Source organism: Equus asinus, chromosome 13 (genome assembly GCF_041296235.1).
Source record: "Equus asinus isolate D_3611 breed Donkey chromosome 13, EquAss-T2T_v2, whole genome shotgun sequence".
NCBI classification, from domain to species: Eukaryota; Metazoa; Chordata; class Mammalia; order Perissodactyla; family Equidae; genus Equus; species Equus asinus.
Genome location: NC_091802.1, coordinates 51,273,528 through 51,345,616, shown reverse-complemented (window position 1 = coordinate 51,345,616; position 72,089 = coordinate 51,273,528). Strand labels below are relative to the sequence as shown.

The 72,089-nt window shown below is 36.8% G+C and overlaps 1 long non-coding RNA gene across 1 annotated transcript; it reads right to left on the bottom strand.

Annotated features, from left to right (window-relative positions):
• Positions 1–25,694: 25,694 nt before the first annotated feature.
• Positions 25,695–53,238, bottom strand: LOC139039993 (uncharacterized). Its single transcript, XR_011493527.1, has 3 exons — positions 53,113–53,238; positions 50,858–50,921; positions 25,695–25,853 (listed from the first exon to the last, which is right to left on the bottom strand). It is a non-coding gene; the product is annotated as an uncharacterized lncRNA (long non-coding RNA).
• Between the last annotated feature and the right edge of the window lie 18,851 nt (positions 53,239–72,089).

Below are 72,089 nucleotides of genomic sequence, written 5' to 3'. Positions count from 1 at the left end.
GCTCTCTTCCATCACAGATTGTGACAGGGCACTGGAGGCCTGTACTGATGCATGGGACAGTAGAGTTGTTTGAACATCCAACATTGCCTTTGTCATTCTGTGTGCAACATTTGTGCATCTCTCACTCCTTCTCCAGTGTTCTAAAATTGCATATTTCGAGCTGCATTATGAAATCAGATTTGCTACAGATATACCTTCCCAATTATGCAAAAAAACTAATGTTGCAGATAACTCAGGAGATCCCAAGTTTTAAATTGCTGTCTTATATGGACTCTCAATGTTTCTTTATAAATTTATAAGATGTACTTTATAGATGTAAACTTAAAAAGATGATTTTTTTTCTCCTATAAAATAGAAAATCATTCAAACAAAAAAGAGTACCTCTATCATTTTCTGTAGCTATACCTCTATCTGCTTACAAATTGAAAATATGATTGAAAGACACAGCTCTAGAAAGGGCATGTTAAGGACTAACTGTTGTCTGAAGGCAATGAAACAGGAAGACCAAGCTGGAAATCCCTGAGTGTTTTTAAATCTGTTCAGTTTGGGGTCAAGTGGATGCTAAAGACCCTGCTTTCAGAGAAGTGGTTATTTCTGCCAAGAATTACACTTCTTGTCTGGCTCACTGCTATCTTTCTCGGAACATTTATGGCAGATGATTATTTTCTGAGGGATTCCAAAACGTTTATGCTTTTAGTGCAGCGTGTAAAGTTCTATAACTACTGCAGGTGATAAAAGGATAATGCAGTTTCTATCGGATAAATTCACCACCTGTGTGGCCACGCATTTTATATAGCATTACTGCATTTTATATAGTATTGCCCTGAAGGCGTACATCAAAAGCTTATCGTTCAAAATTTATATTTTTTAAAAAACTTTAAAATGACTCCTAACTGTCTATTGTTTTAGGACTTGAACCAGCTTGAACAGTTATAAAATAGATTGATCCAGATTGCTTCCTGAATCTTTACATTGAACAATAATTTTTTTAAAGTCTCAGAAGTCATCCAGCCCAAGTTCTTTATTCTACATGTGAGGAAACCAAGACCATGTAGGTCAACTGCCTTGCTCAAGGTCAAAGAGTGAAGCTAAACAGTGGTCACATTACCTCTTATTCACACGGCTCCTGTCAAAATTCAAATGTGATGTGAGATGGGAATAAATGGGAAGAAGAAAGCTCATGCCTTTCTGATGCACAGGCATACCGTTTTTCTCATGTTGGCCATTCTGTACAATTTAGCAACATAAAATCAGTTGTTGTTAGCTTCATACTAATCCTTCAATTTCCTTGAATCCCTCAATTCAAGGAACTGAAATTACGGTTCCTCAACTGAATCTTGGAAGTAGATGTGTAGTAAAAAACCCTCAAATTAGCAAAATGTAGTCAAGATGCTATCAAGGACTCTGGCATGAATACTTGCAGGTAGCTCCCTAAATGTCTTTGTTTGGTGAGGAAGATTCTCCCTGAGCTAACCTCTGCTGCCAATCTTCCTTTTCTTGCTTAAGGAAAATTGTTGCTGAGCTAACATCTGTGATGGTCCTCCTCCATTTTGTATGTGGGACACCACCACAGCATGGTCTGATGAGTGATGTAGGTCAGCACCTGGGATCTGAACTTGCAAACCCCGGGTGGCCAAAGCAGAGTGCGCGAACTCAGCCACTATGCCACCAGGCCAGCCCCACTTGCTCTTTTTTTTGCTTGAGGAAGATGAGCTCTGAGCTAACATCTGTGCCAGTCTTCCTCTATTTTGTAGGTGGGATGCCACCACAGCATGGCTGATGAGTGGTATAGTTCCACACTAGGGATCTGAACCTGCAAACCCTGCGCAGCTGAAGCAGAGTGTGCAAACTTAACCACTACACCACGGGGCCCGCCCACTTACATGTCATTTTAAGAATCCTAAAATGGGATGAGACTAGAGAAAAATATTTTACAAGAAAACATTCTTCTGGAAGATGTTATTAAGAAGACAAGTTATCAGAAAACTGTGCCAGAAAGAATCAGATTTAAGAAATGGAGGGTCAAATACATTTGCAGCAGAGAGTATTTGTTATCTACAGTAACTACAGGATCAGTACGCAGCAATTTCAAACTAGCTTATGGTTAACTTTTCTAGGCAAATCATAATTAAGTTGTAAAGCTCTTAATGTTAAAACTTGATGGACAAAACTAATGTGAGGAAATTAATCCAATGCTTTGTGAAAGTCAAGATGGATCATATTTATCTTACATCCTTGGCAACCGAGTCTGTCAGTCAGTCACAGAAGATTAGAATCACGCAGTTACAGAAATTTAGAACAGGCAGAAACTTGGAGATTAGTCTGGATGCTTTGAACTTATTCAGTGCAAAGAGACAAGGAAAATGCCATATCTGTCAATGGAGCTGCTGTTGAGCAGGGCTTGGGAATTACTGCACTAAGTTAGAGAACAAGGCAACTTTATAAAAGAGAATTAATTATGCCATGATTCATAGTCACTGGCTGTGCTATAAATACTTTTATGGAAGTGTTTTTCTTTTCCTTTTTCCTTCCTTTTTTTCCAAAAAGGTTGCGTGGATGAGCATTGCTTCCAGGACTCACACAATTGTACTTAAAATCATAGAATGTTGGAGCTGGAGGAATCCTTAGAGTTTGCCCAAGATCCTTCAACAGCATTTCACACGTGAGAAGACTGAAGCCCAAAGAGATTAAAGAACTTTCTGGAGGTCACAGAGATAGTGCTTGGCAGGCTTCGAGCTGGACCCCTGGTCTCCTGAATCCCAGAGCAGAGCACATTCCACCACATCTGGTCATTTTTCAGTGCAGGCAAGGGAAGCACCCCGGACAGGGCACTGTTTCCTATAGTTAGACCTTAGCCCCAAAGCCGTATATAGCCAGAGAACCTGAAGAATTTCTCTTCCCAGAGTTCGCTAGTATTTCTGATCATTGCTTTAATGAGAAGGTATTTTTAGCTCTTCTCTTCCCATGAGCATTCTTCCAACCCACTTTCAGAGCTGCTGGGTTCAAGCTTAGAGGCCAGAATAACTTTGGTTATTTTTTTTTTTAATTTAAGAAATTCAATTCAATAATCCTTTAGTGAATGTTTTTAATGCATAAGGCATTGAACTAAATGCTTTGTGTATGTAGACTTTAATAAAACAGATCCCTATTTCTAAGTAGCTTAAAAGTGATGTGGAATGGAAAGAGGTGGGCTTCATCAAGGAAGGTGGTGTTAGAGACACATTGGAAACTAGAAGAACAATGTCCTAGCATCACACCTGATTAAGAGTCAGACAGAGTTAGGTTCCAGGTGTTGCTCTCCCATTTACCAGTTACAGGACAATGAAAAAGTTACTTAAATATGCTATGCCTCAATGTTTTCTCCTGTAAAATAGGGTAACTGGTACCTACTCTCTGGGGTTTTCATGAAGGTTAAATGAGGTGATGCATGAAATCACTTGCACATGACACATAGTAAAAATGCAGTGAGTAGTTATTATTACTGTTGTTATTTACACACATCTAGAATGAAAAGGTAACTGAAGAAAGTCCAAGCAGGGGATTGTGGAGCAGAGTAGATAGGGAAGTTGACTATAACTGTTGGGAAGGCTCAAAAGAGGAGGTGACCTTGAATGATGGTTTGGATGTCAACAGGTAGAGATGTGGGAGAAAGACGTTCCAAACAGATTTAACAGCAGAGTCCAGTACTGAGTCAGGGCATCTCAGGACGCAATTAGAGAATGGAGACTACTGCAGATGCCTGGATCTCAAGGCAAGAGAAGGGAAACAGAAAGAAATGAGGCTGGAAAGGGAGGCTGGGACCAGAATCTGGAGCTATAGAAAGTTTTTGTACTTCTTGCAGATATGAAATTATATTCTTTGTTGTTTCAACGTTAACCAAGTCTAATCAAATGCCAATCATCTAGCATTCTCCTTGTGTACCCACAGAGAGCAAAACTTTGGTTCTTGCTTCTCATCCATAGTCACCATTAGTGCTCTGCCCTGAAGGGTTACCCAACGCCTGTTGATTTAGGAGGCCTGGATTAAAAAGGATGCTACAAACTGTCACAGTCAAGAATTGCCTGAGGACACATGATGACTAAACATAATGTGGTATCCTGATGGGATCCTAGAACAGAAAAGGGACATCAGGAAAAACTAAAGACATCTGAATAAGTATAGCCTTCAGTTAATAATAAAGTATCAATATAGTTTCATTAATTGTGACAAATGTACCATACAAATGGAAGATTTAATAACAGGGATGACAGAGGGTGTGGTATATGGGAACCATCTGTACTACCTTTGTAATTTTTCTGTAAATCTAAAATTATTCTAAAATTAATAGTTTATTTTGAAAAAAAAGATGTAACATTTGAAAGGGAAAAAGTTCTTCCTGGACAGACATATTATCTTCATTAATTTTCTGGTCCGGTGTACGCTTACCAAAGGAAACATTCTAAAGTACTCTTTAAACTGTTCCTTTTTAAATGAGGAGCATTTTAATGTGGAGAAAAACACGTAAAAAATATTTTTAAACATACTACATTGTAGCAAACTATTTGAGTACTCCCTTTATATTTTTTCAGAAGATTCTTTTATTTAACTGCTCTTAATTGCATCCAGTTGTGTTGGCCCTATCAAGTTGTTTTTAATAGCGCTTCTAGTAAACAGAGCAGCAGAGAAAAATCTTGGTTGGTACAGGTCACTAGGACGGGCTTGTAGCCATAGGTATGAGCTGTTGGTGTGCACAGGCTAGTAGAACAGTCACAGGGGTCAGTGGTTGGGGGTTGAGGAGTAAATGGAAAGGGAAGGTAGGAGAGACATTGCAATTCTATTAGGTCAGTGATTCTCTACTGGGGGCAACGGCCTATCCCCTGGATATATCTAGCAATGTCTGGAGACATTTTCTGTTGTCACAACTTGGGACTAACATGGGATGGTGGTTGGGAGATTGCTACTGGAATTTAGTAGGCAGAAAGTAGAGATACTGCTAAACATGCTACAGTGCACAGGACAGCCCCTTGCACACAAAGAATACATATCTGTCCCAAAATGTGAATAGTGTCAAGGTCGAAAAATTGCTTTAGATAGAAGAGGGAAAATAATGTATTTGAGTCCATTTCCTATCCCCTAAGGAAATTAACAATTATCTGAACTTATAAGCACTTTTATATGCTTTTGAATTCTACTAAAGGATAACTACTAACCCATTGTTATTACTAACCCATTGTCAGGGAAAATGCTTGTAGAAGATTCCTCTTGGGCTCAGCCTCACATCCTCTTGGCCCATCCTTTACTAAGACCATTGCTCAGGCAGCCAGCTGCTAGCTGCCGGCAGTGCAGCCTGACAGCCCCTTGCTTCAGCTTCAATGAGTATCTCTCACTTTCTGTCCTGGGGCCTCTCTGACACCCACTCAGTGGAATGATTACAAGAACCTTCTAGGCATTAATACATGTGCATCCTGGAAGCCCTAAGGAATTACTGCCCCATGGATCAACACTTAAACATTGGAGGATGGAAGCTACTGCATAAATACCCTCTTCTTCCTTCTTTCTGATGGGCAATTCTAGGTTGTATTAAACCAGTTCTTCAGAGGAAGGAAGAACCCTATGGGGATAGGCAATCAAGCAATTAAGCTCAGTGGAAACCAACTGGACAATGTGCCTATTAATTGGTTTTCCCACCATGCTTGTTTCACTTTCTCTGAGTCCTCCTCTCCTCATATCTGAGATTACTTCCCGGGATAAACTACCCACACAGAAGCCCTGGCCTCAGGCTTTTCTTTCTGAGGAACCTGGGCTAACAACGTGCTCTTTAAGATTTTTGTCGAAGATTTTCCTCCTGAGTGGTAGACATGAATTATTATGGGTCTCAGAGACTCTCAGCCCTAATTTCAAATAATAACAATAATATTAACAATAACAAAAGTATTTATTTATGGTAGTCTTCCTTACAGAAAAGGAAACTGAGATTCAGAGAGATTGAAACTTATAGAAATCCCTTGTAGAAAGCCAGGATTTGATCCCAGTCCACCGGAGCTCAAACTTCTTACCACACTCAATGGCCAGAAGTCTTCCTAGAAGCAGTACAAAGTCTGGGTACAATGTCTGAGAACAAAATATTTTACTCTGAAAAACAACCTTGTCACCATGTCCTAACCCACTGAACCTGTCATGAAGATAATGCAATGTCTTATAGAGCAAGATATTCAAGAGTATGTTGGAATTCCAGGTGTGGCATGTTCACAAAGAGTTAAATATTGATTAGGAGTGGATCATCTACAACGGTGGAAGGGCACCAAAGTGGGTGTAAGAGAGAAGAGGTCAATATAGGGAAAGCTGTGCATGCATATCTAATGTGCTTGTGTGTGTGAGACAGAGAGAGAGAGAGAGAAAAGGGGAGGGAGGGAGGGAGAGAGAGACTTTGAACCTCCAGCCCTAGAGCCAAAAGCCAAATTGTAATTAGTTTTTTGTAGCTCATTGTTTTATATTTTCAAAACTGTCACACTCCATTTGTGCAAACACTTGGGAGCCTCCTCCAGCTGCTGATTCCAAGCCAGCTTCACTGTGAATGGGATTGTACCGGAAAGGAAATAACTTTACCTTTACAAAATTATGAGCTGTCAATGCCCTGACCGTTACCTCCTTTCATATTGTGATGGTGGATGATGGTGGTTGTCTGCATATAACGCACTGTTGGATTTTTCGTTGTTGTTTTTTTTTTGCTGAAAGAAGCATAGTTTAAGGCTGCCAGGGCACAAGTTTTTGAATCAGAAAAGCTAAGTTTAATTTCTCTCAACTGCTTAGCATAGCTCTGAATAACAATAACAGTGGAGACAGTCATTATTGTTGTTATTGTTGTAGTAATAGGAGTAGTAGTTACAAGTGTTTATTACATTAATGTCACAAACAAATGTTTTTTGACTATATATTCTGTGCCAAGCATTCTGTTAAATGCATTACACGCATTACATTATTTAAGTTCCCTCCATAATGTTATGTGGTAAATATTATTATTATGACCACTTTTAGATGATTTTTTAGATGAAACTAAGGGTAAAGATATTAACTCATCCAAAGTCACATGGCCAACAATAGGGATACTCAGGACCCAAGTCAGTCTTCATGCCCCTAAACATTTTTTATTCTGTGGCCCTTAGAAAACTGAGCCTCAGTTTTCTCACCCATAAAATGGAGTTGGGGATACTTTCTCCTTGTGGGTGTTGTAGTAGGGGTGTTTCTTTCCTGGAGGGTGTGGAGGGGAAAAAATTATACCTACCAGACACTTGACTGGAAGCTCTTCCTTGAAATCCACAAGCCAAACTGGTATCATGGAACATCATTTTTTAACACAGATAAAAATGCTAATACAAGATACATGTGAAGCATAGCAGATTATGCTCAAACTGATAACTTTCCACTACACTGGGGAAAAATTAACTGCTCAACATGGCCTAAAAGTCCCTGTTGGTTCTGGCTCCTGCTTTTCTCTCTACTTCGTCTCCTAACACTCTCCTCCTTGCTCACTCCATTCAAGGAAGACTGACCTTTCTGATTTTTCTGAAATATCTCAATCACAGTCACCGCTCAAGAGCTTTACACTCAGAACCGTTGGACTCTTCCCAAAAAAAGGGGTGGGGAAGACTTTTAGTAAAGTCAGATTGGTTGAAAATTTTGGCAGGCACTCCCTAGGCCCAAGAGGTTGCCAAGGAGTAGCTGAGAGTGGGGGCGTGGACAGAGCTTGGATGTATTCTGGGGTGTCCATATATGAGCATGGGGGCTCCTCACATTGTGGGTGGGAGCCAGGGGTGGGAAGAGAAGGAGAAACAGGCCTGGAGATGGGTTTGGCTCTCCCCCTGCTGCCTGAGTCAGAGAAGAATGTCGAGGAGTCCAAGAATTCTAAATTCAAAGCAGGCCTTTCAGGTTGTTAGGAAAGTTTATTTGTCAAGGTGGAAGGATAGAAAATACCATATTAATGGTTTGTTATATACAAAAGATTGATTTATAATTTAAAAATATTTAGATGGGGGGCCTACACACTGCCATTTGTACTATTATCCTAGAACCCGAAAAATATTAGAGGACGGCCTAGTCCTGTTTACTTGCTATTAATGCCTTCTCTCAGTCTTCACACAGGAGGCTACCTTTTGTCCTTCAGATATCTGCATAAATGTTATTTTCTGAGAAAGGCGATCTCTGATCCTCCTGTCCTAAATAGCTCTTCCAATACAAGCCAGTCCCTATTTCTTTCCTCTATTTTATCCATAGCACTTGTATTATTTGCTTAGTTTCACTTCTTCATGGTTGCGTTTCTGGTGCCTGGAACGCAATATAAGTGTTCCATAAACACTTGTTTGATGAGAGAATAGTGGAATATATTTAATATAATGGATAAATTGATAAATGAAATATGTTGATTTATATCCACTTTATCTTAAATAATAATAATAAACAGATGTATTGTGTCTGATGTTTTTCTAATGTCAGTGCACAACCCCTCCTATTTCTTTTGGACCTAAAAGGTAGCCAGCTAATTAAGAAGTTAACACCACTACAAAATTATTGTGAGAATGGAGCAGGAGAAAGAAGCAGAAGATACAGGAGTAATTAGTTTGTCCTGTGTTAAACAAAATGGTAATCCCACTGTTTTATCCATCCCCTTCCTAGGTGCATCTGGATCCAAGGCAAAGAAACTATGGCAAAGAAGCCAACCATGACTTCTTCTTGGCTCTGTAAGAGGATGTTACACTTGCTACAAGTATTACACATATTCCCATTCTTTTCTAAGACTAAAGAAAGTATCAAAGATGCAAATTTCAATAATAATATGTTCAAGATCCAGAATTTCTTATGTTAATAATTTAAAGTTCATTTTCTGAGAAGATATACACATTGTTTAAGATTTTAAAATAGTTTATGTATTCCAATTCCTCTGTAATAATTGACTTATTTTTAAATGCCAAAAATTATACTTGTAATATTTAACATCAATATTCCTACAAATTATATTTAGGTAAATAAATACATTTAGAAGGGAGGGAGATGCAGGGTATGTTTAATATCTGTTTGTTTTTCTCATTGTCGATACAAAAACCTTCCATTTAAAATCTTTGTAAAAGGATACACAGGGAGCAACCTATTAATTTATGCTTCAGTCAAAATTAAAACTGGTGTATAACTGTCATGTCTTTAATTCTTATAAAAGAGAGCTTTGAGCATATACCAATTATCTTCTATTGAAATGAAATTAACTGAGATTCAGTAAAGATGCTTCACACACAGAGAGTTAAATCTGCCTTAAATACACTAGTTTTCTCATGCTCCTTCTTTCCCTTCCTACCCCCTTAACTCTCTCTCTGCTTTTGAACTGCTGACCCAAGTTAGTAGCCAAACATAATAATACAGTGTTTGATCCTCTGAAAACCCATAAAATTACAAACCAGCAACCACCAGGATGTTGGCAGAATTTCTGTGGACAGCAACCAGCATGGTACTTTTTCTTTTGGAAATGAAGCAGTACGTTGTGATTGTTGATACATTAGTAACGAAGGTAACACCTTCCGCCATCTCCTCGCCCACACATAATCCTAACCACTTGAGACGGGGAGAGAGAATTCATCTATTTAAAATATTAAGGAGTCCTCTTTTTTACTATTTACAGCTGCCTCCTTTCATTCATTTTTATATTCATTCTGCCTATTTTTATTAAGCATTAATGGAGTTTTATAGCGCTGTGCTAAGTACTACGAAGGACAAACAAAGAAACAAAACACACCCTCTACATGCCTTTAAGAATAATAAAATCTAAAATCTAACAGGAACTGTAAATTCTATTGGGGATTAGGGACTCTTTTTCACGTCAACAGAAATATCGATTAATCTGAATTAAGCTGAACCCAAATGAAAGAAAGGGAAATTCCCAGGTTCCAGAAATAAACAGGCTACTGAAGCTAGGGAGGCAAGCTTATATATGGATGCCCTAGGAACCCCAGAAACAAACAGAACAGAGTTAGACAACAGAGACTAGGAACTGATGTTTTAATTCATATACAGGAACAGGAGAGGTTGCTTTCAACTTGCTTTAGATTGAGATTTAGAACTGAAATCCTTCTAACAGGCTGAGACTGGTCTGGTTCTGAACCTACTATAAGGGGTGGTCTAACTAAGTCCATCCACTGACCTGTGTGTATGGCAATAAGAACGTACATCTCTGCGTATGCTCCTCTCAATGAAGGAGACAATAAATTCTTCCGTTGGAAATCAAACATTTCAAGCTAACGTTACATGTTGGTGTGTAGCAAAGTTTCTGTTACCCACATGGTGCTTGTAACCCCAAGATGAGAAATCAGTGTAAAAGCAGATCATTAGTCCTTGAAACCCCAGAAACAAACCACAGAGAAAACTGAAAGTACACAGTTTCACTGAGAAAAAATCAACCGCTGCTGAAGATGCCCTCACAGTCACAATGATACACCATACAAGGAAATAACTTATGACATAAGGTCAGCAAACAGTAAGATTAGTATCCCAAACTTGAATAATAGAATAAATGTAAAAAGTCTATCACATAGGTATGTGTCAAATAATCAAGAATATAAAATGAAGGATTGAAATATGAGAAAAAAGGCAGATTTAGGGAGGGAGGAGGAAGATCAGAATTAAAATACACAATAAAAGAAAAAAAAAGATCATTGGACAATTAAGCTGCCATTGAAATGAGAATTAGTAATCTGGAAGATAGATGTGAGGAAATTACCCAGAATGCTGCATAAAGAGAAAAGGAGATTCAAAATATGACATCAAGAGAGATAAAGAGAGAATAAGAAAGCACAAAAATGTCTAGTAGGAATTACAAAAGGAGAAAATAGAATAGAGAGCAAAAGGAATATTTAAAGAAAGAGTAGCTGAAAAATTTTCCATAATTGCTGAAAGAGATGAATCCTTACATTTAAAAGCACAGTCTGACTTGTGGTTTTAGTAAGGGATTCAAGAGTTCTGAGCCCAGTAGTGGAATCAACTAATATTCCTACATATAACAATTACAAGGTAAGCAACTATACAACCAACTTTGAAGGCACTGAAGAGGGGTGGAAAAGAGCAGAGAGTTGGAGGCATTGGATCTTTGAAAGAAGGGAACCTTAATGGGTGAATCCCCATTTATACATTTATATTTTCCCCTGAGGGCATTCCCCATTGTGTGAGGTAGAAAGTAGCTAGGACTCATCACACTCTATGCAAAAATTAATTCAAGATAAAACATAGACCTGAATGTAAAAGCTAAATCTAAAACAGCTCTGGAAGGAGACACAAGAGAACTATGTTCTCTACCTTAGAGTAGGCAAGACAGGATGCAAAAACACTAACCACGAAAGAAAAAACAATTGATAAATTGGACTTCATCAAAATTAAAACATTTTTTCTTCAGACAACACCAGTAAGAAAACAAAAGGGCAAGCCACAGGCCACGAGAAAACATTTACAATTAATTTATCTGAAAAAAGCACTATATCTAGAATACATAAAGAACTGTTTATATCTATACAGATTTTTCTATTATGTCTTATGCTAGTTTTGGTGGTTTGTGTCTTTCAAGGAATTTGTCTGTTTCATCTAAGTTGTCAAATTTACTGGCATAAAGCTGTTCATGATATTCTATGATTATTATGATTTCCCTTTACATCCCCAAACTGTACAATACAGTCTTTTCAAGTGCACATGAAGTGTTTACCAAGATAAACTATATGCTAGATCATATGGACCAAATATCATATGTGGGATCATAAAATGAGTTGTAACAACTTTCAAGGATTTGAAATCATACATTGCATGTTCTGTGACCACAGACCAAACTGAAAGCAACAGCAATAAAATATGTAGATATCTAGAAAAGTCAAAATATTTGGTAATTAATCAACATCCTTCGAAACAGCCTATGGATCAAATTAAAAAATAAAAAAAGAAATTAGAAAACATCTTGAACTGAACAGTAAAGAACACATAGTATATCAAAGATTGAGAGATGCAGCTAAAGCAGTGCTTGCAGGGAAATGTATACATTTAAATGCTTGAAATCAATGTTTAAGCACTTAATACTTAAAATCAACCTCTACAGATTAGAATGTTTAAAATCTGTGATCTAGCTTCTAGCTTAAGAATCTAGAAAAAGAACAAATAGAACACAAGGTAAGTAGAAGAAAGAAAATAATAAATATAAGGATGAAAATCAATGTAATAGGAAAAAAAAGAAGAAATTGACAAAGCCAAAAGTTTGTTCTTTGAAAAATGTAATAAAATAATAAACCTCTAGCTAACCACCTATCTATTAAAAAAATTGAGTTCTAACCAAAAATATTCCCATACAGAAATTTCCAGGCTCAAGTCATCTTACTTATCAATTCTGAATAGAGAACTATTCCATATTCATATATGGAAAAATTCAATATTATTACATTTTCAAACCCGATTGATTCATAGACTTCAATGCTATCTCAATAGAAATTCCAGTAGATTTTTCTGAGAAATTAAAAAACTGATTCTAACATTTAGTTGGGCATGAGAAAAACCCAGGATAGACAAAAATCTTAAAAAACAAGTAAGTTCAAATATTTAATTTATCTGATTTTAAATCTTACCATAAAGCTACAATAACTCAGGCAATGTGGTATTGGCATGAGGACAGACAAATAGATCAACAAGACAAAAGAGAGTCTAAAAATAGATCTATATATGCAGTCGATTGATTTTCTACAAATGAGCCAAGGAAATTTATTGGAGGAAAAGATGGTCTTTCCCACAAATTGTGCCAGAACAAACAGCTATATATATAAAAAATGAAAGAGAAAGAAAAGAACCCCAAGCCTTTCCTCACATCATATGCAAAAAAAAAAAAAAATTTCTCAAAATAAATCATAGAACTAAATGCTAAGAACCAAAACTAAAACTTCTGGAAGAACAGTTGTCAAATCTCAGTGGCAAGAGCATAGGTGATACAATTTTCTGTACTATTCTGAATATTTGAAGCATTCTATTTTGTAACTTTAAAAAAATTTCTTATCTTCCTCAATTTCTGAACCAACTTTTGGAGTGTCTTTCTGACTTTTCTCTTAAAGAATGTATTCCCCAGGCTTCTGTCTTTAACCTTTGTGTCTTGTTTCAAAAGTACTTTTTCTGAAAGTTCACAATTACTAGGTCTCACTCTTTCCCTATATGGTGACAACTACCTCATACAACTCTGGAATTATTAGCTCTGAACTCCAGATTCATTTAGCTAACTGCCAATTGAATATCTCCACCTAGACGTCACATGGACAAATAAAATTCACCATATCCTAGTTGAGCTAAAAATCCTCTTGTTTCATATCTGCTTCTTTTCTATTTTGCTTAATGGTGTCATGTTACTGAGCTAATCTAGAATTTCAAGACATTTCTAGACTTATTTGTTCCCTTTATCACAACATCTGAAGAGTCATTAAATAACGTTGACTTCGTCTCCAATGTTTTATTGAATTTTTTCACCTCTTCCATGTCTGCTGAAATAGTAGTAGTTTTTAATCAAATTTTGAAAATGTACCCTAAATAGTCTTTTGGGGCCATATCTTCCACACCTATGGCCTTATAATACATCCTCCACACCACCATTAGGCCTATCTTTGGTCTCAATCTGATGCTAACCTACACTTCAGTCCTATCTCAGGATGCTTCATGTCTAACCCTCCAGCCTTGCAAAACTACTCCATTATCCAGTACATATAGTATGCATTTCATGCCCTGATATGCTGTTCCCTCTACTTAAAAACTTTTCCTTCCCTTCCCTATCTATGAAATATTAACTCATCTTTTAGTTCCTTGTTGAAATGTCTCCTTCATAAAATCTTCCCAGCTTTCTTGGACAGACTGAGACACTTTCTTCTCTATTCTCATGGTATTTTTGTGAATATTTCTAGCTATAATACTCATCACACTGTATCTTCATTACTGCTTCTCTGCCTCACTTCTCTGATAGAAGTTCAGGTTACCACAGACAAAACCTAAATATTACTTACAATGACAATCCCAAGTACAGTGCCTAGGGCCTAATCAGTACTCCAAACATGTTGAATAAATTAATACAAAAGAGTGAATTAGGAAACAGAAATTCTTTTAGTGTTCTTCTAGAGGCATCTCTACCTCATAGTAAAAAATGTTTCTTTGCCATTAACTTTAAAGATCAAACTCACTGAGATATTTTCATGGATGAAAGTCTTTAGACCTATAGTTATCATGGAAAGGAGAAGGAAATTAACCTTCTATCTTACCTTCTATAGACAAGCCATTGTAGTAGACACTTTGCCTATATTATCTTATTTAATCCTCACAGCAACCTTTTAAGATATTATTAGTTTCAAAGTAGTTCATGGAATTAGATTAGCTTTGGCCATGTGTAACAGAAAATGTAATGGTGGCTTAAACAATCATCATGGACTCAAGATCCTTCAATCTGCTACACTACCATCCTCTATACCTTGGGCCAAGATGATTACTCCAGCCCCAGAAGGAAGGAAAAAAGAAGGAGAAAGGAACATGTTCCCTCCTTCCAGGAAATTGCACCACCACCTTCACTTATATACTACTGATTGGAACTTTCTTACCTGGACACATTAACTGTAAGACTGTCTTGGAATTGTAGTGTTTTTCTAGACGTGCATGAGCCTAGATAAAAATTGGCATAGGTATAGAGATTTTATTTTCATAGAAGAAAGAAAAAAACAGACTTTTGGTGGTTAAATTACAGTATCTATCCTGATAAAGCCAGCATTCAAACATATATCTGTCAGACTTCAGAACACATGCTTCATGGTCTTTGGTGGTCTTTACCAGTCTCATCTATTCAAAGTCATCCCTTTTTGCCAAGCCCTTTCCTCTTTTGTTGAATAGTGCATATTTATTTTAATCAGTATGTTTCAGATCCATGTACACTTAGCACATGAAAATATTTATGAGGTCAGAGATGAAAAAACCCAAACTGTTTGATGTCTAGAAAACCTTGAGTTAATTTTATAAACATTTTTCATCTTCTTTAAATCATGAAGTCACTCTTTGCTAAGTTTTTTTAAGTCACAAAATTAAAGGATTCCAACACAGTTTTAAGGCCCTCAAGTGGTCTCCCTTAGGATGAGAGAAACTGGTAATTGGCTAAGAAATCCACACTGAACTTAAGTAATTCTGATTTGATTATGAAACTTTCATCTTTTCATGAATTCTTCACACAAAGTAAAACAGTGAGATGCTTATAGTTCTCACTTGTGTTGCTCTAAGTCACTATTTAGAAAAATGAAAATCAAAAAAGATAAATCCAGTCCAAATTTCCCCAAACCAGAAAATCCCATTCATGGATGAAAGACATAAACTCTAAAAAATCATGTTTTATCTTAGACTTAGAGGTCCTTGAAATTCTTCCTGGAAAGATGTTAGAAAGACCTGTTTATCAGTGTCAGCACAAAGAAATAGTGGTTCCAGATGTGAACAGACTCATTAACATGGCTTTGAATGAGGACAAAATGGAGTTGGGGGCCAATAACTTTGTTTTGGTGGTGATGTTACTTAGGACGAGCTCCCAGGGAAGGACCAGAGAATAGACAAACAGCTTTAAGCTGTCTGTATTTCTCTGTCCATTGGCTTATTTACTTCTTGGAAGGGTGACCTACATGAGAAGTGTCTTAGGATATCTTGTACAGTGTTAAATAAAACAGAAGACCCTCATGAAGCCAATCAACATGCAGATATTATTTTTAACTTTATTTCTAGTTAGGATTAGGATTTGGGCCAATTGTACATGCATGCTATCAGAGGGAGTGGTAATTCTTAACCAAATGTTTACCCCTGCAGTATCCAGAATAATGTACTCCCAATGATGTCAATGTCCTAATCCCAAGAATTGGTAAATATGTTACATTACATGGTAAAGGAGAATTAAGATAGCAGATAGAACTAAGGTTGCTCATCAACTAATTATCCTGGGTCATCCAGGTGGACTCACTATAATCATTGTGTCCTTAAATATGGAAGAGGAAGACGGAAGAGTCAGCATCTGAGTGATAGGATGTGAGAAAGACTTGACCAGCCATTGCTGGCTTTAAAGATGGAAGGAGGCCATGAGTCAAGGAATGTGGGTGGCCTCTAGAAGCTGAAAAGGCAAGAAGACAAATTATCCCCTATAGCCTTCAGAAAAGAATGCAACCCTGCCAACACCTTGATTTTAGCCCAGTGGATCCATTTTAAACTTTTGACCTCCAGAATTGTAAAATAATAAATTTGTGTTGTTTTAGGCCACTGAATTTGTAGTAATTTGTTATAGCAGCAATAGAAAATTAATAAGCTCCTTTGGTGTTTTTATCAATTCTTGGACACAGCCTCATCTAGGATGGAAAGATTGCTTCTTGTTACTGCAGGTCTTTCTCAGAATTCTAGAGAACTCCTAACTCCAGTACATTGAGAATATTTTTTTCTTATTTAAATAATTGTTAGCATATCTGTCATGTATTCATACTTCATTCCTAAAAGACAGACTGGTTTACCTGGTGTCCCAGGATCTGACAAGCAGCGCTACTCATTTCTATGTGTTACTTTCAAATGAACAAATTAGTATTTGTTACCTAAAATTTTATAGCTAAGCGAAAATGCCAGTTAGTTTCCAGAATCTCAACTTACAGAGGACATAAGTTCTTTTGAGTTATGAATCAGAAAAACAATACTGGAAATGACTGATGCCACTGTGGGGGATCAGAATTTGCCACCCCAAAATGTCTCTTTGGCTGGATTATTTTTAAAAACAAAAGACTCAGAAAGAAACTTTGACCTTCCCCCTAACTGCCTAAAAGAATTTAAGATAGAAGGCCTGTTTCAGGAAGGAGCTAATTCCGTGGATAACTATAGTATATGAAACTAGCTCTGGTAGGCCAGGAGGAACCTAGCAAGGCCCATTGTCTTTGTGAAGCATGGCAAACATTTGTTTACCAACCATTTGTTTTTCCATCTCCATGTGAATTGCTTTCCTCCCCTTTGAAGTCCCAAACCACTACCCCCAACATCCTCCTTTATCTTTAGCTGAAGATGGTATTCAAGGTGGTAGCTTCGGCCGTTTTGGTGAGTGACTCAGCTTTCCTGAGTTTCTTCCATGGATACATGATATTAAATTTTTTTATTTTCTCCTGTTATTCTATCTCCTGTCAATTTAATTCTTAGACCAGCCAGAAGAATCTAGAGGATAGAGAAATACTTCTTCCTCCTCCACACCACCAAATTGAGGCTGTTTTTTGATACTGCCTTTTTACACCTTCAAAATCAACTTTAATTACTAGCTGAAATTCAACAAAATTTGGAAGTTTGCAGTAACTGTAAATAGACAAGTGGAAGGTGAAGATTTTTGACTGCTGAACACTATAAATTCCAAATTAAAATTTCTAGTTGAAGGATGAATTCTATACATTTAAGCTGATGAATCCCCATTGCCTAGAAGAGCATTAGAAATGTGGTAGACCCTGAATAAATATTTGCTAAATTAATTAAGTGAAGTATGATTGTTTCTCTCCTGAGATCTGGTGGTTCCTTGATCATCATTGAGTTGAAGTGATAAAGCAAGTGAAGGTACTTAAGGCATGTGCTGCAAAAAGTAGGTACAAGAACCAGAGACCTGTGTAAGTATACAGAAAAATCCCTCAAAAGGGTACTTTATCTCAGACTGATATATTTAATAAAGCAAGCTCAGTATTCCTCTGCTCTTCGTAGCATCAACTTCTCTTCTGGGTTCATAAAAATAATTGTAGAAGTTAACTGAATCTATTTTACTGGATTTCACTTCTAATCTAAAACAGAGATATTGTGGAATAAGTCTGTAGTATTTCTTTCTGTATATATATATTTTTATTTTAAAATTTACATCGAGTAAAATTCACTCTCTGTGGTGCACACTTCTATGAGATTTGATGCACAACAGTATGACCACACCCAAAATTCCCTTACTCGCTGTTTTGTGGTCAACCACTCCCCCACTCATAACCACAGGCAACCATTGGTCTGTTCTTCCTTACTTTGCCTTTTCCAGAATGTCATATAAATTGAATCATACAGTATGTATGTATATGTAGCATTTGGGGTCTGGCTTCTTTCAAGCAGCAAAAAGTATCTGAGATTCATCTGTCTTGTTCAGTGAATCAATTTAATTGCATGGATGTACCACAGTTTGCTTATGCAATCACTAAATGAAAAACATCTGGATTGCATCCAAGTTTTGGCAATTATGAATAAAGCTGCTGCAACCATTCATGTATAGGTATTTATGTAAACTAAATTTTCATTTTGGAGGGGGGTAAATATCAAGGAGTAAAACTGCTGAGTCATGCATTGAATGTATGACTTTATAAGAAACTGCCAAACTATTTCCCAAAGGGACGGTATCATTTTTCATTCCCATCAGCAATATATGAGCATTCATATGCTCCACATCCTCTCCATCCATTGGTGTTATCAGTTTTTGTTTGTTTGTTTTAATCATTCTAATTGGCAAAGAATGGTAAGGGTATTTCTTTAGATAATTCTAAAGAAAAATAATTCAGTTGATTCTCACATACCTTGCAAGATCATCCATGCTCAGACTCTGACAGAAAGAACGTCTCAAAGACATGTCTCAAATGATTAGTTATAAATCTATAACAATGGTTGCAGTTTTACCCTAACTGTATTCCAGGATATACGCATTTAGAAATACTCCCTCACTTGAGTGACAAGTTCAATAGCACTTAACTGATGATCAAAGTCAAGGATTTGAGGGGCTGGCCCCGTGGCCGAGTGGTTAAGTTCGCGCGCTCCGCTGCAGGCGGCCCAGTGTTTCGTTGGTTCGAATCCTGGGCGCGGACATGGCACTGCTCATCAGACCACGCTGAAGCAGCGTCCCACATGCCACAACTAGAAGAACCCACAACGAAGAATATACAACTATGTACCGGGGGGGGGCTTTGGGGAGAAAAAGGAAAAAATAAAATCTTTAAAAAAAAAAAAAAAAAAACAAAGTCAAGGATTTGATTCTTGAATGGTCAAGTATCATCTCTTTCCCATTTGGCATAGCCCTGAACCCAGTCTACTATTTGCAAATACATCCTTTTTGGTATCAAGGGCATTAGGAAGGTCTGTCAATAGTTTACAGGAAAAACAGTCCATTATTTAAAAAAATAAACTAAAAGTGTACCTTTCTGTTCATGGCTGCATCTTCTTAATATCTGAAGAGGAGCAACACTCAAAACGAGAATGGTTGAAAACTTTAAGAAAGTGGAACACTTTTGAAGTGCCAAACATGATCACAAGACATTTCAATTTCCATTCAACATGATTCACTTAATTCTACCCAGTCAATGCCACATGAATTACCCTTCAGTTCTTTTTCTTAAAAGGCCTATCTCGAGTAAGTCGTTTTCTCCCAGCTTTGAACTTTTAAGGCAAAAGAGAAAGATAAAATCTGTGGGTTACTTTTGTAACAGTTATGTTCTTTCTCAATGAATTTTCCATGACATTTGTTTAGGAAAATCTCAGAATATACCAAAACGAGATAATGATGGGGTTTTATATTTATCAAAGGCTGCCTTACCCCCATGCACAAATAAGCTAACTCCCCATTGCACGGAAGGACACTTGTGCATGCCCAGAGGCAGTCAGTGAAAGGCACACCGGTTCTGATGAAAAAGACCTCTCTGAGTCCTCACTGAAAGCTGGAGCCATCTGAACTTAGCATTTCTGACATTTCTATCAATGTGTTTTCCCTTTTGATACTTATTTTCCTTACTTGTTCAGCTTCTAGGTTGGATTTGAAAATGAATTTTAGGAAAGTTCTGGATGACGAAGTATTTTCAGAGGAAGACTCCATGATTCAGAAAGATAAGATTTTCCTTTTGAATGTTTCCTAGTTGGTCCCAAACAGTAGCTGATTCAGGTAGAGGTCATCCCCACCAGTGAGAATGTGCTAAGAACCCTTTAAGCCAGGAGTGCTATGTCTGACACTCTGGGAATAAAGTAGCTTTGGTCAGATATGTGCTTTGCTCTCTAGATGTTTTCAAATGCTACTTAATGTATTAACGTGATTGTCAAGAGGGATAAAATCTGTTTCCATCTTCACGGTCGCCATAGCAGGAAATTATTTGATCTTCATTCTAACCCTAAGTTCTTTGGAAATGCAAGTTTGTAGTATTGGGCACTGGTAATATTTGGTACATGTATGTGTATTTCTCTCACCCCTGTTTAAGAAGAGAATATACCTAAGATTAACTTCAGGCTATATTTTTGTCCAGCTCCTCTTGAGAATAAAGTGTACTTTTTCCCATAAATCTCTTCTCCTCAATAGCAATGAAGGTATTACCAGGTGCTTGTTTCTCTAACTCTCTAGGTATTCTCATTCACTCCCTCACCTTCAGCGTTCTCCTTCTATTAGTAATGTCTGACACATTTAAACCAATACCTCAAGCTGTGACATTTTATCTTTGATTCTGTCTTGAATTTCCAACTGCCCATTGGGCCCGAAGATCTGTGTCTTGCTGGCATGACAAATACATGTAAAAGGGAACTCTCCACCATCTGCCATTAAACCAGTGCTTTCCCATGATTCACCTCTTCCTGTTCATAATGCTCCATCATTCCAGGCACTCAGATATCTATCCAAGCTCCTGTGTCTCTGAGTATTCCATATCATCAAGTGGTATTTCACACATTCAGGCATTAAGAGCCTCAGCTAAGTAAGTTCTTGCCAATCTATCCACATCCCAGCCATCCTAATGGGTACTACACTAACTTGCCTAAAATTCTGCTTTAATAAGCTATTTTCCTGTCCAAAAAGGCCAAATGGCTCCATTTGATTGTCCAATATAAGTCCAATGTCCTAAAAACATTACACAAGGTCAAAGCAGATTGACCTATACTTTTTCAAGACCTGTCCTTGTATCTTGCTATTTCTTTATGTACCCCCCTACACACCTGCTAAATGTTTGCTTTCAAACCCGTGGAATAGTTTATCTTTGGATGCCATACCTACGTCCATATTCTTTCCACCTAGAATTGTTGTTCCACTTATTCACCTATTGAAATCTAATCTTTCCCTTTAGAAATACCTGTCAACTTTAAGGTACATCACAAGAAACCTAAGTGATTGTTAAAAAGCTGGGTTTCCTTGTCCAATATTAGAATTTTGATTTAATAGGTCTGGGATAGGACCCAGGAATCTATACTTTTAACAAGATCACCTAAGTGATTCTCATACAGATGGTCTTGGGATCAAAACACTTTCAGAAATATTATGAAGGCCCAAAAGATAGAATACATATAGACTTCTCTGATATCACTTGTTGAAAATATTTCACTTTCATTGGAATACATCATGCATTTTGATTGTATCTGAAAAGGTGGGGGTTCGTTGTCAGACAGTAGCCCCAATTTGCATCTTGATTCCATCACTGTCTACTTCTGTGGCCTTATTATCTGTGATACCCTTTTCTAATACTATGTAGAATGGGGCAAATAACAGAACCCACCCAATAACTTTGTTTTGACCTATGAGAAGCACTTGGCCCAAGTTCTGGCACACAGTAAACAAGTACTTATTAGCTATTATTGTATTTCTTACCATGGTTCCTAGGTACACAATGACTCTTATAGCTTTGGATTCTGGCCCCATCCTCCCTTTTCACCCACTGCCAAACATCATATTTATTTGTGAACATGGCCCTTCTCTTTAATAGATCATAAGTTCCCTAAAACTAATGATCACATTTATAGGGAGAGGATTTTAAAAAAGGTTCAATAACTATGTTACTTTATTCTGCTTATATTGCAATGTCTAACTCCCTGAATAGAGAAAATTTTCAAAAAATATTTTGAATGGGTTCATTCAGAAGTTTTTTGAAAATGAACTATTAGACAAATGTATTTTGATCAAGTAAAAATCAGAGTACACATTAGAGAATCTTAAAACTGTACAAATCACAATTATCATGCAGGCAAACTTATTGCTTTTGTATGTTAACTTTTCAAAAGATGAAAATGAAGCTTAGAGAGATAAAGTGCTCAGTTTTGCACAGTCAGTTGATGGCCAAGCTGAGACCAGAACACACGTGTCTGACATCTGTTGTAACTCTGCCACAACTGCCACCAGAACCTTCTGGAGAAGATTTAAAAATAGGAATGGAGAATTAGTAAAAGTCCTCTGAAGATATTCATAGACAAAATATGGTGTGCATATTTACTATTCGGAGTAACTAATTGAGTTCTGGTAGTTAGTTTTGGTAGAGCTAAGTAGACACATGAATTCCCTATAAAATTCCCTCATGGAAAATTACATAGAGTCAAAGGTACAGAGTAGAACTTAAAACAGGATGTCTATGAAGAGCACCAGAGCCAGGCCCTCAGTCTGTTAAAACTCAGACTGCTCTGCCTATGGAGTAGCAGATTTTTATTCTTGACATGCTGTGTCCTACTTTTCTAATAGTACAGGAAATAGACTAAGAGACAGAAACTCTGTGGGGCCCATGAGCTGGCGAACAAACAAACAAAAAGGCTCTATGTCTAGAAACGGGTTTCAAACTCTAAAGTCCTCTGTCCATCCAGGATATCTTGTGTCTGTAATGTCAAAACTAATATGAGAAAAGAATGTCGACAAAACCCAGAAGTCTGGCAGCTGCTTATTTCCTGTTTGAAGCTATGATAACTCATATGTGTGGGGCTAAAACAAATGTTTGAGACGTCTCAGTGATATCTCATTGATCAGACACCACTGAGCAAACACTGACACCAGAATATGATGAAATAGTCCCGTAATCAGTTGTAATAAAACTTCAAAATTATTGATTTAATCCCAACTAGTTTCCCAATTTTCATCCATAATCTAGGATTGGATATCCACTGAATTTCCTTTTAATCATCTTTAGAAATCAAGCACTTCACACTTCCTTGAGTGTTTATTCCACAATCTCACATATTTTACTTAGATTTTCCATACATGTTTTTTTATTTTAGTTTTAAGATTTTATTTTTTTTAATTTTAGCTTTATCCAATATTCGTACTTATTTTATCTTTTTCTAAGATATTATAATAATTATTTAATATTACAACATTTGCTTCTGCATTGTTACTTCTTCTACTAAAGACAGATGTGGATGATGACATCATTGAACACAGAAATCAGCACTGAGATTCCGTTGCAAACATACATATCTTGCTTCCCAACTCCCCCTCCCCACCCCGCCCGCACCCCGGCCCATACTTGTCTCCTGGATAAGAGTAAGAGAGAAAGTAGAAAATCAATGCCCTTACCTGTTCTGGAACAGGCAATATTTATCATCTCAGGCCTCTAGGAAGATTTTCCAGGAAATATGGATCATCACATTCACTCCCCTTACTAGGAGAACTCTAGAAGGCAGAGGAAGCCCCTTAAGACACACTGAATTATCAAATGGGAAAAAGGCCACATTCACTGGCAAAGGGTTGTTCTTTTTCTCATTCATTCAACGTCAATTTTTGATTGCTTCTTATTCACAAACCCCTGAATTCATAAAACTTAATTTCTCTGGGTGATGTACCTGCCTGAGTCCCAGCCAGAAAAAATGACACACTCAGTTCATAGTAATTTGAGGGAGATTTAATAGAGGAACTATTAGCAAAATTGTGGGAAGGGTTCAAGAGGATAATGTGGCAGCAGGGGCAGGGGGTATGTGCGTGGAGAGACACAGGCAGCTGATCCTATAGAGAGAGGATCAGGGGATGGATAAAGTGACCTCACTCTTCCCTCTTCACTCCCACTGTGGCCTCCCATTGGCTGAACACAACCGGAATTCAGGAGACTGGATAGAATCTATTTAGGTCAGCCTCCCAAGGCACAGAGCAAGATGGAGAATGCTTGCAGAAGGGCAATCACAGGATAACTGGCCAAGTGGCGACACTCACTGTGACTACTCAACCTCATTGAAACTAAAATAAATTTCTTCTTGTTTCAGAGGACAATAGTAAGGTCAGACACTCAGTATTGGCCGATAAGTAGAATACTCTGTATGTTTTGCACTTTGCAGGGATGTGACATGTTCTATTTTTGTATTAAGTGCTAGTTTCTATAGTAGGATCTGTTAAAAAAAAAAAAAAAAAAAAGGAAAGGTGATGCCTAAAGTCTGTATTCTATGAACTGAAGAAATGCCCTGAGGTATATATTTAACATCTAGAGACCCGAAAATGAATAGTTTGCTGGACAGACTCTAAGGCAGCCTCAAGACCCTTGCTTTCAGGTGTTCACGCCTATGTGAAATCTGCTTCCCTTGAGCGTGGGCAGGACCTGTGACTTGCTTCTAACCACAGAAAATGCAGAGGATGGCTGTCACTCCTGTGATTATGTGAATTATATGACAAAGCTGATTACATCACTCCCATGATTGCTTTATATTATATGAAACTGCCCTGCTAGCAGACTCGTGCTATCAGACTTTCTTGCTTGCTGGCTCTGAAGGAATAAGCTGTTGTGAGAGGGTCTGATGAGAGGGTCACATGGCAAGGAACTGTGGCAATCTCTTGGAGCTGAGAGTAGCCCCTGGCAAACAGCCAGCGAGAAGCAAAGGACCTTAGTTCTACAACCACACAGAGATGAAGTGTGCCAACAACCTGAGTGAGTTTGGTAGCAGACCTATCCTCAGTCAAGCCTCCAGATGAGAACCCAGCTCTGGCTGACATCTTGACTGGAGCTTTCCAGCTAAGTAACGCCCGGATTCCTGAACCACAGAACTTGTGAGAAAATCAGTGTGTGTTGTTTTAAGCCACAAAGTTTGTGGTAATTTGTTATACAGCAATAGAAAACTAATACAAATAAGTATTTCATTTTTCCCTATTGTGATATTTAATAAATCTTTATAATACTCTCCCAACTTCCCTATAACTTGGGCCCTGTGGTTCAGTCATTATTTTAGTCAACATCTATGCAGGATTTACCATTTATAAATGACTCTCATAAGTTTTAAATCAACTGTTCATTGAAATAAACTAATGTTATTAGTCTCAGATAAGAGGTGAAACTGAGTCTGTGAGGTATGAATTGACTTATCCAGGTTAACCAGCTAACAAATGGCAAATTTTGGCTTTGGTCTCAGGATCTCAACTACAAATCCCAGGTCATTACTCTCTACCTCTTGGCCTTCCTCAATTTCGTCTTGGATAATTAAAGCATAGTGCAAATGACCCACACTTTCTCCCCTTATAAGGCCCAGTTACATTCATTCTATCCCCCATGATGGCAAAATGCCTTCATTTTACCTCAAAAATATATGTGTTACTGGCCCCAAGATTAAAAATGTGTGCAAGAGGAAAAATCCTGTGGAAAAATGATTAAAAGGACTCTTCCTACTGACCATGGCTCAGTAGCAGCATCCTTATCTAAAATCAGGTTTTCAATTGCAGAAAGGAGTATTATTATCATCAGTAGCAAAGGCATAAAGCCAACCTTTAAAAATATTTTTTACAATGTCTACCCAGGCTTAATTTTTTATTCCTTAAATAGCTGAAAATAAAAGGGATTTGGCAAAACACTTTATGATTAAGGCCCAAACTCTAAGGCTTATTAGTAACCAAAGCAGATGGCAATATTAGCTAATAGATTTTTTAAAAGCTGTTCTCTGTTGAAAGAAATATTTGGAAGTGATGTGAAGGACTTACAGTTTACCTCTTTGTGAATGGGCAATGGTGGATTTCTATCTGTGAGGTCTGTCGCTGGTTTGCTCCAAAGGCCAGAGAATGGGGCACATGGCAATCTGTTCTGAAATGGAGCAGAGCATTTTCTACAGTGGAGATCAAAGGCACTAGGGTAACAAGTCATCAAAGTAGGCACCTGTAATAATATAAATGAGTGATTAAAGTTGTCCCACCCTGTGTTTCACATTAGTCAATTTGAACAGTGGTCATTAACATTTTCCCCCACATTTGTCTCTTTATTTAAACCTATTAGTATCATTAAAGCTGTGAGAGCTTAAGAATAATTTTATAACAAATAAAACATTGTTTAATGTTTGCCAAGCATTTAATAAGCTTCTAGCAAATATTCTGTTTTAGTTCAGCTCTGAATTTGGCGCAAGATGAGAGAATTTTGTTTGATTATTGGTTGCTTATTTTTCTGAACCTACATTTTAAATGACAGCAGGTTTGGAAATAAATGTGATTCAACCTTGGAATGCTCTCGCTATGTGTCTGTGTGTCTTTTATCAGGGCCCTTGATTAGAAGGAGAAGAGAAAGGAGTCCTTTTTGTTCCATCTCTCCCTGTTATTATATTCATTATGAATCTTTCCCTTGCTTTCCGCCAATTAGGACCTGTCCCAATATGGTGGGACCTCCAGAGTGCTAGAGCTGCCTCACTCGCATGACTCTTTCCAGAAATCACTTGGCTTGAAATTCAATCCCTTTTTTTTTTACAAGGAAACACAGTTCCACTGAATTCCAAAGCATTTATATTTAGAGTTTGGATGATTCAAGGATTTATTATCAAGAGAAAATGAGAGTGATTCTATTTTCACCCTTACCTAAACAAACAGGCTCACTGGGTGCCAAAATATCCAACATACTTAGCTCTTGTTTGTTCTGCTACAGAGAAGCTTCTTTTCATAGTCAGCTCAGGAGGATAAGCAGGATGGACAGTATGGACTTGGATTCTAATCCTGACTCCACTATTTACCAGCTCTATAGGTTTCAATAGATTAAGTAACCTCTTTAAGTCTGTTTCCTAACCCGTAACATAGGCATAATCATCATGACTTCATGAGACTATTCAAAGAGTTAAATGAAGAGTATCCAAGGCTTTTTCCCAACATCTGGGATGTGGGGAGTCATTTAAAAGTGCTAATATTTCAAGACTGAAAACTTCGTGTTTTCCTCTGATTGCTTTTTTCAATTGCTCCATCAGTTTCCTTTGGTTTGTCCTCATCCTTATTTGATTAGCTCTATGCCAAAGATGTAGGAGTTTTATCTACACGGTACCAAAGGAGATGTGAAGAGCTGAAAAAGTACTAGTTTATTCTGACCATAAATTTGCTTTTGAACTTAGGTTTATCTTTATTGATCGCACTACATTTAACTTCATTCAAACTAATTAATTCAAACTCAAAATAATATTAAGGATTGCTATCAGGGTAGAGGAGCAATTTGACATACAACTCTTCATTCTTGAAGACTGTTTCTGCAAAGCACCTGGTACGTAAGGCATTCAGTGCATGTTTCTTCATGAAATGATGACATTTAGTTAATAATTATGGTGACTGGTACATGAAACCTTTCATTAAAAGTATTTTATAATTAATCATTCACATTTAAATTAAATTTACTATACTTCTTTTTTAAATTTTATTACTCAAAGGTAAATAAATTGGCAATATGAGGACAACTTTGCTGTCACGGTTGCAATTTAGGGAGAATTGACATCTCTATAATATTTCTGCTAAAGAATGAACTTGTTATATGCTTCCATTTATTGAGATCTTTATTATCTTTCAATAAAGTTTTTTTTTGTTTAAAGATTGGCACCTTTACTAACATCTGTTACCAATCTTTTTTCTTCTTCTTCTTCTCCCCAAAGACCCCTGGTACATAGTTGTATATTCTAGTTATGAGTGCCTCTGGTTGTGCTATATGGGACGCTGCCTCATCATGGCCTGGCCAGCAGTGCCATGTCCGCACCCAGGATCCAAACGGACAAAACCCTGGGCCACTGAAGCAGAGTGCATGAACTTAACCACTAGGCCACGGGGCCGGCCCCATCTTTCAATAAAGTTTTAAATTTTCTTCTTGCACATTATTTCATTTAATCTTGGGAACTTTACAATTTTTGCTTAAATTTAAAATAATCTTTGTCAAATATACTTTTTATTTTGGAATAATTTTGAATTTATAGAAGAGTTGCAAAGATAGTACAGAGAGTTCCCATATACCCCTCACAGAGTTTCAGTTTCCCCTAACGTTATCATCTTACATTATTGTGGTACATTTGCCAAAACGAAGAAACCAACATTGGAACATTACTATTAACTACACTCCAGACTTTATTCAGATTTCAGCAGGGGTTTTTTTCTATTAATTTTTTTGTTCTGTTCCAGGATCTCATCCAGGATACCACATTACATTTAGTTGTCATGTCCCCTTAGTCTCCTCTGTTTTGTGGCATTCTCAATCTTTTCTTGTTTTTCATGATCTTGATAGTTTTGAGGAGTCTTGCTCAAGTATTTTGTAGAACGTTCTAGAGTTTGAGTGTGTCTGATATCTTCCTCATAATTAGACCTAAGTGAGGGATTTTTGGAAAGAATATTATAGAGATAAAAAGTGCCCTTGTCATTACATAATATCAGTGGGTCCATGGAATCCACATGACATCACTATGATATTAACCTTGATCATCTAGTCAAGGAAGTATAAAGCTAATATTTTTCCTTTTCCATACTCTATTCTTTGGTAACAATCTGTTACATTCACCTCTGGGGAAGAGGGAGTAATCTATATGTGATATTCGGAATTATTTTGTGAGGAAAATTTATCTCTTCTCTTTATTTTTTCCTGTGATATTTATATCAGTATAGATTCATGTGTATTTATTTTATACTTTGGGCTATAATCTAACACTATGTTACTTATTTTGTAGCTCAAGTTGTTCCAGATTTGTCTATTAACTATTTCATCATTGGATTTTTTTCAAAGTTGTTCTAATAGATGTGTAGTCATATTGCATTGTGATTTAATTTGCATTTCCCTATAGCTAATAATGACAAACATGTCTTCCTGTGTTTATTTGCCATCTACATTTCCTTTTTGGTGAAATTTCTGTTCATTTAATTTGCACATTTTCTAATTGAATTGCTTATTTTTTCCCTTTTTTTAAATGTTGGGGTATGGGAGTCCTTTATATATTCTAAATACAAGTCCTATGTTGGATATTGTGATGTGCAAATATTTTCTGCCAGTCTTTAGATTAAACTCTCATCCTCTTAATGTGGTCTTTCACAGAACAAAAGTTTTTAATTTTAATAAAGTCCAATATAGCCATTATTTTCTTTTATGGGTCATGCTTTTAGCGTCATGTATAAGAACTCTTCCCTGAGAACTCTAGGTCCTGAAAATTTTCTCCTATGTTTTGTTTTCAAAGTTTTTAGTTTTACATTTAAATCCCTGATCCACTTTGACTTAATTTTTGCATAAACTATTAGATTTAGATTGAGATTCATTTATTTGGCTTTGGATGACCAATAGCTTTAGCACCATTTGTTGAAAAGACTATCCTCCTATTGAACTGCTTTTGCAATTTTTTCAAAAATCAGTTGGACATATTTGTCTAGTTCTGGGTTCTCTCTTCTGTTCCATTGATCTATGGGTCTATGACTCCACCAAAATCACACTCTCTTATTATTGTAAACATACAGTAAGTCTTAACTTTGGGTAGAACGACCCTTCTCACTTTATTCTTTTTCAAAATTATTTTAGCTATTCTTGAGCCTGTGCTTTTCCATACAAATTTTAGAATGAGTTTATCAATATTTGTAAAAAGTATTGCTGGAATGTTGATATGAATTGCATTAACCCAACAGGTCAAACAGGGAAGAACTGACATTTTTACAATGTTGAGCCTTCCTATTCATGACATGGTTGTCTCTCCATTTATTTAGATGTTCTCAATTTTTTTATCAGTGTTTTATAATTTTCAGCATGTAACTCCTATGCATATATTATTAGATTTATACATAATTTTATCTTTTTTTTGGAGTGATTGTAAATAGCCTCATATTTTTAATTTTGGTTTCCACATATTCATTGCAAATATACAGAAATATAATTGATTTTTATGTGTTGATTTTGCATCCTATGATCTTGCTAAACTTGTTTATTAATTCTAGGAGTTTGGGGGTTTTTTTCTGTAGATTCTTTGGCATTTTCTACATATATAATCATATCATCTGGAAATAGGGACAGTTTTATTTTTTTCCTCTCCAATCTATATGCTTTTTACTTACTTTTTGTTTTGTTTTGTTTTGTCTTATTGCGCTGGCTAGAACTTCTAGTATTCTGTTGAATAAGTGATGTGAGCAAACATTCTTGTCTTGTTCTTGATATTGGGTGAACTCATTCAGCTTTCCACCGTTAAGTATGATGCTAGCTGTTGGGTTTTTTTTGTAGATGCTCTTTATTCAGTTGAAAATGTTCCTTGCTATTTCTTGTTTTTGGAGAGTTTTTTCAAATACATGTATTATAAATGAGTGTTAAATTTTGTCATATGTTTCATCTCTATCAATTGAAATGATCATATGATGTTTCTTCTTTAGTATGTTGTTATGATAGAGTACACTGACAGATTTTCAAATATTTAACTAGCATTACATAACTGGAATAAACTCTGTTTGGCTGTGGTACATAATTCTTTCTATATATTGCTAGGTTCAAATTGCTAAGATTTTTATGGAATTTTATGTCTAAGTTCATACGAGATATTGGTATGAGGTTTTTTCTCTTGTACTGTCCTTGTCTAGTTTTGATATCAAGGTAATTTTGGCCTTGTTAAATGAGCTGGACAGTGTTTCTTCATCTTTTATTTTCTGGAAAAGTTTGTGAAGAATTGTGCTAACTCTTGTTTAATTGTTAAGGGAATTCTAAATATTGGAGTGACCTGGATCTTGGTCATAGAACCTTGATTCCTTTCTATCTAAATTCTATTCTTAGGAAAGTTAATTTTAGCCCCTTTAAAAATACCTTTCACATACCAATAAATTCCAAATTTACACCTCCAACTTGGGCTATTCTATTGAGTTCCAAACTCATATATACAACTTTCTCATTTAATATCTCCACTACAACAAAATGGAACTCTCAATCCTTGCCCTCTCCATTCTGAAAGCCTATTCCTCCACAGATAAGAAAACATCATCTCAGTAAAGTCCCCCTACTGCCATTTGATCAATCCAAAATTGTTTGAGGATTTCTCCCATATCCTCACATACCATATCCAGTCTACTATCTAGTTCTGTTCATTCTACCCTCGAAATATATCTTGAATTCTACCATTTTTCATAATCTCCAAACTGACCCTCTTAGTCCAAGCCAGTATCATTTCTTCCCTGAGAGTCTCAACTGGTCTCTCTCTTGCTACACTCCCTACTCCTGCCAATTCTTTATTCACTCAACAGCCAGAGTGACATCTTCAAAATATAAATCAGACCACATCAACTTTCCTTTTAAAAACACTCTAATGGCATTCCATTGCACTTAGAATAAATCAAAACTTCCTAACCATAGTGTAACATATTTACATCAACTAGAAATTGGCCTCATTTTCAACTAATCCCCAGGTTAGGTCCCTGTATTAGTCTGTGGATTTGTTGTACAAAATATCACATACTGGGAGGGATAAACAACAGAACCTCATTTTCTAACAGTTCTGGAGGCTAGAAGTTCAAGATCAAGGTGTTGGCAGGTTTGGTTTCCAGTGAGGTCTTTCTTCCTGCCTTGCAGACAGCTGTCTTCTTGCTGTGTCCTTACATGACCTATTCTGTGCACACGTGGAAAGAGAGAGATCTCTGGTCTCTTTCTATTCTTATAAGGACACGTGTTCTGTCAGATGAGGACTCCACCCTTATGACCTCATTTAACTTCAATTACCTCCTCAAAGGCTTTATCTCCAAATATAGTAACACTGGGGGTTATGGCTTCAACATATGAATTGTGAGCTGGGGACACAATTCAGTCTGTAATGGTACCTAATCTCACTCCCTAAAACCTAGACACATAGATTTTCTTCTATACATAAAGGAGACCAAACTCATTCCTGTCTTAAGGCCTTGATTGCAATTCCATTCATCTGAAATCGTCTTCTCCTAAGTCCACATGTTTTCATGATTCTTACCCTTTTTGTCTAAATTCAAATGTGACCTCCCAAAAGTCATGCCTTGACAACTCAATCTAAAATCTCCTCTACATCCTGGTTATGACTTCCTGTCCCATTACCCTGTTTAATTTTCTCTATAGAACTAATCACTGTCTAAATTATGTTTTTCTACTTATTGGTTTACTTTTTTACTATCTGTCTTCCCTTACCCTGCACTACAATATAAGCTCCATGATGGCAGAGAACTGTTTCTATGGTTCACAGCTATATTGTTGGTTCTTAGGACACTCCCTGGTACACAACAAATGGCTAAAATTATTTTTTGAATGTTGAATAAATGGATTTCGTTTAGTCAATGCTGGCAGATTACATGGGACCTACTCAATGATGGGGTGCTAGTGTGGTTGGCGGCTTTATGAAGGTTCAAAAGATGATCCATGGGTAAGAAGGTCTGTTCCAGTTTCATATTTTCAAAAGAATTGGCCATAATCACCTCAGAATATAATGGCTGTAGAGGAGAAATTTAAATGGCTTTGGGTTCCTAAGCCTAGGGTCCAGGGCAAAAAGAAAGCAATAATAACCACCAAAATCCCCTCTAGTTTCTCAGATCAGAAATGGGGGCAAATTAGACAAATTAGTCTTCAGATTCTTCTTTTCTAACTGCTCACCCAGAAAGTAGCCAATGGATGTTGATCTCCATGTATAGAATCTAAATAGTGCTAATGAAAGGAGAAAAGAAGGAGAATATATACATGTACCGTACATCTTCAAAAGGGAATTGTATTCTTACTCACACACAATTTCCCCCACAGTGAATTTTATGGTTGATAACCCATCCATCTGAACATACTTAGCCTGTTAGTACACTCCTTACATTAGGCTTCCCTTTGTAGCCAATATAGTTATTAATGGATGAAATTGGTTCCAAGTTAAAGTAATGGGGGTTCAATTTTTGGACAAAGTAGAGAGTCATAAGAAATTTGCATCTTTCACAGTTATCAAATATTCAGGAGCTTGTAAAGAGCACAGAACACTGTTTAAGTAGAAGTCAAGAATTAGTCTTTGGTCTGTGACTGAGTTTATTTTTGTCATTCTTCATAATAGATCCAAACTTCTAAGTGATCATCTACATAAAAGCTTTGTGCAAATTTCAATGCTTTCTTGAAAATATGTGATTAGAAACACTGAAGAAAGGTTTAGTGACTTGATTGGATGGTTATTTTCAAGTTATCAAACTCTTAAATCATGCAGTTTAAAAGGAATTTCAAGTTGTGCAGATTTCACTAAAGAGATAAAATTCAGAAACTAATGCTTCAGCAAGTAAATTCTCTTGAATTCAGAAAACTCAAATAATTAATCTGTGGGCTAAATTCCACATTCAAATATTTCTTATTTCAAATGTAAATTAAGTATAGCACTTGGGCGATTACAAAAAAGGGAACTTGGCCCACAGAAAGCTGCCGCATTAACTCAACATTCTTTCTTAGATTGAAATTTGGTCCATGTTCCTGAGTAAAGCACCCCTGACAACATAGGTCATTGTGAGATTTCCCAAAATCAGGAATCTTTTGCATGATACCTTCTCCCAATGTGAATAATGCTCGACCTCCTGAGCCAGAGTTTTTGAGGATGACTTTTTCTAACACATCATAAAAATGCAACCCTATCTTCTTATTTAACTTAAATACCTTTTTGTCAGATTCATGGCTTTGTTTTCAATATATTGCTTTCTTGACTACTTGTCTGGGTGAGTTCTCTCATCAAGATCAATATACCTGTAGCACGGACGGGAGGGAAAATGGTGTTGGGAGAGGAGGATGGAAAACCTGCCCTAAAGAGGCACTTGCTGGCCAGCTCTTGGAGACAGCTGCACATAAGACTATACTACCAGCAAATGTGTTTAAAAGCAGTGATACGGTCACATATGAAGCAGCCCAGCAACATACTCTTCTTAGCTAAGATCTGAGATCCCTTGGATGACACATAGAAGGGAAGAAATGATTTCTATCAATAATGAACAGGCAGGCCCACATTAAAATCACTTACCAAACTACACACGTCTTGCATATTGCAGCAGTTATAAGACAGAGAAGAAAATTATCTTAAGTTAATCCTTATTTTCTTTAAGGACACCAATCAAAGAACTTAGAGAATTGTATGTGAAATTGTATATGCAGTTATCTTTTTGTGTCTTCCATATACAATTCTCTAAGCTCTTAGATATATAAATAATCATATAAGCCTAATAATATACATAAGACTAAATATATACCTATACTAAATATATATATCTATACTAAATAATATATATACCTATACTATACAATAATATATATACCTATACAATATAATATAAACCTATACTAAATATATATGACTAAATATATACCTATACTAAACATATATATATGTAGTATATATGGACAGTCATAGGACTAAAATAATATATTATGTACTATATATGTATATATATATATATATATATATATATATATATACCTAATATATATCTAAATATACCGTATATCTATATCTAGCATAGATAGACATATAATAATATAATATAATATTCTAGGATGTTATCTAGAATATTAAGTATTAAAGCGTTAAAAGTGTTAAAGTGTTAAAGTCGTCAGGTTATTTTTGCAAAATTTACAGCAATGGTACTCAATCAAGAGCAAGTTGCTCCTTAGGGGCCATTTGGCAATGAGATATGTTTGGTTGTTATAATTGGGGGGAAGGAAGGCCACTGGTATCTAGTGGGTAAAAGCCAAGGATGCTATTAGACATTCCACAATGCACAGGACAACCAGCCCCTACCCCCAGTAAAGAATTATTTGACCCGTAATGTCAACAGAGCCAAGGCTCAGAAAACCTGATTTAGAATTACAAACTGAGCAGGCAGACAATGAACTTTTAAGAAGTCTTGGGTCTATCACTGAGTTTATGTGGGGGGAAACATCAGATACCAGCAGCTGAATAAAGGACATTCTTGCCACCTCACTTCTTTAACAGATCAGTCAATCCATTCCAGTGTTCCCACTGCCACATCATAAGATAAATGCTTATTTCATTTCCTGGATGAGCAAGAATGAGAAAGTTGCAAGTTGTCTCAATAATTTCCAGAGGATCTCAGTAACTAGGACATCATACCCTTAGTCTGAGAAAAATCGCAAACATTTCAGGAAATTTCCCTTTTTTGGCAAAACTGAAAGGCTACAAATAAATTCACTTTCAAATTGATTCTTAAGGGCATTTTATGAGTCTTTTGGACGTCTCTCCAAGTCTTGCTGCAGTTGCTGTGTTGAAAAGCTGTAAACTTAGTGGCAATAAAATACACATTATTTTTAATTGTTTCCTCTCAGTATTATCACATATATGTCGAGAAGAAAAAGCAGCATGGAAAATCAGTATTTACAGTTCCAAAGGGCTTTCCTACTGTCATCTGTCATTAGTCTATATTCTAAGGTGTTTCTGCATTGAAAGAAAATATATTAGCAGAGAACTATGAGGGAGGAGAAACTAAAAACCACCAGATGTTCTTGAAAGCTTGGAACAGATCATTTGTATCCTTTGTAACTTCACTGCTTCCAGGTATTACCATCCATGTGGAAGATTAGACCAGAAGAGCTAGTCTCCAGTTCTGAAGGTCAATGTTAGCCTCATCACATCCAGGACATCTGAACACTGAAGCTCTGTAAAAAACAGTTCCAGTAACTCATCCAATTTTATTTGCTTTTCCAAAATTAAAATTTGGATAATTAAAAAAAGCTAAAAATAGAACATGCCAATCCCTATAAATTAGCATGAAAAAATTGAAAATTGGGGCTACTTGACACTAAATATCTGGGGATGCTGAACATGTCCACCATGGGCCAAATATCCCAGTGTATGATGCTTCATAAACAAATAATCGCCTGGCTGGGGTGATTTTTTTTTTACTTCTCTTGATTTCACCTAGACTTTGTGTACTCTAAATGTACATGGTACATATGATTTTACTTGATAATAATGATTGCACTTCACTTTTTATTTGTTTGGTTCTGTACCAATAGAAATTGTATGAATGTTCCATTATCAGCCACTATATTCACAAGAGCACTACTGGGGTAAGAATTCAATTGTAAGTACAAGATAAGAAATTTTACTGCTGTAAGGAATTGGAAATTGGAGAAATTCAGGGATCTCAAACTATGAGATCTGGCATCATGTCTTCTCTGTTTTCATTAAAACAAAAAAACTTTTAGAAGAAAATTACTTAATATAAACAAACATAGTAAACAAATAATTTCGTATTTCTTTGGCATTGTCACTTCTTCCTTTACCTTTGTTTTACTATTAAAAAGGATACTTTGTTCCTTGTTTTCCTCCTAAGTGATGTGAGGTACAGATAATACCCTATCTTACAATATGTGAAAAGCATTTTACAATGATTGGTTTCTTTTCATTCAGATTTCAAAACAGGCACCAAACCAGATCCTTTCAAGGTTCAAGGCAAAGTCAGGTTTACTATTAAAGGATAATAAAACTTTTTCATTACTGAGATATGAAGGAATATGAAAGTGAACATTCATGTTAGAATTTTTCAAAAACAGAAAGATCGTATTCAGAGTTATTATTGTTAATTTATTTCTATAGGTTTTTCATGTACAATTTGTATCTTTGTTACTGATTTTAAACTGACTGAAAAATAACTAGAATCAATTTTGCAAACCACTCATTAAGAACCCTTCATATCAGAAGCAAACAATCTAATAATGACTTTCTAGCATAAACTCCATTCAAAGATATGTCCACTTGGCCTCCTACTCTACATGTGACCAGTAACATCGCCCTCAAAAATGTGTCTTTGGTCTCTTGGAACAGCCACAAGGAGCACCAGGTTGAAATATGTGAATGGTTCATCCAAAACATATTTTCACTCCTGGAAACACAATCAAAATGATACAACATGAGCTATTTGGGGAGCTGCCGTCATCTCTATGTAAGCAAAACAACACATCAATCTGATATTGAAACACATGAGACTAATAAAGCCCTTTTCTGCAGGAACTTGCTAAGTAGAGGAGAACAGATTAGGACTTGTACATAGCAACTTGAAAAGAGAAATAAAACATGTTGATATATACATGATTGTATCAAAGACATTGGACAGAAGAATCCATCCAGTTATTGGGCTATAACAGGATAATTAGTAGAGATGCTTGTAACAAGGAACAATGAGAAAAAAAAATAATGTAGTGTTAATATATATTATGCGGGGAAGAGTGAAAACAGAGACAAGAGCATAGGCACATTGAAGAGCTAAGGTATCTTTGCTCATTCTATGCTAAAAAATCTATCAGGAGGACAAGTGTCGTTCATTTTCATTGAATGATATTAATTTTTATTTTATTCTTCACAATGGACTTTAATTAAACATCTACTATGTTCTAGACACTTTTGAATAGTTTATTTCACTAAATTGTTGTATCCTCCCTGCCAGGTAGACATCTGCTTCATCACACAGATGAGGCAGCTAAGGATCTGATGGGGTTGGAATTGCATGAGTATTGTTCTTTCAACTATTTGACAACTTCTTTCAAACAGGTTAAAATTTATCTTAAGTCCTTTGTATTATTCTTGTATGTTCTGTATAATTATTGAGCTTGTGTGTGCACAGAGAATTCTGTAACCCACAATGTGGATACCTTCTGGTGAATTACATTTACAAATTAAATATAAACCCACACAGACACCAATACCAAGTAAAAGATAATTAACCTTGGTGAGCCGCATCAGATACTTTGCTTCCCAACATCCCTTTAATTTCTGTCCTTATTTCAGAATGAAGAAAACAGATGTTTGGAGAGATTCAGAAATCTGTTAAAGATAAAGCTGTTAATAATTTGTACCCATGTCTGCCTCATTCCAAAGTCTTTTCTCTTCTTTCTGCATCACAATCTCTGCCTTGTAAAACTACGAGAGAGATACACTACCTCCTGGATGCTCTGTTCTGGTAGAGGTACTAACTTGCATTCACACAGCATCCCATTATTTGGCTGTCTCTTGGGGTTTCAGAAGCTTGCTCTTCCTTTGTCCAATTCACAGTATTTATGTCTGCACTATGAAAATCTTATAAAATTTTTCCCCATTTGTGGAAATTTTGAGGATTTTAACACCTACATTTCATTTAATGTAGATGGGATCATGGCATGTGATTACAAAATGTTAAAAAGAAGAGGAGTTTCTTTGGGTTTACTCATCATTTTCCTGTAGAATTTTTCCCCCAGAAATTCAGCAGTAGAACCTAGTCTTTCTTTGAGAGGTGCCCATTGCCCATTTAGTATTTGTTCTTTACCAAGGAACATCCATTAAGTGTAATAAGAAGGAGACTAACTGTCCTCTATGAAAAGATTCTGGAGAAGGTATCACTGATTATTTAGGTTCATATTTTTAAAGGCAACAACTTATGCCATTTGAAGCAAAATTGTAGTGAAAAATTTTCATTTTGTTATCTTCTTAAAATTCAGGAGAGGTAAAGACAACCACTAAAAACAGAGTCAAACTCATCAATGCGTATAGCTATGGCTTAAAATTCTAATGAAAACAGTTTTTGTCATGTTGGGTAAGCTAATATTAATCTTATAAATGTTCTTGATCTAAGTCTAAATAAAAATAAAGGGCTCCTAGAAAAAACCCACCCAGCATTAATAGCTCTTCTAAAACATTTTTAATTTTTTCCATCTGGTCACTTCCAAGAAAAACTATTCAGGATTTCCAAGTAATGAAGAATCAAACTAGGTAAGTTCTACTCACAGAATTTTAGAAAGACTACCAGAGGGAATAAAAAATACTCTTAAATTTCAGGCACTAGTTTTTCTCCACCAACTCTGGCACATTTCATGACCTTATAACTGAGGTCATGCAAGTAGATGGTCTACCAAAATGAATGATCACAATGGCTATGCAACATCTCTAGCTTTTTATGACAATCTTGGCCAAAGTCAGGTTAAACGTCAATAAGAAAGACTAGTATTTTTGAATGGCTATTTTTCAATCATATCGAGACACTGCTACCTTGACAAGCACAAATGTCCAAGCACTAAATTATTTCCCTTCTCATTTATACTCTTCAGAGAATTAAAGACATTTGTTTAACTAAGAGAAAGAATACTCCTTGATTTTCTATTATAACCTCAAATGTTGGGAATAAACAACCAAAAAGAAATGTTCATCCAAATATCTGATGGAATTCCCTGTGTCCAAAACTGTCACCCTCCTCCACCCATACAGGCAACTGATGTCATTGTTGTCACAACTAACAGGCTTTCAGGGAGAGATGAAGCCAGAGGTCTCTTCTTCACAACCAGGGAATCACCACAGTTCCCAGTCTAGTTTAGCTGCAATTGCTTAGGGTAACGGCTACTCACAGAGTTTCATAGAGAGGAAGACAACTGTAGGGTTCAGTGGAGTCATCCCAGATGTTACTAAGCCCCCCTCTTTCTCTGACTCTTTTCTAGTGACTTGTTTTCTACTCACTTCAATCAGGTCAAATCTATAGAGCATATTTTGACCTTCCAGGGAATTTAGGCCATCTACAGCATCGCTAAAGGATTATTATCCCCTTGCTTTGTACATTCCTAGAGTTAAATAAAATATTAGCCTTCTCTTTATTGGTATATATTGTGTTCTACAGTTCCACTTCTCCAGGTCTCTACTTTGTCCTTTTTATTTCATGCAGACTCACTGCTCTCCCACATCTTGGTTGGGACTGCAAGTAGGAATCTGGCAATCATTAGCAGAAATTCACAGTGCAGGGAGAAATAAAAAGGTGGCCAAATCTCCCCAGTGGATGATTCCTAATTCTCTTCAAAGGTATTGACTGACATACAAAGTTGTTACAGGAACATCCCTGACCCCACACAATCTTTTCCTGAAGCATGAGGGGGTTTACTGAAATGGTACTATGCTATTGTAAATTAATTTTAAAGAGGGTCCGAGGAACTGATACATGCACACACAGTGACCAATCCAAAGATTCAATCTAGGATCACAGGATCTGGAATGAAAAAATTCTGCATGGGCTTCAGAGGATATAGCTCTATATTTGTCACTATCTCTACTCCCTTATTTCTGTCCCTCTGGTTATTAAACTTGCCCATGGAGACTCTTCCAAGAGTCCCCTAAATTTTGTCAGAACAAAAGCCACCATGATAATAGTCAAAACTGAATTCTCAACATGTACTTACTTAAATGTGATTATTTTGGTTAAAACATTTTTCTCCAAAGTAGTATTTTTTAAAAATAGTACACTTTATTTTTTTACAGCAGTTTTAGATTCTCAGCAAAATTGAAAGGAGAGTACGAGTTCCCATATACCTCCTGTCCTCACACAAGCACAGCCTCTCCCACTGTCAACATCCTCCACCAGAGTGGTACATTTGTTACAATTGATGAACCTACACTGACATATCATTATCACCCAAAGTCCATAGTTTACATTAGGGTTCACTCTTGGTGCTGCACATTTTATCGATTTTGACAAATGTACAATAACACATACCTGCCATTGTAGTATCGTATGGAATAGTTTCCATGCCCTAACAATTTTGGTTAAATTTTTATTGATTCATTTAGTTAGTTTTATTCAAGTCTCTTTCTCCTATGTGTTAAACCCTGTATGAGACCCTAGGAATCTTCAAAACAACATATATTTTAAAAATTCAATAGTTTTTCTTTTAGCTTTTCTCTCTTTTCTTGCATCTTACTAGAAACAGCAAGAAGAAAACAGGTGGCACTTTCAATACCCTGGTTGAAAATATTCTTAGCTAGATCTTCAAGAAACTGAGATAAGGGTTTGTTGTTTTAGGCTTCTAAGTTTTGCAGTAATTTATCACACAGCGATATATAACTAAAACATACATTAATATCAACAGTGGGACATTGCCAGAATACAACCCAAAATTTGGGAGTGGCTTTGGAACTAGGAGCGGGCTTTAAGAAAAGTGTTGGTGACAGCCGGAGCACCTGGAAGAAACTGTCTGTAGAAGCCTTGTGCTCATTCATAAACCTTCAGGCGAAGACTGGCAGGTAAATGAGATAAATATTATTGGAAACCGGAGGAACAGAGGAAGAAGGATCTTTGTTATATCGTGGCAGAAAGTTGAGTAACACTGTTGCCTGAAGATAAGTGGAAAATAGAAAATGTAGCCAATGAACTAGGTATCAATAAAGACGCATATACTATTCCTTTAAATAAATAATGTATATATTAATTGTTGTTGTTACATAGTACAAAGAATCTTTATGTCTAATAGGAAGACAAAAGGACAGTTTCTGTGGTATATTTTCTTATCCTTCAAAATATTTATTGGCTCACAGTGAGGTGTCCCTCTCTGAGGAAGAGTTTTCCATGTCCATCCTATTGAACTCTGACTTAGGTATGTGACTTGCTTTAGTCAATGAAATAGGAGTGGCATGGAGCACTGCCAAGCAGAAGTTTTAAGAGCTAGTACATGGTTCACCATTTTTATTTCTCCTGTGGTGAAATATCTCAAGAGCTACTCCATCAATCAGCGTCCTGGAATGAAAAGATTTAAAACCAACAGCAGTGGACATATATTGTGAACAGGAAATAAACCTTTGAAGTTACGAGCCACTGTCATTTTTTACTGATTTATAAATTAGACTTGTCTGATTGATACAGCTTCAGACAAGAGCTAGCATTGAAAGATGAGGAAGACTCTGACCCATGGACCAGTGGAAGAGGGCACTACACACAGATGGTATGGCAGATGCAGGGGCATGGTGGTGTGAGAGAGCACAGGAAGATTGTGGAGGTCTAAAATGTAACGCGGAAATTGGGTAGAGAGGGAGCTAAGAAGAAAGGAGTAAATTAGATCAACGGGGTCATTTATTCCATGTTAAGAAAATTTGCCCACCTGTCATGATAAGGAGTCATTGAATTATGAGGGGAGAAACAATATGCCCACACTTTTTGCTAAAAAGTTAACAATGACAGAATTATAGAAGATGAAGTTAAGTGGCATGAAATACAGGGAAGGAGGCCAGTGTAATAGTTTAAGGAAAATACGTTGTACACATAATCGAGAAATGGGAGGCAGTGAAGAGATATGAGAGATAGTAAAGGGAAAAAAAGCCAGAGAATTTAGTGATTAGGTTGACGTGTTTGTGACATTGTTATAGGAACATGAAGAAAAATGTGTACTGCTTATGTTAGATTAGATTGTTATTCAGGAACAGTCACTGTATTCTTCCCCAATCTCTATGGGAGGAGTATATTTCTCTACCACGTTAGCATGTAATGTACAATAATAGGGGTGGAAATGACGGTGTGAAAGTTCAAAACCTAGACCTTGAGAGGTATCATTTGTTTTTTCTCATTCTCTTTGGGACCTTCCATGCCCCTTCATCAGAATATTTCTCTTCCAGTCTACTGGTCCCAGAACATGAGAACACATGAAACAAACCTGTTCTGAATCTGTGGCTGGAGCCAAGTCCAGCTGATCCCAGCAAAGTCCCCCCACCCCATCCAGCTGCTGTGCAGACACATAAATGAGAAATCAGTGCTTATAGTTGTATACCACTGAGTTCTTGTGGTTGTTTGCTAGTAAAAATTAATTGATACACCACTGGATTCAATTTTCTAAAAATCTGAAATATCAGTGAGCTACTATCCCCAACTCTATGTTTATTTTAAAAATAGTTGACCACAAGTTTCCAGTGAAAAATTCACCATCTTTTCTTTAAATAACAAAGGATCAATGGGGACCAGCCCTGTTGCCTAGTGGTTAAATTCAGCATACTCCACTTGGGCGGCCCAGGTTCAGTTCCTGCATGCGGACCTGGACCACTTGTCAGGGGACATGCTGTGCCGGTGACTCACATATAAAGTAGAGGAAGATTGGCACAGATGTTAGCTCAGGGTGAATCTCCAAGCCAAAAAAAAAGAGGAAGATTAGCAACAGATGCTAGCTCAGGGTGAATCTTCCTCAGCAAATAAATGAAAAATGAAAAATCAATGGAAGAGAATTCTTTTTTTTTTTTTTGGAAGATTAGCCCTGAGCTCAGTGCTGCCAATCCTCCACTTTTTGCTGAGGAAGACTGGCCCTGAGCTAACATCCATGCCCATCTTCCTCTACTTTATATATGGGATGCCTACCATAGCATGGCATGCCAAGCGGTGCCATGTCCACACCCAGGATCTGAACTGCTGAACTCTGGGCCGCCAAAGTGGAACAAGCAAACTTAACCGCTGTGCCACCAGGCCGGCCCCTCGAAGAGAATTCTTAAATATTCTGTTTGATATCTTTCTATTTGGGAGGTTATTTTTAATAATTTATCCCTATATAACTACGAAGCAAGACCTATAGTTGTAGTTGTTCAAATTTTGTCTCAAATATGAAAATATGAATTTCTTTGTTATTGATTGAGCAAGTTGACTAGTTCTCACTAGAAGCAGGAGTGTAAAGCCATGTAAGAAGTAAATGTGTAAAAGTCAGCTTCACTGAGTCCTTAAGAGACCAGCTTAGGTTAATCAATTATATGTTTCTGGGGTATGGTCAAGGTCTTAATCCAAAATCCACTCAGCAAAGATCTTTTAAGTTTTTAACCTCCCATCCTTCTTAAATGCTATTGTTGGCTCTCTTCTTGATTGGAAATAATGCATGTAATATTTTTATTAGGGCATATAGTAGTAAATAAAAGAGTGATAATGCATAGGGCGAGAGTTTATTTGCAAACTTTCAAAAGCAGTTTACTTTAATACCCAAGGTATATGCAGATTATAGTCCAGATAATGAGCACATATAATAAACTGAAATAAAAATCATTGAAAGGTTTGCCAAGATACAATCTCTTGTTTGAATTAAACCTACTTCAAGAGATTGTAATTTTCTCTCTTTTATCAAATGACCAAAAACTGGATATAAACCTTGGTTTATTTCAGAAATATTTTATTTTGGTTTTATTATTTGACATAAGTGGACTGGGAAGAAAGCAAGATGAACCATTGTAGCTTGTATCTGAGGTCTAAGGGAGTGATACTCAAGTGACTCAAAGGTTGCCAGAGAATGCTAATTGATTGGGATGAGCATAGTCTTTTTTAGATTGGTTGACACAAGATGTTGAGAAAACAGAATTGTCCAGAAAATGTAAGGAAGCCTCAGTTTGGTGCAAGCTGCTGTTTAGGAGTTACCCTAGAGTTTATGGACTGGCAGCATTACCAAATGTATTGGCCCCCTACTGCTTGGTTTCTTTGTGTCTGTTTTTAATTATGGAAGTAAGATAACATCACTAAAGGAAGATTACAAATAAAGTATAAGAGATCTTACCTTTTTAACCTCACCCCTATCTTCATTTTTGTGTGTCCTTTCCAGAATTTTAATGGAGCTGTTTATGAGTAATTACTAAATGCCCAGTAACACTTTCTCTGAATTCGCTCATGTAAGTCTCACAACAACAATAGCAAGTTTTATCTTCCTTTTAGAGAAAAGAGTTAGAATTTTAAATAACTTTCTCAAGATTACCAAACTACCAAGTCACAGAGGTGTGATTAGAAAGCTAGTTTGATTTCCTAGCCCAAACCTCTTAATAAGCATCTTACATGGTTGTAAACATAGTTGGAATACAATTTTGTGTCCTGCTTTTCCCACTTAACATGGAATCCTATTTTCCCACATGAGAACATAGTTTGCTACCATAGTTTTGGTAGCATAGTCTCCCTTAATATAGATATGCCTTAACTTCCTTAACCGTTCTCCTATCATGGGATGTTGGAGTGCTTCCAAATTATTATTTAGGGATTTTATAGTTTTATAGCTAATACCATAAGGACTATCTTAATGCATTTAGCTTTTACATAATCTAGAGGGTTTTTTTCCCTATAGTCTAAAACATTCAGAAAATTTTGGAGATTTTCTTTACATATGCAAAGTTTAAGTGAGACGTTTTCCATTGTTTCAGTTTTGGGTGGGATTTCAAAGCTGAAAAGTTGTGTAACAAATATCCCTACCTTCTAGAGAGAGATGTCTGATCATTTATACGTAACCTGCCAAGGGGGTTGCCGAAACCAGGTTCAGCTCCTCTTAGCCTATCATCTACCTTCCATTACATAACAGAAGTTAAGAATGCATTAGGAAGATTGACAAATAATCTTTTAGAACAATTGTCAATAAATTCAACACTTCTTTTCCCTTCCTTTATGCTTTCTCAACCAATCTCAAGACAAGTGAGAAAACTCAGATCTTGGTATGTGAGGAATTTGGAAAACAAAGAGGCTAGCTCTCACCTGAAAACTTTGAAGGCAAGAGGTTGGCTGGAAGTAATCCTAATGGTAGAACACAGAAAGAAAGTGGAGCCAGCGTGGACACTACAGAGGGCAGGAGCTGGTGTGGACACCACAGAAGTCAGGGAGGCATGAGTCACTTGGAGAGGATTTTATCACATGGTTTGCCTGCAAGGGCTGAGAGCCAATAAGAGTAAGAGGCTATAGAAAGATTACCACCAGAAGCTGGAGTTGGATAGATGTCATACATAGCCAGTCAGTTGGGGCATTGCCCAAGTCTGAATAGTATGTGTGTGGTTTTCACTTGGTTCTTTGAAGAACCCATAAAAATACCCTGAGGCAGAAAGACCTCAATAGTTATTAATCCCAGGCATGGACCTACACTTGCTCATCAAGCCATGCTGTGGTGGTGTCCCATATACAAAATAGAGGAAGATTGGCACAGATATTAGCTCAGCAACAATCTTCCTCAAGCAAAAAGTGGAAGATTGGCAAGAGATGTTAACTCAGGGTTGATCTTCCTTACCAAAAAAAAAAAAAAAAGAAAGATACAGGATTACATAATTAAGGATTTTTGTGTTCTGTTTTGTTTTGTTTCTTAAGCTTGAACTGGACTATTATACACCTGAGAATGAGTTTACCTGAAGTTTTTGTCCAAAGAGAAGGAAGGAAGATTCAACACAGAATTTTAACAAGCTATTATGGAAGAAAAATACAGTTATTTCATAATTTCACCCTGTGAAGCCGGCTCATTAAATCAACAAGTACCCAAAATTTCAAGTTGCGTTCCAAAACATTTTTACCAATTTACAATATCATCAGCAATGAAGGAAAATCAGTTCCATGATACATTTGCTAGCTTAAAAAATTCTCTTTTGATGTTTATTATTATTTAATATGTGAAATGTGACCTCAGTTTAATGATAATTTTATTACTAACATAATTAAGCTTTTTTCATTTGCATATCTATTATTTATATTTTCTCACTTATAAGTAGCTATAACATTGGCCAGTATGTCTATTAGTTAATTATTTTCTTATAAGTTTGCATGAGACATTCAGAAAAGAAACAAATCCATTCCCTTATTTGATGAAACTATTGTGGTAATCTGTAGTTTGCCTTTCAATATAAAATTATTTTTTTACATTTGAAATTTTAAAAATGTATCGAAACTCCAATTGTCAACTTTTTCCTTTTAATTTCTCTCCTTTTTAAAATTTGGGGGGAAATGTCTTTTTTTCTTTGTCCTTTTGTCATGGAATTTCTAATGTTTAAATGTTTGACTGTTTCTCCCATCTGGAGTTTATTTGTATAAGGCTCAGATTCTGATACGCATGAGTTGAATGTAACAAGTTGGCTGGAAAAAACCTGCTGTTTGTATAGATATACCACTTTCAGAAATATTCATAATCTAGTTTAAAGCACAGCCATTGCTCTCACTCTCTAGTAAAGGCTGAAGAGACTTTCATAACAAATTTTCCTTACAAAAAGAATCCAAAGAGTTTCTCCCTTTATAAATATCAAGCTGCCTGAGCTTAGTTTTTTTTTCTGTCACAGCCCCTTCCTATTAGAATTTACACACCATCCCTTGTCAGAGATGCAAACTGCTTACAGTTTGTTAATGTCCAAAAAGGCCATCACCTCTGAATCATTTTTTCCCCAAACATAAATCCTTGGGCCAACAAAGAAAAGTGGTATTTTTCCATCTCCATAATTCCTGTTATTTTAAGTCTATCCTTTAACCAAAGTGGCTTTGTGTTTCTTTTTCCTTGATAACTCACAGGTTCAAATGTAAAAATTTATTATTACAAGGAACAATTATGAGGTTCAAAGCATGCTGTGTGCATTCCATGCTTCTAGCTTCTGGTACTGATATATGGAATGAAATACTTGTGGTTGTCTACTCGCATGAAGTGGATGGGTTCCAACTGCTGGTGGTGAGAGGCTTAACGAATGTCTGCCTTCGTCAGACCCAATGGGGACCTAGCATCATGGGAGGTTGCCCAAGTGCCATATTACAGGCATCTCAAAAACAAACTTTTGACCATTAAGTTATTCATTCCAGTTCCTCTTCAACGTCAACAATGGCAACCACCAAAGTGGAGGAAATGGCTTTAATGATTTTCTTAGTTTGAACATTATTATAGATTTTAAGATTTCTTCCCCAAAACACAGCACTAGGAAAACCACTGACCTCTTTTAACACCTTTGGGTTTTACTTCTTCAGTGCAGCATGGATAGCATTTGATATCTCCCTATTCATAAAGTCTTCCTTTTTTAATGAGATAGTATGTTTACATAGCAAAACAAAAAACAAAACACGACACACTTAATAACTGTTCACTTTTTCCTCACTGTCCCTCTCTACTTATCTATAAGACCAAGACATAGTAGTTTCCTTTTCTGTGCTTCTGTAGCACACTTATAATTTTATTATAGGAAAAAAATTGCATTTTAGTTATATATGTAACATGCTTGTCTTTCCTGGAATACTGAAAGCTTTTTGAGGACAAGAAATTACCCTGTTGATTTCCATTTGTTTGGCACAATGTCTGGTGAGTACTCAATAATGTACTTATGCAAATGAAAGACTTTTGATCTATGACACTTTGAACACCCCAAGATTTTTAAATCATTTGCATCAATATCATGCTATCAACAGTGCTTTTGCTGCTAAATGTTCGATACCTATCATTAGTGGTTCATGGATCCCTAAGCAACACCATATTAACATAGCGCAGTTGGCTTTTGGTACACCCATATACTGAATTCTATACCCTCTGATGTGACAGACTGCATATGCACACCCAAATCCATTACCTTTTCCCACTGGAAACACACAACAAGAATGTATTTCCCACCACCCTTTGCAATTAGATGTGTCTGTGTAACTTAATTCTGGCCAATAGAAAGTGGGCAAAAATGATGTTCACCTGTTTCTGGCTCAGTTCATAACAAAATCCCACAAGTGATCCTTGCTCTTTTTCCTCATCTGTTCCTGAAAGGAGAAGGACCTGAGAACCTTCAATAAGGTAGAACTACAATATGGGAGGAACTTGAGTCCTTGTAAAGTTGCCTGATCAAAAATAGGCACAACAGACCATGATAGGAGCTAGAAATAAATAATCATAATGCTAAGGCTCTAAGATTACAAGGTTGTTTTTATTTTACTACCTAATATTACCTTAACTAATTTCGAAATTGGTATTTTTAAGTTGGAGGCTAACATAGCACAAACCTAAAATTTGTGGCATTAGCTTACTGATCAGTCAGCAAGAAGTAGAGAAACTGATAGGTGAACCTGGAAAGATGTAGGTCCTGTCCGTGTTATTCTATGGCAAAATATATGGCAGAACTACTGATTACAGTAAATAGAAAGGCAGACCAGACCTCAAGTGACTACTGAGTCTGTAGTTCTTGTTAAAAAAGGTTGATAAGAATGAAAGTAATAGTGTCTCTTTGCTACTATTGGCTACTCTTAGCAATATATAACAAGAAAGAGATGAGCACAGAGAAAAACCAGCTGGTTTTGAAGCAGAAATCAAGGTGGATATAGTAACCCAAGAGCAACAACTTTTAGGGTTGGAAAATCTGCTTTTTACCCCAGGTAATAAAGATAAATTGAAAAAGCTCCGAATGACAAAAATAAAATGATTCTTAGTAAAACACACACCCTCAAAACCCTAAGATAAAAATCTGTCACACCTATGATCTTCAAACATATTGTTTCTGATGACTTTGAGTAGGCTGAGATTGGCTTGGAGGGGAGTGGATAAGGAAGCAGATAAATCAGAAATGAGAAATATCACCATGAGAACACTTCAAATATAGTTACTGGAACATGGAATTGACTAGAAACAAAAAGATTTAAAAGCACATCAATTTTGGAGAAAATTGTATCTCTAAAGATACCATGAGTGTGGACTAAAAAGACTGACTTCTTGAGCTTCAAGATTATTGCTGGGTCCCCTAACTTTCACCAGGACCAAGTATAGTCCCCAACACCCACTTCATTATGGCCATGGGGGATAGTGGACAAAGAAGGACCTCTCAGAGGAACCACGGAGAACAATGGAGAGGGGAGGTTTTAGAGAGCAGACTTCAGGACTAAATGAAGAATTTTCCCTACCATATGGACCTTCATAATATCTGTCCAGAAGAGTTTCAAAATTGCCATGGACTGGTAATGGCTGTGTGTTTCTTGTTCTTTCCTTTTCCAAACAAGAGTTTAAAATATGGGTTTTCTGTCTATATATCACTATTGGATATTGAGAGTGTGCGTGTATAAGTATATATGGTTCGTAGGTTCAAGGAACCTTCATCAGTCCTGATTTTCTGAAAGTCTGAACATAACCCAAGTATCTTGACTTTGAGCTTGATGCAATGACTAGTGATGACCTTGGATTTTCTCCTTTCAGGAAAGACAAGTGTGTTCCATGTGTAATAGGAGAATGAGACGGTTGTTTGGTGACTAGGGACAGACTGGGCAAGGGCTGAATAGTTCTTCATCAAATACATTTCCTTTCTTTCACAAGCACATAGATAGACTACATTTCCCAACTTCCTTTTTCTTAGGTATAGTTACATATCTGAGTACTGCCAATGGAATATGGGAGGAAACAATGTTCACTATTTCCAGGTCTGACCCATAAAATGACACACACAAGAGCCTGGCTGTCTTTCCCCACATGTGAACTGAATGGAGAAGACCATGAAACTCTGTAGGAGGGCATACCCAGAAGATGGAAGGAGCCTGGGTCCCTGAATAGTCACTTGGAAGACTGTCCCAGAAGAAACACCTGATGTGAGTAAGAAATAAGCTTTTATTTAGTTAAGACTTTGAGATTTGTTTTATTTTGTTACAGCCTGTGTTAGGTAGAATGATGATGCCCTCCAAAGATATCCATTTCCTAATCCATGGAACCTGTGAATATGCTAGGATATATGGCAGAGGAAAATTAAGGTTGCAGATGGAATTTAAATTGTTTGTCAGCTGACCTTAGTGACAAATAAAAATGGCAAGCAATAGGATATATTGGAGAATATGAGGAAGCCATTTGGTATAAACCTAATTTGGCCTGACCTTGTCTTTCCAAAAGGGCCTGACCTTGGCTGTTGAGCATGCATTGTATATCTGCTTTAGATATTCCCTATGGCAAGAACAAAGGCCCTTGAGATAAAGGTGCAACTTCCCTACCCCTCCCAACATGGCGTCTCCTTAAGGATTAAGCATCTTTCCTTAGGCTAGAAACTGATTGCTGCGCTCACCTGTGACTGCCCAGCTCGAGACAATAGACTTGCCTCCTGCTACACCCACCGAGATAGCAGACCCACTACCTGCTGTGTCCATCAAGTGCTGTGCCGACAGGGCAATCTTGTGACTATTGTGGGAGGGACATTTCAATCAAATGTGAAAGACCCTGTTTGGGGGTATATAACCACTCTGTGTACCCCACTTCTTCGGTGCCCTTTGTTCCTTTGGGAAAAAAGGCCCCAGGCCATGGTCCTCAGATTTCAGCTCAGAATAAACTCACCCAAATTTTCATTTATAGATTGGTTATGGATTATTTTCATCGACATTAGATAGATAATCTAGATTATGTGGGTAGGCCCAATGTAAGCACAAGAGTCCTTAAAAGCAGAAGGGAGGGGAGGAGAGGAAGTCAGAGTGATGCGATGTGGGGACTTGACTCACCTTTGCTGGCTTTGAGGATGGGGGACAGGGATACAAACCAAGGAATGCAGGTGGCTTCCAGAATCTGGAAAAGACAAGGAAATAGATTCTCCCCTGGAGTCTCTAGAAGGGAACACAGCCTTACCAACATCTTGATTTTAGCCCAGTGAAACCCATTTCAGACTTCTAATCTATAGAACTAGACAATAATAAGTTTGTGTTATTTAATTCACTAAATTTGTGGGAATTTGCTACAGCAGCAATAGAAAACTAATACACGGTCGTTAATATTACATTATGAAGTTTAAATTAAATGGCATTTAAAAAATTTCTCATACATCTCTCACCCTATCAAAACCTACACTTAGATTGTTCATTCATGCAGTTAGTGCATAAATCTCTACCAGATGGAACTTCAGTCTGATCTAGAGAGTGGGAGAATTATTATTCTGGCCAACAGAAAGACAACATATAGTTCTCTTAGTTTACCTTCCAATGTTCTAGAACCTTCCTATTTCTGATTTCAGATGAACATTTGTTAAAGAGCAAGGAAGCTACTAAAACTGGGGACTTGAGCTCAAGGATAGCTAAGCTATACCAGGCACTAGTTATTTGACTCAAAAAAATTAACTTTACCACTCTACCCTGGTTTTCTTTCTCCAAAATGAAAGGAGTTAGACTAACTAATCTTTTAGATCCCTCTCTAAGCTGCCATCAGTCAAATGAGCCTATATTTCTCTATTGCTTCTCACGCAATCTGTTCATTAGTAAATACAAATTTTTGCATATTTGAATTTTTCCCATTGCAGTTGTTCCTCTGACTAGCATGCAACTATGAGGAAATGTGAAAATAGTGGATTATATCAGAATAACCACTTGGGAATTAAAATATTTTCTTCACTGAATTATTAAGTGGTTAGGAGAAGTGGTATAACTTTCTATGTTGACTCAGGGAGAAACTGACAGAGGACCTTAAATAAAGTTTCATCAGCAGACATCAGATTTAGTTGGAATCACACATATGCTGTCAATAGTCAAGAAAGATGAAGAAAGGAGGAACGTCCTAAAACTGGTACTGGAAAAGAAGTGAAACACAAAATCTCCATTACTGGAGAGATGAGAATAGTCTCCCTGCTTGGTTGAATTCTGAATAGGAATTTTGTTTTACAGCTGTTAAAGGAGAATTGAAATACAACTGTGACCAATGATTGAGCGGCAGCTGTTCATTCTCCACGTCAATGATACAGGAGGAATTGGCTTGGCAGTACATCAAAAAGGGTTTAATTTAAGGAAAAATTGTCAAAGAAAGGAAGCAATGTGACAGTGGAATAGGAAACTGTAAGAGGTCATGAAATCTGCTTTTCTGAGAGTTGAAAAATGGTTAAAATTTTCTCTGCCTGGTATACTCTCTGAAGGCAGGAAGGAGTCCCAGTTAATCTCTTACAGACTCTTGCAAGGAACATTCTGATGCCAGTCTCAGTTTTTGTTTCTTCTCCAGAAATATATACCTATCTATTGTGCACATTACTGATACAGTTTTTCTTCAGACTTCCCTTTACAGTAATTATTTCCCACTCTTCTCTGGACCAATGGGAACAGAAAACTAGAGGGAAGTCAGTGTGGGTCCTGTAAGTTCTGCCCCTGAAGGAGGAGCTCTCCGTGAAAGACAGAGAGGACTCAAATATGCAACTTCACAAATTGCCATTTACGAAGGCTTCTCTTTTATCATAATTCATGGATAAAACTCACTAACCAAGAATATGATTAGATAGTTCTTTAGCACTCTGCAGTACATCTGAACTCCAGGCAACTAGGTGTAAAGAATTTTTCACCAAGGGCCATGAGCAAAAGTAGCCTGCATCCTTCTGTGAAGATCTGGTCATTCTGAGTAGTCAAGAAGTTATGGGAAGTTTGCTTAGGGAGCAGCTCCTTCAGCTATGTATGCCCTGCTTGCTTTCTATCAAAGGAAAGCATTTTGATTCTGTCCAAATTCAAAAACCAAACCCAAAATTCACCGGTTAAAGAAAACAGTCCTGTAAACAGATGGGACAGACATGTTAATACATTGGAAACATGCTATTTAAATTCAGACTAGTTAAACAGGATGCCCTTTTGTCACTGACCAAATTGTTAAATTGGTGCCTTGGCAGGAGCCTTTTGTACTTCTCTGAAGATTCCCTGGATCCAAACCTCTGTGGTATTAAAACAAACAGAGTAAATATTTTCCTTGCAGTTTACATCCCAGATCTAAATATTTCCAAGCATGTCAAACTCACTTTTCTCCGCCGCTCCCTGCTGGGTCCGTGTAGACTTCAGCTGCCAAAGAACCCAGTTGAACTTGCCTTGGGCGGGGCTCCATCCCAGAAGACAGGCAGAGCTCAGAGCAGCCGGCCAGAAGCAGTGTCTTGCAGCTGTGCTGCTCTGCTTGGCAGAGGGAGCTTGAGCAGCAGCAGGTGTGCTATCTGCTGATTTCTACAGACAGGGAGGGAGGGACGCTCTGTCCCTGCTGTTTGCTCCCTTAGCTTGAATTACTCTCATCTCCTTTTTACCTATTCACAGAGAAATGCCACGAGGCTGCCCTGGGAAACCTGCGCTTCCCCCTTCTGGCTTCCTCACTTTTCCCTCCACTTGAGCTAGTTACACGTGTGAAGTAGGTGATTCCTCTGAAGAACCTAGCAAAGAGTAGTAGCAAACCTTTTCTCTCTCTCTCTCTTGTGTTGTATTATTGTCTTCAGTCCCAAATACAGTTGAAGTTCTCTTTGACAGAGAAAGCAAAGAATCACAATTGAGTGCGTTGGCATTTCAGTCAGTATTTCTCTAGATCATGAAGTGTCTTCGGGACTTACTCTGAAAGTGTCCCAACACAATGACAAAGCCAGTGCTCTACTTTTAAAAAATGGTTTCTTTTGTGGTTGCTGACAGCAAATTCTCAAACTACCATAACAAGTTCAGTTTAGTTGAATTCAACCAGGAAATAATGAATATAACTGTGGACATTGATACCCTTGTCTTTGGGCTCAGAGAAGTACTCCAAGTAGAGGATATAGATAACTCTCCCCTTTAATGAAAGTACTTTCATCTACCTGGAGTTACCTAGTGTGGGTGGGCTCTGGGCTGCATTGCCCAGATCACCCTTCATTGAAGATCCCCTTGCTGCTCTGTAGCTGCTGAGAGTGCTGCCAGCTGATGGCCATAAGCTGTCAGCCCCTTTAAAGATTAACAAGACAGGAAACAATAAGTGTTGCAGAGGACGTGGAGAGAAGGGAAGCCTCATACACTGCTGGTGGCAGTGCGAACTGGTGCAGCCACTATGGAAAACAGTATGGAGAATCCTCAAAAAATTAAGAATAGATCTACCCTATGGGGTAGCTGTTCCACTGCTGGGTATTTATCCAAAGAACATGAAAACACAACTGCATAAAGATAGATGCACCCCTATGTTTACCACAGCACTATTTACAATAGCCAAGACTTGGAAGCAACCTAGGTACCTATCAAGGGACGAATGGATATAGAAGATGTGGTGTGTATACACAATGGAATACTACTCAGCCATAAGGAATGATGAAATCCAGCCACTTGTGACAACATGGATGATCCTTGAGGGTATTAAGCTGAGTGAAATAAGTCAGAGGGAGAAAGTCAAATACCATATGATCTCACTCATAAGTAGAAGATAAAAACAACGACAAATAAACACATAGAAACAGAGATTGGATTGGTAGTTACCAGAGGGGAAGTGGAGAAAGAGGGAGGGCAAAAGGAGTGATTAGGCACGTATGTAGTGATGGATTGTAATTAGTCTTTGGGTAGTGAACATGATGTAATCTACACAAAAATTGAAATATAATGATGTACACCTGAAATTTATATAATGTTATAAACCAATGTTACCACAATAAAAAAATCTTATTTACAGTAAAAACAAACATATAAATAAACAAAAATTAATACCAAAAAAAAAGGATTGTCTCAGTTGCAAATACCTGCCTCATCCAAGATCACATTCCTCCCAAGGTGGCCCACATCCAGTAACTGATCGATGAGGAAGTGTAAGGACCTGTCCATATCAACCCAATTTTAGAGAAGTCCAAAGGGTCATTCCTGCTCCAGAGCTCCCTGTGGGGTCGACCAAGGCAGTTGTTGGGCACCTGCTGCAGCTTAGCATGTCCCTCTCCCTAGTCTGCTTCCTTTTCCTCCCTCCGTAGGTGTTGATCCCAAGAGTACACCTTAATAAAAATCCTGACCTCTAATTTTCATCTCAGCATCTGCTTCCCAGGGAACCCAACCTTGGGCACATAGGCTCCTACAAGGCCCATTTTGGGGAGTCATTTCTGTGTTCGATGCAAGTATTCAATCAATCAATTGCTTGATAAATAGGTACAATAAAATAAGCAGTATTCACAGGAAAATCAAAGAAGACTAATATCTACACCTATCTTGGCAAGAGTTTATAGTCTACGTGGGGAGATAACATAAATATACAAAAAGATAACCTGTAATATTATATAATAAGTGATAATTATCAGAGGATTGCATGACATTGAGATTTATCAGAAGGGAAGACTGATTTTAGGACAAAATAGTTGTTGGTTGTTTGGGAACCGTCAGGGTTATGGTAACTCACCATTACCTGTAGGCTGTTCTTCTGTATAAGTCAGTTTCTCAGTACATAAAGAGTCCTCATCCTGTAATGAGCTTGGTTCCAGATAGCCTCTATGCTTCTCTGTGCCTCATGATGAAGCTGTCAGACAATTCATAATGGCAGCAGGTGAAAAACATATTCCCATAAATACTTTTGCTGTGAGATTTGCCCTACTTGGCCACGTTCTTCCTGGTTGCTTCAGTTCTCAGAGCTTCTCAGCTTTCCCCATCCAAGCTCCAGGGCATTGGCATCTGGAGAAGGTGCCTTGCCCTTCTTCTTGCTGGACTGGTTTGCAGGCTGAGTCCTGCCAATTCAAACCGCCAAAGCTAGGTCTTGCTTCTGTCCCTATCCATCTTATTTTTGCAGTGATTTCCTCAACTGACCTTGCTTTTCCTGGCATTCTTATTGTCTCCATTTATACTTCTAAATTCTCATCTCCATTTTGCGCCCTTAGAGTCTATCACCCTCTGTGATCGCCCAGCTTCTGTCTAGAACTAACAGGATTTGCTCTGCCTTTGTACTAAACATCCAAGATGTAGGCCAAGGGCACAGTTACTTATTAACTGTGTGACCTTGGGCAAGTCATTTAATATTGCTCATCTTTCAGTAGTCTTATGTACAAAATGAGGATATTAATTCCTACCTCTCATAGATGATAATCATAATGATTGATGAACTGGCTTGGAAGCAAGAGTCTCCTTGGAAGAAGTAAAAACAAAACACGAATACAAAATTCCAGCATAAATCATGAAAATTTTTCAAATGTTTACTATATGCCAAGAACCACGCAAAGCACTATATCATAATATATAACCTTCCAGTAGATAATCCATGGAACTAAATGAAAGGAAGTTGTGCCATTGGTGATTTAGCTTTTGCTGCTCTGATTTTATTCCAGATGTAATCTAGAATCACTTCCTGTCCATTCTTGCACATGACCATCTCTCCTTTTCCTCCTTTCCTTTCCATTCTTACTCCCACCCTACGCTAGGTTAAGCCTTAGAAGCTTATGACTCATTTAAAATTCCTAATTAGTTTCCCTAACTCCAATAAAATCTACTTGCATAACTTCCCTGCCCTTTTAGGCTTGGAGCCAGGTAATAAAAAGCTTTAGGTGGCAGTGTCTTACCTTCTAGGATGGAGATCTTGTTATCCATATTGGAATTAACAAGATTTGAAGTGATATGCTGGATGAAGGCCACTGTCAAAGCCATGATAAAAATAAGGATTGCTAATCTGAAGAGGACATAAAATGTAGAACATGGTGTGAGACATTCAATCAAAGTATGGTGCAAAAACAAGGAGGACCAATGAACAAATAATATCTAAATAGATATGGAAAAAATTAAGTTGCAACTACTTAAAAGTAGTGGCAGATATATGACTTTCTAAAATTACTATTTTTAATTGAGATGTAATTCACATACCATAAAATTGATCTTTTCAAAATGTACATTTCAGTGGTTTTTAATATATTCACAAAGCTGAGCAACCATCATCACTGTCTAATTCCAGAACAGTTTGTCACCACAAAAGGATACCCCACACCCATTAGTAATCACTCCCCACTTCCCCCTCACTCCAGTTCCTGGCAACCACCAATCTACTTTCTGTCTCTATGGTTTTGCCTGTTCTGAACAATGTGCTTCAACCTCTAGTTGGGATTGTTCTGCTGGATGTATTTAAAGAGGCTGAAATGTAGTTCGTGCTTCCTATGTACGCCAATAATTCTCTTCACGTGTTACACTGATATTGCTATGCCCCTCCATCAAGACTTCAACATCCTCTTCTCTTCCTTTTCTCCTTCCCTCAGACAAGTGTCTGCATCATAGAGGCTAAACTCTTTCACTTCCACTTAAGATCCTTCAGCCTAAATTCCATCCTCCCAACACTTTTGCACTTCCTTACCTATACATTTTTGTTCATATGTACTCTTTAATAGGAATCCAAATCTTACATATTCTTTAAGACCAGAGCTAATGCCACCTCATCCATCACATTTCCCTAGATCGATCCAAGAAGTTAACTCTTTCCCTTTTACAACCTCCAGCTCCTGGTGTACTCGACACCATCCACGGCACTTACAACTATGCATCCTTCAGTGTGTTGTAGTTATTTCTCCCCCTTGACTGTAAGCTTCCTGACTGATGGTTCCACATCTCCTTATCACTCACAGTGCCTGGCACACTGTGAGAGCATAGTAAGTGCTTGCTTAATGCATATACGAATGAAAAAGAGACTGGATGAAACGCCCAAATTAACTCCAACTCAGATAACCATTACACAGAGTTCTGGAATTAAAGACCAAAATAATACTGCCTACAGTATTACAAATGCAGTAATTCGACTATATATTTCTCAACTTTGGATACAATAATAAATGCTAGAGAGTTCTACAAATTGTTGCAAATAAGCTTAAAGATACTTAAGTCAATGGGGAACTTACAACTTGAAATGAATATAATCATTGATTTTAAAGCAAAAGAAGATCATTTGCCCAATGAAGTCAGATTATTTTCCATTGAGATTGAGCTATGGATTGATCTTTGGAATGAAAGATTTGGGTTCAATAATTTCTCCCTTCTTTCCAAGCCATTATCTTCAACCCCACCATTGTTATCCCCTCATGTGAAAATGTTAATAAATCACCATAGTAATTCTTTCTATACACACAGGGAGATCTACTTATAACTTTCATCTTTCCCAACACAGTTGACCCATCAGCATGCTTCCCCAGCCAGTTTGCTTTGAAAGTGGGAAACTCACTCAAACAGGCTTCTTTCTTTTGACATACGTCTTAAAATTTCATTAATTAACTCACTGTGCAAACATTTTATGAAAGTTTTAACATGTGTGAGGTACAGTGTTATACAAAAGTTAATACACTAAGGCCTCTGTCTTCGTGGATCTTATGGTTTAATAATGGATAAAGATAACTAAACATAAGTTTAAAAGACGCATGAAGAAAAGAGGTTTAGAAAAGATGTCTGTGAGTTCAGAGAATGGTAAGATGGTTGAAAGACTGGTTCAAAGTGTTTATCTGATGTACTTGTTTTTATCTGATAGACCCTATGAATATCATGCTCCATCATGTTTCCCTCTTTGGTCTATTTACCAGGATGCTCAGAACCAATGTTCGTGGTCCATCTCTATCTGTATTATACAGTATGAATTGGACGTATCTGTGGGATCTCTGACTTTTTTCCTATTTTGCAGCTTTTATTTTTTATCTGCTCTTTATTTTTATCTTATCTTATTTTTGATTTATGTATCTCTTTAAGTCACCTACAATATATACATTTTTATTTTATTTATTTTGCTGAAGAAGTTTCACCCTAAGCTAACATCTGTTGCCAATCTTCCTCTTTTTATGTGTGAGCTGCCACCACATCATGGCCACTGACAGACAAATGGTCTGCACCTGGGAACAGAACCTGGGCCATCTAAGCAGAGCACACTGAACTTAACCACTAGGCCACTGGGGCTGGCCCCAAAAATATATATTTTAAATAAAGTGGGACATAAGTAATAATGCTAAAAATAATCCTGAGAAAAGCATAATAAAGAGAGCTGTAGAATTTTTTGCATCTGTTCACTCAGAGCAATTACATTTTTAAGTGTCATCATATTACTTAGCTAAAATTGCAAAGCATGTTAATTAGAGAGGAGATAGTTATATATGTTTATTCATATAATACTGATTCACAGACCCTAATTTGATTTTTTTGGTGTGATCACAGACATTCATGTAAACAAAAAGCAAAATAACTAATTATAGGACTTGAAAACACTAAATATGTCATCTATGCCTCCTTTAAATCTACCTCTCAAATCCTAAACTGCATAAAGCTAAATTAATCTACATAAAGGGAAAGCCAATCTACATAAAGGAAAAAGAAATCTACATAGAGGTAATCTACATTAATGTCCCATGAATGAATGAGTGAGTCAATGAGCTGACAATGTTTTCTGAGCCCACATAACTGATTGACGTGCAACGGGTAGATGCTTCACTTACAGTCTTCAATTTGATCCTCAAATCCATCCTCATGGTGTGTTCTATACTCTCCATCTCACAGAGAACAAACAGAGGCATAATGACGTTAAGTGATAATAATATTAACACCCTTCTCAGTGTTTTGCGTGTATTGACTCATTAATTCTCTCACAAAATCTATGTGGTAGGCTCATTTTATAATTGGAGAAATAAGGAGCAGAGATGTTACATAAATTGCCCAAGGTTATACAGTTAGTGATGGAACTGGAATTCAAACCCCAGCAATCTGACTCCAGAGCGAGTGCTGTTAACCATGAAATTAAGTAATTTCCCCAAATTTACTTTGCTAGACAAATGGCAGACATTCATGTCCTACACCAAAATCCAAGCTCTTTAGCTTACATCATGCTGATTTAGGATTCAGTCCAAACCATACCTACTATGTACACTTTTTTTGTTGGATTCAGATAGAATTAGTTATTCCTTCCCCGGGGTCTTCCTAGCATGCCCTCTCTCTCCATATATATGTAATAATATAGAATAATAATATATGTAAATAAATAGCACTTTTCATATTTTCTTTTAATAACCTTTTAATATGTATATTTATGTTTAAACTAAGATTTTCTTAAATGTAGGGATTACTTAATGAAATAACTTTTCTTTTATGAAACATATCTTCAAAATATAAATGAATCAATAAATGAACAAATGAAAAACCTCACAACATGTACCTCTGGCCTATTAAAATTTCATTAACGCCTGAAATTCTGCAATTAGAGATTTCTATTTTTGCTTAAATCCTCTTATCTTTTGAAAAGAAAAGATCCTGAAAAGGATGATTACAGATTACAGATTACAAATTACAGATAGAACAAAAAGACACTAATTCCTTGACAAAGTCACAGGAGAAAACCTCTGAAGGAAGTTAAGGACAGCTGAGGCAGATGCTAGAAAACTAATTTTGTAGACTTTAGACCTTTCTTTTTTGGCCTGGCCTTTATTAACATTCTCAAATACCATCTAAAGAAATATCACCTGCAAGTAAAATCCTCTCTTGAATAAGGGAAGTAGAAGATGACAAATTGGGGATGTTGAGTAAATTAAAGTTAACAGATTCATAAGATTTCAAGTTGTTGTAACCTGTGATGCCCAAACCTGGGTGGGCAACAGAGTCATGTGGGGGGGCATTTGAAAACTTACCTTATCTGTGCCCTAAACCGAATAAATTTCATCTGAAGGTTAAAAAAATAAAAACAGAATCTTCCCCATGTGATTCTAATATAATAAGCTTGGTAACAGAAAGCAGATCTATTTTTACAAACTAATGTTTTAGGACATATATCACCATACTCAACACGGACTGGGAGTACGTGGTCCAGCTCTTAAAATTTCTGTCTTTTAATATCAACTTCAAGCCATAAGTATCCCTAGTAGTGGTAACATTGGTGGTATGGATGACACCATGTCCAGCTTCTTGGGCATGCAACCTGTGCAGTCACATGGAGCTCACACTTAGGAGGACTCTGCTTGCTTTAGTGCTGTCACCTTCCTGAAATTCTTAATAATTTTTTAAAAAGGGACCAACATTTTTATTTTGTATTAGCTCAGCAAATTATGTAGCTGGTCTAGAGTGGCATTTATTAAATTTTAGGGAATGTTGTAGAACATTGATGGAAAATAGTTATTAGCAAACTTTTGAGATCCAATTAGCTAGATGAAAATGGTGTAATTAGCAAGGGTGTCACTAAATATCCAGAGGATTCTTGAATAAGTTAGTTCACTTGGTGGGCTTTATCTTGATCTTTAAAAGAGAAGAGAGAGAGTTGGAGTAGATGGTCCCTAGTATCACATCCAGTTCGAGTACTGTGGCAGAAACTGCTCTGTGTTCAGCAAAACCTATTTCCTTTTCTTCCTTAATACCCAGCAAGACTGCATTTACCAATATCCCTTGCAAATAGGTATGGCCATGCATATTAGTTTGCTTTGGCTGTCATAACCAAGTACAGGGGACTGGATAGTTTATACAACAGAATTCTTTTCTCACAATTCTGGAGGCTAGAAGTCCAAGAACAAAGTGTCAGCAGGGTTGGTTTCTTTTGAGGCCTATCTTTTTGGTTTGTAGATGACCATCTTTTCCCTGTGCCTTTACATGGTCTTCCCTCTGTATTTGTCTGTGTGCAAACTTTCTCTTCCTATAAGAACCCAGTCATACTGGATTAAAGCCCACTCTAATGACCTCATTTTAACACTTTAAAGACACTATCTCCAAATACATTCACATTCTGAGTACCGGGGTTAAGACTTCAGTATATGAATTTGTGGGGGACATAATTTAGCCCATAACACTAGGTGATGGAGTTTTGACAAATAAAATATGGACAGGATTCATAGATGCTACCTTCAAGCCAATTCTATAGTCACCTTGCATACAGAGTCGTTCCCTCCCTTTGCCCCTTCCAGCTGGCTGGAATAAAGACCACCCCCTGCGCAATCTTGAAATCCACGTGTTGAAAACCAATGGTCTACAAGTTGGAAGGAGGCTGAATCCCTCAGTCACTACTTGCAGAAGAGTCACTCTGCCAGAAACGCCCACATAGAAATGTGACATGAACAAGAAATAAGCTGGTATTGTGCTAAGCTCTAAGATTTGGGGGGTTATCTGTTATAGCAGCTAGTGCTATCCTAGCTAAAACAGTCACTCAATGAGGACTCGGAAAAATTGAGATATTAATTCTTTGCTTTACCTCAGCTAAGTAACTGATAATTATAAGCACCTACCCAGTGCTTAGAGCCATGCTAGGTGCTGTGGGGCACAAAGAAATAAAACACATGGTGCCTGCCCTCAATAGTGCTGGTAAGGCACAGAGCATAAAAATACCATTAACTGCTGAAATGTAGGAAAATACCTCCAAGTTCAAGTTTTAAAAAGTGGTTCATCTATGAAGGCTGGTGAAGTCAGAAAGGCTTCATTTGATGAGTTGGACATTGACTTTGGCTTGAAGCCCAGGTAAAATGAAGATCAGCGAAGGGTATCCCAGGAAGGAAGATGGTCATACAGGAAATCAAATGTGAAAAGAAGCCAGGAATAAGTGAGAAATGGTGAGAATTCTGCCCAACAGAAGCAGAGAATCCTGCTAGGGAGTTCTGGGTAATAAAGAAAAGCAGTAAGCCCAAGCCAGACTCAGAAAAGCCTTGGGAGTTGGGTAATTATTTTAAGCTGGTTTACTTTGGTGCAGCAGTCCAGCCTCAAACTTGATTGGGAAAATCCTTCAGAAAATTCTCCCTTGTGTCTTTTTCTTTGAACATTTACCTTTTATTTATTGTCTTTTTCTTTGAGCACTTATTTCTAGAGCTTTTAACAGATACTAGGATAGAACTACAAAGCATACCCCCCCAATGGCTTATGATCTTACTTTTCTTTTGTTTTTATTATATTCATTCTACTATACTGTGTGTCTTATTTCTAACTCCCATTTTCTCTTAGATTTTTAATAAAATGTCCCCTAATTAAAAAGAATTTTCCTCTTTCCTCACGTAAAATGTAACAAGCCCTTAATTTCGGATTCTTGAATAAAACATCATCATCATTGTCATCTCTTCTTTTAACCCCCTTCTTCCATCTGTTGCTTCCTTCATTTAACTCTCTTGTTCAGCATGCTTCTCTTTCCCTTGGCCATTTGTTACAAGACTCCAGCCAGCATTTCCTGCAGTGCTCAGTAATGCCACAGTAATAGTTTTTCCATTGAAAAATGCCACAAGTACAATATTTCCAATGGAAATACCACAAGAACAGTGTTTCCACTGAGTGTACCACAAGGAGAGTGCTTTTGTGGTATCTAAATTCTGAGATGAACTCGTAATGTTCATCTTGGATTCATTATAACTAGAGCCCCTACTTTCTGGAAAGCGCTGAAACAGGGATGGAATTTTTATTTGTAGTTAAAAAAATACAATAAAAATAAAAGTTAGATGATGCCAAGACAATTTTGCACTTGCTTTGTGAGTAAAATATAAATAGATTTAGCAAGTAAAAGAATGAGGAAAAACTTCATAAAAATATACAGAGAGGCTTAACAGCTGGAAAAGCAAGGATGTGTGTGTGTGTGTGTGTGTGTGTGTGTGTGTGTTCGTGCATGATAACATTTAAGCAGCTCAGCAGCTGGGAAAGCAACAACCTGTAAAAACACTTAACATTTACAGCCACTCAGTGGCTGGAAAACCAACTTCTCATAAAATCGATTTAACATTTTGGTCACTGTTGAAGACATTCAATGCATGCATGTTTATATATCTGTGTTTATCCTGTAGCCCCACGGATTTCAGTGGGTTTTAATAGGCGTAAGATGGAAGAGACCATTTGAAACTGTTGAAGGTAAATGTTTCTGCACCACTGACAATAATGATGTTTACCAACTCATACAGATTGCTTTTAGATATGTTTGCAAGTGTGCCTAGAGTCTGATTAATTACAGTCTCTTTATCAACTTTTATATTTGTACCATCTCACTAATCTGTACTGTCCTACTTTTGAAAGTCACTTTTTAAAAAATTTCCAGTTGGAATTATTCTCTTATTTTCCAGGAGTTTAAGCTTCTTAAATCCTGATCTGCCTGTAGTTTGGCAAACAAAGTTATCTGTCAGGATAGTCCAATTTTTTCCATTTCCCTTGTTATGTCTTAAATCAGTCCAGTTAAAGAGGGTAACATTTTGCTTTTATTTTCAGGGTTTTTTTTTTCCTGGTCAGGTCCATAAAATGAACTTGATTACCAACTGGTTAGAGAGAATTCCTCTTTTTTTATTGGAGGGGGAAGGGATGGAATTGAGAAACAGTAAGTGAAATGTTTTAAAATTTTACTTAAAACTTCTAAAGTTAGTAATACCGAAGCAAGTTATACTGGAAAGATGCAAAATTCTAACACACAGCCCATCATTTTATAGATACGTGACTTTGGAGATGAAAAAGCCACAATATCTTGAAGCGTTAAGTTCCTATTAGTAAAATATAGATAATTGTACTTGCTTTACTCATCTCTCCAGAGAGTTTTGAGACTCAAACTATGTGCTATGTGGGAATGTGTTTAGGTGATGTCAAAGCATTAGACACAAAATAACAATGATAAAACTGTTAGTCTCATGAAAACTTTAGCACGTTAGAAGTAAAACTACCATCAAAATTACAATGATGTGTATCTTCCTAGGCTCTCAGCTGGAAATTTTTATCCCTTTGGAAGATGAAAATAGAGATACTGGAAAATCAAGAGACAAGTCATACAAATGATCATAAAATTGTCCACTCTGAATCCAGGTAGTTATTTTCATCTGCTTTCTTCTCTGATCAGAGCCCACTTCTGAACAGATGCATTCAAATGAATTAATTATTCTTAAACTATTTCATCTTAGTTAAGAATTGAATCTTTTTTTTCTGTTTGGAGAAAGGCTTTATGATTATTTATATCAGTGTTTCTTAAAGCAACTCTGGGAGGAGTAAGTTCCTAGATTATTATTGTAACAATTCACTATAGCAGAATAAGTATAGTTAGGGTTTTCTCCTCCTCTTCTGGTTTGCATTCCGAAAACAGAGTCTACACAGAAAAGTTGACTGCAACCACCTCTTTTCTGCAAGTCATTTTTATGGCATGGAACCCAAATGACATTATTATATTTAGTGTCATAGCCTCAGCTAAGGCTTTTCTCCCCAAAATGAATAGAAGCCCCTTAACAGACAAACAGAGACAGATAGAGAGTTGAAATTTCAATTTGTAACAGTTTCCTGAATTTCTAGGCCTTTGATTTGTCCAGATTAGAAACAAATGTCGAGGGGCCGGCCCCATGGTTGAGTGGTTGGGTTCACGCACTCCATTTCGGTGGCCCAGGGTTTCACCAGTTCAGATCCTGGGCGCAGACCTAGCACTGCCTCATCAAGCCATGCTGAGGTGGCATACCACGTAGAAGAACCAGAAGGACCTACAACTAGAATATACAACTATGTACTGGGGGGCTTTGGGGAGAAGAAGGAAAAAAAAAAAGATTGGCAACAGATATTAGCTCAGGGCCAATCTTAAAAAAACAAACAAACAAACAAATGTTGCTAACTAACAAGTGTTTAAAATATAATAGACTGTAAATCTCCAATTCTAGCTAGGAGCTCCAAAATCCATTCCCCTTTTACTCACTTTATAATTGAATTAATTTCAAGTGGTACTAGAAATAAAACATGAAAAAGAAAACGAAATTGTTAAATGTTACTCATTTGAGAGAACTTTCTCCATAGAAACCTCACTCTCTTCTAACAGAACAGAAATAAAAATAAGATTTGGGGAGGGATGTCATTGAACTTGCCCATAACCTCATAAAGATGCTTATTTTGTGCTTGGGAATAGCATTACATTTAAGGCATTGTATTAAGAAAGGACCAAACAACAATATGCCTCATAGGAAGGGTTGGATATTTCAACCTCATAGAAAACCAAAAATTAAAAAAAAAGAAAAGATAATGTTTTTTATGTTTTAAACCAGAGAGGCGTGATCTAATGCCACAAAAAGTCTCACCAGGGCCCGGGTTCCAGGTCACCAGGCAGGGTTTCCACAGGCTTAAACCGCTGTCCTTTCCTCCCTCTCTGGAGATATCCAAATAGTGCGGGTTAACCACAGACCCCAGGGCTGTGCAGTCATCTTTTCTGTGCGTAAGTGGCAAGGCCTTTGATAATAAGGAGACTTCCAAAGTTCGAAAGTTGCAAACAAGAGAAATCAAGAGCTACTATGGCAGAATCAGAAGGAAATGGGAACGGGGAGTCAGTAGACTGATTCGCCCTGGGTTTTTTCCCAATTTATTGCTTCAAAAGCCAAAAAGAGTTTCTTGTAAACACACGAATGCTTTGGGTATTGGGTTGTTATACTTAGTCTGTCTTCCTAAATGTAGGTATTATAATATAGTATAATCTGGGAGGGAGTAAATTTAAAAGATAGAGAAATGTGGAAGATAGTGGTATCCTCATTGATACTTCTATGACTTAAGGGAAAATAAAACTCTCATTAAAGACGGGGTACAAACAATGAATATTTGATCATAAGCAGTAGTTGGTCTGATGGCTTACATCTCAAACTTAGGAGATTCAAGAAAAGTTAAAAGTAAATGAAATTTTATTTGGCAAAACAGGTAACTTACCCACTTCATGGGTTACACTTAATTTATAAACATTTTTACTGCTGGCCAAGAATTTTTAAATCAGAGATAAAAGTGTAGAGATGAAAGAAATCGGCAGTGTAAGAATATATAAGAATATAAGAAATAGCAAGAGGCTCCAATGAAGATATAGTTGGATCTTGGAGGGAAAAAAACTAAATTGAAAGAAGAGAGGGCAGGGAGAGCAGAGGAGAAACTTCTGGAAAAAGATACTCTCTTGGCAAGATGAATGGAAAATAAAACTGCAGAATGAAAGACTGCTTAAAAGAGCACTCCCTAATCTTCTGCCAACACAGGCTAATTTGTATTTCTGGAACTAGCAGAAAGGATGTCAGCTGAAACCCATGTTAGAGTCACCTTGCAGCAAATGTTCCACTGCATATGTGTAGTCAGGAGTTAGTGGAATGAATTTAGGTTTCATAGAGTGCAGAATGACTTCAGGAACTCCAAACATCTCATTCCTGAGCTTCAACTTCAGAACATATGCTCTTTCATTCTCATTGCACATGGAAAATAAAGAGAACAGGGGCTGGGCTGTCAATTAAGATCTAAATTTGGCTCCAACTGAAGAGAAATAGCACCCATCCAGCTGTAAATGCTTCTTAAATGAGGTATGAAGGACTAAGCTTGACATCAAGAAAAGTATTCCAGTGGTGAGTTCTAAGAACTGAAAGAGAGGTGAACAAGCTATGCTCACTCCAGATGAACATGCTTAATTTGATTTGGTTAGCATGAAAAGTAATTAGTTTATGCTATTCTTTTTCCACGTTGCTATTCATGTCGTTATGATGTTTATTAAATTGTAGATCCCTAGAAAGTAACTCTTCCTTCAGTCTTTCCTTCCTCCTTTCCTCTCTTTCTCCTGCCCTTCCTTATAGCCTTCTTATAAATTCTATTGAGAGTACAGAAAAAGTACAGCCTATGAAATTTTCACAAAACAAACATCCCTGTAAGCATCACCTGCATTCTGATCACAAAATAAAAATTTTCTAACATTGCAGAAGCTCTGAATGTTCCCTCCAAGTTACTGCCAAAGGTAAACATTGTTATGACTTATAACAACATAAATTAAATTTGCCTATATTTGAATTTTATATAATTAGATTCATGCACTCTATTCTCCATTGAGTTTGGCTTCTTTTTGCTTAGCATTATGTTTGTAAGAGTCACCTATATTGTTGCTTTAAGCAATAGATTATTCAGGCTCATTCATTCTCCATTGTATGGATATACCACAACTTTATTTATAGACTCATATTAATTGAAATTATTGTACACGTCTTTTGGTGAATATCTGTGTGCATATCTTTTGGGTGTATACCCTAAGAGGTGGAATTGCTGAGTTATAAGATAGGATTATCTCAGCTTTAATAACCATTTGGATATCCTCTTTGTCAAGTTTCTGTTCAAAACTTTTGCTCTTGTTTCTATTGGTTTTCAGCCTTTTTACTCTCTTAATGGTTTATTTTGAATGAGCAGAAGTTCTTAATTTAATGTAGGTCATTTATCTACCTCTTTACCCTTTTATGGATAATTAACTTTTTGTGTCTGATTTAAGAAATCTTTTGGGCTGGCCCTGTGGCCGAGTGGTTAAGTTTGCTTGCTCTGATGTGGCGGCCCAGAGTTTCCCTGGTTCAGATCCTAGGCGCGGATATGGCACTGCTCATCAGGCCATGCTGAGGTGGTATTCCACATAGCACAACCAGAAGGACCTACAACTAGCCTATACACCTATGTACTAGGCGGGGTTTGGGGAGAAGAAGAAAAAAGAAAAAAAAAAAAAGAAGATTGGCAAAAGATGTTAGCTCAGGTGTCAATCTTTAAAGAAAAACAAGAAATCTTTTGCCTACCTGAAGGTCATGAAAATATTCTCCTATGTCTTCTAGAAATTTTATTTAATTTTACGTTTAGATCTACATTCCATATGGAGTTGGAAAATATACACGTACTTTTGTATGTGGTGTGAGGTAGGAGGTGGGAGAAGCAACGATTGTATTTGCATAATTAATTAGCCGGACAGAAAACTGAGACCATCTGGCACATGACTTAACTATTTGTCCCAAGAAATTCCTGCAAACCCATTTCTTCAGACAAATATTTTGCTTATCTAGAAACAGTATCTTTCCTGTAAGGATAGTAGATTTCTTGCCTGAGCAAGCAGTTCACTTACTTATCTAGACTCACTTCAAGATTCTCTCTGTCCACCGATCCTAAAATATTATGTCATGGATTTTTCTAATTTTGATCAGTTTCCAGCCTTGAAAGATCAACCTTTAAGCACTTAGGTCCAAATCCCAAAGCCCCAAATACCTTGCTCTGACTTTTGTCAAACATAGATCTAATATAAACTTGGTTTCCTTAATCAACAGTTTTGGGGGTCTTTTCAGGAGTTGATGGCAGATGGAGGAAAAAAAATAGCTCCTTAAAGGTACAAAATTGACTTAGCTCCCTTTATAGAAAAGACCACCTATTCCCTACTCCACTGCATCTCACCTTTATTACAAATCAAATAAGCATCCTTGTGTGCTCTTTTTTTATGCTTACTATTCTGTTCTACTTGTCTATCTTATGCCAATACCATGTTTGGATAAGTACTGCCATTTTATAATAAGCCTTAAGACCTGGGGTTCTGCATCCTTCAACTTGCTTGTTCTTCTTTGAGGTTTTCTTGGTTAATTTCAGCCCTTTGTATTTCCAAATAAGTTCTGGAGTAGCTTGCCAGTTTCCAGAAAGCACCTGCAGGGATTCTATTTGATCTGTTGATCAGTTTGGGATGAACTGTAATCTGTAAACTATCAGATCTTCTAAACACATGTATATTTATCTGTCTTCTTTATCTCTTTCACTAATGCTTTAGGGTTTTCCGTGTATTTTGTACATCTATAATTAGATTTATTCCTAAGTATTTTTGTTTCAATTAAATTATAAATGGTATCTTTTTATTCTATTTTCTATTTGTTGTATCCAGAGATCTTGTTAAAATAGCTTATTAACGCAAATTCCTTATCTGCAGATAAAGATGGATTGTCAACTTATTGCAATCATTTCTTTTGTGAATAAAGATCATTTCATTTCTTTCCAAACTGTGAATTGTGTAAATACTTTTTGGCAGCAAAGTGGCATTTTCCTTTACTGCAGTATGTCTGGTCAATGTGTTTGGGTGGTCTTTTATGGAGTTGACTGTTGACAGAAGCAAGATTTATTGAACTCCTTTGAATTCCCATAGTTAATAAGTCCTAGAATTGGAAGCAGAAGATCTGAACTTGTCATAAGATAATTTTCAAAAGGATAAAATTATGACTTCATCCAAAAATATAATAAACATGTGCAAGTTCTTTTTAAAGGAAAGTTATTCTTTTTCGTATGTGTGTGAGGAAGATTGGCCCTGAACTAACATCTGTTGCCAATATTTCCTCTTTTTTTCTTTCACCCCAAAGCCCCGGTACACAATTGTATATCCTAGTTGTAAGTCATTCTAGTTCTTCTATGTGGGATGCCACTCAGCATAACCTGATGAGTGGTGTGTAAGTCCGCGCCCAAGATCCAAACTGGCAAACCCCATGCCACCAAAGCCAAGCACACGAACTTAACTACTTGGCCATGGGGCCAGCCCCAAATTTTTTTAAATTTAATTCATTAATGAGGAAATCTGTAAGTTGTTAAAACCAGTTCAAAGAAATCTGAACACAGGTATAAATACAGGCATTCAGGAATGCTGAAATAAATTTGCTAATGGATGCAAAATGGGTCAATATCCACCGGGAATAAAATGTAATATGTGAATCATCTTTTCCACAGGGTGGAATCAATTGCAAATCCACCAGACAAAATTCATTTGCATCTCAAAAGACAAGAATCATTTGCGTTCTTCTCAGTCTTCTAAAACTTACAGAATTGTAAAATGGCTCAGTCAATAAAAGGCTCAGATTCCTATACAAAGAGCAGCCAAACTTTTATTGAAAAAACATCCAATAGTCAAGTGTCCATTTTAACATCTTTTGTGTTTGTTCCTGACAAATCTATAGAATATGTGATTTGGGCATGTGAATTAACATCCTTGAATATCAGCTTTTCCATCTGCAAAGTGAGAATAGTAATTCGTATCTTATGGGGTATTATGAAGATTCAATGAGATAATGGTTATGAATACATTTGAAAACTATAAAGAGCTATAAATGTAGATTTATTTAAATCTACCATAATACATATCTTATAATAAAATACTTATTTTAAGAGATACCAATTCACTCTTGTTTCAGTTCTCCATTATACTGTCATATTCTTACAGTTTTCTTAATTATACCACCATTCTCCATTCCCAGGGTCTGCACTTAACTTTTGCTGTTCACACTTCCAAGATTCCAGGACAAATGCTTGTGGTTCGCAATCCATGTTCTCTTTGTCCACCCCTAAGCATCTCTGAATAATAAGCTAAGGATATTGCTTGAGGAGTAAGGCATGAATAACAGGATTAATGCATATTAAAAAGTGGCTATGGCCCAGGTATTGTGCTAGGTTTCCTACGCACTCTATTTAATATAATTCAATACTTACAACCCTGGAGGATATCATCCTCAAGAAGAAACTAAAGATCAGAATGTTTAAGGACTGTCTCTGAAATAGTAAATAGTGGATTTGGGTTATAAATCCAGTCAATACAATTTCAAAGCCCATTTCATTTCTCTATACTTTGCACAAGGAAACTAAAGAAAGGTAAGCTGGAAAATGACTGTCCCTAAATTAAACCAAACCAAATAACTTTTAATTTCCATGTCCTTAGAATGAAGACACGTACTTACTGGCATTCCTATTGACTGTAGGTAGAGTATGACCTTAGATTGGCAAAAGGAGATCTCGTAGACGCAGGACCTGCAGAATCTAACTTTCTTTGCCTTCTCATTGCCAGGAATGCAGCTGATTCTCAATAAGTATATTTCTGATGTGATTGTTAAGCTCAACAAATATGTTTCTAATAATCGTTTGCTAACATACTCATTGCCAACTTTATTCTGTTGATTTAAATCAGACTTTCTTTTGTAATATACATTAGCCAGAGAAGTCTGCAAATATATTATTTGAACTCTGATCAATGTTTTACCAGGATGTTTCTTTTGTAATTATTTATTATAATATTTCTGCTACTTTGGCTTATAAATGTTTATAGTAACACTGTAATGAATCCTGGAAAATGGTTTTATAGATAGAGTATAGATATATAAGTATATACAGATGTAGCTATAGGGAGATAAGTAGATCTATGTAGATATGGATAAAGAGATAACCCTATCTATATATATACGATTATTTGTCCTCTCCAGAATGCCTCCAGTTCCTTTAGTCGGCTTCAGTCATTTTTATGAGGATCCTAGAAGTCAAGCTAATAATTTTACTTTTATTGCCATTTTGCAGAAGAGGAAAAAAGTAA